The following is a 70,749-nucleotide window of genomic DNA, read 5'->3' on the forward strand; positions in this document are numbered from 1 at the left end:
TATTATGTTTATTTCTGGATGGATTTGATGTTCAAATGTGTATGCATCATTTATGGATCATTTGCATGTATGCACCGGTATGGGACGGTGGCATATGGGGGGACGGATTAGGTCACAACGTTAATCCCTACCTATTCATACATAAGGAATGGATTAACTAAAATAGTTAAATCCTACATGGATACATGTCCTGTCAACTAAGACAGTTGAATGACATAACGGATAGATGCTTTACTTTTCAATATTAGGAAGGAATTTATATATATACTTATGGTACCGTGGTACGAGCTTGAGTCTCCTGATCACGGTTAGGGTGCGTATATCGCGTGGAGAGATAACTGGACCTAATGATGTTCCCTGGCAGGTCTAGGTGTACATGACGACGCTACGGCATTTTGCGTGATACCTTCAACTCAGTTGTGATGACTATAGGTTAGTGAATATCCTATAGTGTGTGTATATATATATATGGACTATTAATAGATATTGCCGAGCTATTTAGGATGTATCTGCGTATCGGGTTTATGTACGGATTGTAGTAGGTCGGAACTTGCATGTGGGCCTGACCCACACTTATTTTTCAGGTGTTCGTCAGTACCAGGCTTAGAGCTTAATCGTGTTGATGCAGATACAGACTCTCACTATAATGACCCGGATTTTTCGAATAAATTTTTTTCCGTTGTCTTTTCTCTTCTGAGTTTGATTTCTTGTCGATTAGTGTCATCTTGAGTGCTCTGGAGTGATTTCCGAGACTCTTTTCTGTGGATTGACAACTTCCTTTGAGGACCGAGTCGTTTCCAAATTTTTCGTTTTTTGACACTATTCACTTTTCGTCCTTTCCTCGTTTGTCACTCTATTTGCGTAACCACACTTCTTGTGTTTGGAGTTGGTTTCTAACTTCACGTATCTTCATTCTCAATGATTTCTATGAGATACATATCTTCATTCTCAATGATTTTTATGAGATACGTATCTTTATTTTCGTGAGAAAGTACTCTGGTTACTCCCGGTGCCCATAGGGGCATAAGTGCAAAGTTCTTTGGAAACTTTTTCTTTTCTTGGGGTGTTTTTCATAAATATCTTTTGAAGATATTTTATTTTAGGGGTATTCTAAGATTATATCTTTTGGAAGATATTTTCATTCTGGGGCAGTTTTGCAGTTTTCACTTTTTAGAGGGGCCATTGTGCAATTAATGAAAGTTATTGCTCAATGCCTTTTTTTGAGCCTGGATCCTCGTATGGGATTAATTTTCACATTTCGTCGAGTCGTGGACTCTTAGAATTTCCTCCTGGACAATGTTTTCCAGTTTCAGGGTTTCTAGCCCTAGTTTGAGCCAAACTTGTTTTGGGCATAACTCTCTGTTCGAGACTCAGTTTTTGAAGCCGTTTCTTTCATTATTCATATTTTCATATTTGGAATCTTTTTCATTCACAGAGTTTTTCCATTTGAGCAAGTCTGCTCAGATTTCACTTTTCCGGACCCGACGGTGCCCGTTTGGGGCACTTTTTGAGCTTTTCTATAAATAGGGGGCCTTTAAGTGAAAAATCAGATTTCACTCACTCTGTCCCCTCTCTTGGCCGGATCTCATGGCAACCATGGCTGCCACCTTCTCTCTCCTCTTTTGAGCTTCCTCCCCTCACTAAAAAGTGGTAATGCCTTTATGTTTGTTGTTCCCCTTGGCGAGGCCTTCGATTCCAACAGATTGGAATCTCGTTTTGGCCATTTCTTGAGTTCGGGTTTGAAGTCAAGTTGTGTTTTTGATGGGGCTTCCTTGGGATTCATGTTCGTGATGTTGTCCCCGACAAAACCTAGAAGTTTCGTCGGATTCGAAGCCGATTTATTTTGGCGAGGATTTGAGATTTCATCTCAAATGGAGGTAGGGAATGTTTTAGGATTATTTGTGTATTGTATTGTGTATTTACCATGATTATATAACATATATGTATGCCTTGTATCAAATCTAGAAAGTTAGTAATTTTTATTTCTTTGTATAAGATTTAAAATTCATGATGATGTGTAACTTTGATTTGAATTGTGGCATGGTAGAAAATCTTGTTTTAATATGTTGGTTAACATATATTAAATTTGGATTAATTAAATAAGAATTGCTCTTTTTAATTAATATTCATCATTTGTGAAAGATTAAAGTTCATGGCCGTATTGAGTTGTATTATGCTTCTAAATTAAGTTTTAGTATGTTTGTTAACATACCTTAATTTGAGAGCATTTGGTTAAGTTTGGAAATCTAGAGACTTATATTAACTTTATTAATTAATTAAAATCTATTTTGTGGTTTCATGGGCCTAATTAAGCTTTTGTGCGAATATATGTAATGACCATGATATGTCTTTTATCATATATTAAATTGAGGCCATTTGGAAATGATTTGAAATCTAGAGAGTTTAATTATTTTGATGTAATTAAATTCTATCTTGTTTATCCATGGATCTAATCATGTTTTAGAAGTTGTTTCTATTAAAGAGCATGGATTTTGACTTGTGATGTATTCACTTGAATGTGTTATATGCATTGAAGAGCATTGTTGTTTAATTTACATTCATGAGAGTATGTTTCTAATATGAATATATTGTTGGCTTGTGATTTCACTATTGGGAGTTAAATTGCTAACTTATTACTATGTAGTAGTAATATGTATAAGTTGTGAACTTATTTTTCTTATTTTGGAATCTTGGGACATTGTTGAGTTGAGATGGCTAGGGTTTGGCTCTAGTACGGGGACGTGAGCCCTCTAAGTCATTGAGATAATGCGCACTTAGGGTGGTCTTCCCTGCGGGTTAGTGCCCGGAATTACCATTGAGGTCTCGGCAGAATTCCGAACGTGATGTCCAAGTCTTCCACTATTTGTTTTCGCATTCAATTCCAAGTTGACAATCATGTTTACCTTGTTGACTTGTGGTTTTGGCTATTGGCGATTTTGATGTTGTTAAGTACATCCATACTAAATTGACATATTTACTTGATTTCACACTTTTAGATTTCTAGTTGATAACCTAGAGAATATATGTCTTGATGCGTGGTATTAGATATTTTAATTATGTTAAATTGTTATATTTAGTTGATGTTGCATTTTAGACTTTAAGTTGATAACCTTGAGAATCTATATGTTGTTGCTTTGTGTAAGCATGCTCCTATATTGTTGTTTTGTGTAAGCATGACCCTATGTTGCTAAAATTGCATGAATAAGGTGATTGATGCTAGAAATGATCTTAGGTAGCTAAGATGCTCCTTGAGTCTCACCTTTGACATAGACATTAGGTGGAATGAACCACAATAATTAAATCATGCAAACTTTTAAAACGTAGGTCGATGCATGCTCATTTCCTACGAGTAGCTTCATGTTACTCACCCCTACGATACTAGGGTATATTTCAGGTACAAGAATTAAAGTTGAGACTTCCATTATGTTTGGATGACTTGTGGACTTGAAGACTTCCATTTTTGTGAAGGTAGGCTCGAAATGCCAATAGTAGTCTTAATTGTCAAATGTGTATATTTGATTCGAAACTTGTAATGTGTGCCTAAACCCACTTTTGATTCTCATTTTATGTATATGACATGAGGCCAAGGGCCAAACTTCTTTTAGAATTACATTTATGTCATGGATGTTGAATTTTGTCTTTAATGAGATTATATGAAATTCATGCATTTTAGTATGCTATTTTGCACCGGAGCGTGTATTGTGTATGAAATTCGTTATCTAGAATTCATTTAACATGTATGAGGTGTGGCCAAAGGCCAAACGGTATTTTGAAGTCATTTCATAGTTTTGAATTCCAAGTTTTCATTCCAAATTACATTTTTGGCATTTTGGCCGTTGGGGGGTCATATTTTGTATCGGCCATATTTTTGGGCCATGGACCATTGTAGCACATCTTACTAGGTAAGTTACGTTTGCGTGCATGGTCATATCCAGGCAAATCTTCTTCTTTGGTGCAATGAGCCTCCTACGGACTCATTTTACACTTTTGTTGCATATTCTGACCTAAGGGTATTTTGGGAATTTTCTTTAAGTAATAAATTTCGTTCTTCACATGGTTGAATAGAAAATGTGATTTTAGGGGGGTTTCTACTTCGTGTTTTTCCGAAAAATATTGTCTTGGCATCGGAAACCGTTTTCGAAATTCAGCTCTCAGTTTTTAAATTTAGTAGCTTTTTGGACCTCCATGACCAGATTTCATGGAGGGGCATTTTGGGCATTTCACAATTTGTATTTTTCAATTTTCCTCGCCAGTCACGTAGAAAACTCGATTTTGATAAGTGGTTACTTCTTTGTGTTTTTCCAAAAAATGTTATCTTGGCCCTCAAATTTCTGTTTTTCCAAGAAAAACCCCTGCTGCCAGGATTTCTTGCTGCCCATTCTGCCGCCTTCACATCTAAATGGTTACGAGGGGTTTCGTAATCAGTTAGATGAGTGTGGGCAGTCTATATGTCGTGATTTTTGGCCTCCTAACTGGTTAGGAAGGTCTCCTAACCGGTTAGATGTTCTTGGTTGTCACCTTTTTGACCGTTTTGCCCGTTCTTCTTCCGTTAGCCATATCTTCATCATCCGGACTCCGAATCAAGTGATTTTTCAGTCTAAGTTCATTGATTTTTCGTTGTCTTTCCAATGGTGTGCTCGGTAGCACCCACTTTTAAGCTAGAAATGATTTTTTTGTCCCTAGGTTCATTCTTGTTAATTTTTGAAACGTTGCTTTCGCATTTAATTCCTTTAGGTTCCATGACCTCCTTGAGTGTCACATTGGTGTCTTAGAGTCATGTTGTATCTCTAAAGACCGTAGTTTTATCTTTTGCTTCCGCATTTTGGATCCGTTATTGGGTCATCTTTTGGTTCATCACTGACGCACCGGGTTGAAAAACTTGGGCCGTGTCAAGTGTTATCAGAGCTCCTAGGTTCGAAAACCTTAGGACGACGGGTTTTGGGTGCATATCATGTTGTTGTTGCCATGCTCTATGTGTTTATATGCTTTATAATAACATGTTTATGTACTTACGTGCTACATGTTGTATGTCGTTTGTTTAGCAATATTTTATTCTAATGTAAAGAGCATGACATGTGACGTATTGATGAGCACTAAAAAGTGCGCATTTAAAACCGTTAAGCTTAAGTATTCTAGTACCTTTATCTATCTTACTTTGCCGTTTTAGACTTATTACGTGTTATTTATATTTTCAGGCACTAATCCCAAAATTTAGCTAACTCAGCCAAATAAGAGCTTAATTGAAGCAATCCTGAGATAAACCAAAGGAGGGAGCAAAGTGGAGAAAGAAAGGAGCAAAAAGGAATCAAGTTGTGCAGCTGAATAGTTCGATCGATCCAACTTAGACTTCGATCGATCGAACATCTATGATCGATCACAGTACTTATCGATAGATCCAACCTTGGCCTTTGCTGAAATTCCAAGTTCGATCGATCGAACATCACCTTCGATCGATCGAACCCTATTTTGTCCTATTCAAATGATTGATCTTATCCATAGCTGTACGCCTACCAACCACTTTTGTCTTTTTCCCCATAAATATCTTGAAAATATCCCAGCCTCGTCATTATCCGGAGGAGTCAGACCACTTCGATCAATCCAAGATGCAGTTCAATCGATCGAACCCATTTTCGATCGATCCAAGTGAAGGTTCGATCGATCGAACTTCCTCCAGCGAGAAAAAGTTAAAATCCAGCTCATTTATTCTGTCCTTCATCCAATCATTGGAGAATATGCCTTGCACGACCACAGCTCATCATGGGGTGTATTTGACCTACCTATATAAGGAATATGATACACTTTTTGAGGAAGTCTCTTGTCACACATTGAAAATCATCTCAGAGGCTATTCTTGGAGAGGAAGAAGGGAGGAAGCTAGAGCAACCATTGGAGGAGATCTTCACCAATAAGGAGCAGCCATGGAGTTAGCCCTTGAGGGTTGGATCATCACTACCATGAGTGGCTAGACATCCTCTTGGGGCTAGAGTTAACCCAAGCATGCTTTCTATACTCTAATCTTGTGTATTATTGAGGGATTAGTGTTGTATGATACATCTTGATATTCATGTATATATAAATCTTGATTATTTCATGGTTTGTATGGTTTAATGCTTCCAATTGACTATTCTATTCTATCCATATGTCTATGTATGCTAGAGTAGGATATTCATGTGCTTATCCCTAGATTTAGTGTTTTTAAAGCATGTCTATGTGTATTGATGCTATAGATCTAGAGATTATCAAGATGATATGCTTAATGAATGCTATTTTGGTTCATTTGATGGTTTATGCCTATTCTTGATGGTTTGTGCCTCTCCCCTAGTCTAGATAACTTTATTTTCATGCTAGTAGTGTAGATTAGTGTAGTGGTAGTATAATGTTAGATGGGAGGACAATCTACTCTTGATGTTTGATGTTCCATGCTTGTGAGTCCAAATGGCATATTCCTCTAATATTGTGTTGTATGTGGAATTTTGAGCTTAATGAAGGATTAATGACTAGTTATGATATGTTGTATCTTTCACATGTGTTTAGATAATTTATTCCTCTCCCAGTAGATATTTTGTACCTCTCACATGATGTTTAGATAATGCATATTTAACTAAATCATCCTTATGGATTGCTTGGACTATGAGCTTAATGAAAAGTTCAATGACTTGAATTGTTATTTTGTTATCTTCATATGATGTTTAGACAATATATTCCTCTACCAATAGATGTATTGTGGCCTCACACATGTTGATTGAGACAATTTGCACTTGTTGAGTCACCCTTACCAATTGAATGTCTTTTACACACACAACATTGTTGCAACACATTCATTTCCCTCATTAGTCACTTGATTATGGTTTGGAATAGTATTGTTTGGTGGTGATCTCTACACCCCAAGACCTTTCCTTCTTACTTACTCTTTATCTTATTGCATTGCTTTATTATAGTTTAGCTCATTTAGTATAATCAACCAACCCAATTCTCTTTTGCAATCATTTGGTACGCTAGAGTCGAAGTTGAAATTCCAACACGTATAATCCCTTGGGACGATCCCTACTCACCCTATCTATATTTTATATAGAGAAAGGTAGTAGTGGCTTTCTATAAATGTAAAACTTGGCCACCTCCTAAATTCACAACTCTTCAAGCTTGACTTGGTATCGCGACCCTTGTAAAGGACCGGTCACGTATGCTAGATTAGAATTGTATATGCATAATTGTGTTGCATATTTGGCATGACACGGGATTGGTCAATGAGGCACGAGTTGAGGTTGATGGTGATTGTAGTCACAGTTTCGTGGTAATATAGGTTGTTGTCGACCTAGTATTGGTTTTGAGATAGGTGGATGGTCACCTTTTGTTTAGGCTCGTGTGAGATGAGTCATTTAGCGTTGCCATAGTGATGGATTTGTTGGTTTTGAGCCATGATGAGGTTATGGACCTTTTAAGATCCTTGATTGTCCAGGAAGATTCCTCTAGAACTTGTATTTTTCGTGGGCGGGTACGTTTGTGGGCGGGTGCATGGCACTATCATGCTACCGTGCTAGCTAGCTACAAGCACAGTTCGGATGGAATCAGTGTTGGTTTTGTTTTAATAGGCGTTGTCCTTTGATCGGTGATTATGATGGTTGTTTTGGGGATCAGTCGTGGTGATTGATTTAGTTATTATTGGTATGGCTGTAGTTGCTATTTTCCTTGAGGAGTTCTTGCGAGATAACGCTTTTGAGATCTAGTCGATTGATTGATGTTATGGGTAGTGAGAGCACTGCACTGTTAGTGTCACTTGTAGTGTCACCTTTAGATTCAGAGTTAGATTGTTTTAGTCTTACCATTGTGGTAAGGACTCACATTTGTTTTGCTACAGGTTGTTGTCGCATTGGTTTTGGAGACAGTTTATGACTAGGAATTGTACTTTCTTTTTTTAGACACTCTAGGACACGATGTCCATAGGGTTCTTATGTCCATAGGGTTCTTTGTTACATCATGTTGTCTTATGCAGTTTCGTTTACTACCATGTTAGTAGTATGATTTATGTTATTGTGATGCATGAGTAGGTGGAGGTCTATCCACATTTGCCTTCTTGTTGTGTGGCATTAGCATGCTTCTTTATATGCTTAGAGATGCCATGTTGTTACTGTACTTTTGTGAGATGCTTTTGTGCTTACGTGGAGACGTGTTGCATATACCTTTGATTTTTATCTATGCGAGTAGATTTTCTTCTTGGTAGTTGCATTTCCTTGTCATATGCATAACTTCCAGTTTTAGTTTTCCCATTCGTTTCCCTCGGTCACACGTAGTGTGTATGCGGGTTTCCACAAGGGTTTTATGTTGGTTCGTGTTAGGGACTTCACAAGGAGTGAGTCTCTTCTCTTCGTTGCATTGTGCACAGTTTTGGGGTTGGTTGGTCCGTGAGGATCACTATCGTTGTCTTGAGTCCCTGGTGAGGATTTGATGGATTTTGGTCGACTTACTTCCATGTAGGGGGTGAAGCCTTTGACCTTATTGTCTTTCATTTCAGAGATGGAGTCGTGGTGTTGTCCTTTTTAGGACTGGTGGTTCCCCTTCTTTCGTGTCTTCCCTTGGGGAGTTTCTGCCGTGGTTGTTGACGGCTGTGGTGCTCAGAATGAGTTGATTGGTGTGAGATAATTTTATGGGAACTTGTGTCCATATCATTGAGGATTTTTTTTATTGTGAGGTGAGCTCGATGAGAATGTCTTTTGGAGACTTGTTTCTATTTTAGAGACCTGGATATGGTTAACTTTTAGGAAAAGTTTTGGAGGATTGCTGTTGGATATGGCTTGTTGTGGAGTTTCTCGTCCTAGTTATGACTAGGCATAGTTTTGAGGAATCGTAGTTCTGATGATTGGTTGTGGATCAAAAATTGAGGAATTTTGATTTAACTTGGTGTTTCGAAGTACGGTTTTGAAAGATTCATTTTGTGACCTTGGTTGTTGGCATTTTGATGTGTGTGCCACTTGGTGGATTTGTATTTTGAGGATTTAGTTATCCGTGATAGGGATGTGGATCTGATGTTTGATCATGGTGATTGGTCTTGTAGTTGATCTGTTTCAGGGAGTAATGTGAAGGACTTTCGATAAAATGTCTTATTGTGAGGTTCGTTTTGATTTCTGTAGGCGTTGATTTGCTTGTCAGGTTTTGGATTCCTGATTAATGCTGTTAATAGGGGTATTTTGAGACATTGGAGATGTTGGTTTTGCTACATTAAGGATTTGGGGCCTTAAGCATAGCGGAACCTATAGCATTATTGTCAAAGTTTTGGGATTGGCCAGGATGGTCCAGCCGGACATCTTTAGACCATATCTCAACTCTCACAAAATGTTGGTTCCCGTAGTGCTTTTGGTAATGATCATTTTTGACATTGATGTCATTGGTATCGAGAGGTTTCATGGGTAAACCTAGTGGGGGGAAGGTTATGAATTAGTGCCTTATACTGTCATGCTACCGTACAAAGTTGTGTGTTGTGGGCGAGTACTAGTTGCTGTCGATGCTACCTTACTGACGAGTAAGTGTGGGCGGGCACTAGGCACTGTTATTGCTACCACACATTTGAGTACGTCGTGGGCGGGTTCTAGTCGCTATTCGTACTGCCATGTCATCTCTGTTCAGTACCTTGATTTGATATGTTGTTATTTTGGAGTTCTTTTGTTGGTTGTTTTCGAACTCGTATGGTGGTTAGTTATGAGGGATGCTTTCGGTTGTTGTCTTCCATTCCCTTGTCTGACCTTGGGTTCAGTGTGTGAGTTCTAACTTGTCATATGGCCATGTGGTCACTTTTCCCTTAAGGGGTTGTCTTGTCATGAGCACACGGGTGCAATTGACACTGGTTTGTGTGTTCCTTTCAGCTTTGAGGTCGCTGGTGTGGCGTGTTGTGTGGGGTACTCGGAGATATACTCTGTAGTTATCCTGGTTCTGCCTTTTGTTGTTTGGGCTAGATTTCGGGGACGAAATCCCTTTAAGGTGGAAAGGTTGTAATGACCCGGATTTTTCGGATAAATTTTTTTCCGTTGTCTTTTCCCTTCTGAGTTTGGTTTCTTGTCGATTAGTGTCATCTTGAGTGCTCTGGAGTGATTTCAGAGACTCTTTTCTGTAGATTGACAACTTCCTTTGGGGACCAAGTCGTTTCCGCATTTTTCGTTTTTCGACACTATTCACTTTTCGTCATTTTCCCAATTTTGTCATTTTCCCTATTTCGTCCTTTCCTCGTTTGTCACTCTATTTGCGTAACCACACTTCTTGTGTTCGGAGCTGGTTTCTAATTTCACGTATCTTCATTCTCAATGATTTCTATGAGATACGTATCTTTACTTTCGTGAGAAAGTACTATGGTTGCTCCCGGTGCCCATAGGGGCATAAGTGCAAAGTTCTTTGGAAACTTTTTCTTTTCTTGGGGTGTTTTTCATAAATATCTTTTGAAGATATTTTATTTCAGGGGTATCTAAGAATATATCTTTTGGAAGATATTTTCATTCTGGGGCAGTTTCGCAATTTTCACTTTTTAGAGGGCCATTGTGCAATTAATGAAAGTTATTGCTCAATGCCTTGTTTTGAGCCTGGATCCTCGTATGGGATTCATTTTCACATTTCATCGAGTCATGGACTCTTAGAATTTCCTCCTGGACGATATTTTTCAGTTTCAGGGTTTTTGGCCCCGGTTTGCGCCAAACTTGTTTTGGGCATAACTCTCTGCTCGGGACTCAGTTTTTGATGCCGTTTCTTCCGTTGTTCATATTTTCTTATTTGGAATCTTTTTCATTCACAGAGTTTTGCCGGTTGAGTGCGTCTGCTCAAATTTCACTTTTCCGGACCCGACAGGGCCTATTCGGGGCACTTTTTGAGTTTTTCTATAAATAGGGGGCCTTTAAGTGAAAAATCAGATTTCACTCTCTCTGTCCCCTCTCTTGGCTGGATCTCATGGCAACCATGGCTGCCACCTTCTCTCTCCTCTTTTGAGCTTCCTCCCCTCACTAAAAAGTGGTAATGCCTTTATGTTTGTTGTTCCCCTTGGCGAGGCCTTCGATTCCAACCGATTGGAATCTCGTTTTGGCCATTTCTTGAGTTCAGGTTTGAAGTCAAGTTGTGTTTTTGATGGGGCTTCCTTGGGATTCATGTTCGCGGTGTTGTCCCCGACAAAACCTAGGAGTTTCGTCGGATTCGGAGCCGATTTATTTTGGTGGGGATTTGAGATTTCATCTCAAATGGAGGTAGGGAATGTTTTAGGATTATTTGTGTGTTGTATTTTGTATTTGCAGTGATTATATAACATATATGTATGCCTTGTATCAAATTTAGAAAGTTAGTAATTTTTATTTCTTTGTATAAGATTTAAAATTCATGATGATGTGTAACTTTGATTTGAATTGTGGCATGGTAGAAAATCTTGTTTTAATATGTTGGTTAACATATATTAAATTTGGATTAATTAAATAAGAATTGCTCTTTTTAATTAATATTCATCTTTTGTGAAAGATTAAAGTTCATGGCCGTACCTTGCATGAAATTGAGTTGTATTATGCTTCTAAATTAAGTTTTGGCATGTTTGTTAATATTCTTTAATTTGAGAGCATTTGGTTGAGTTTGGAAATCTAGAGACCTTAATTAAGAGAATTAATTAAAATCTATTTTATGGTTTCGTGGGCCTAATTAAGTTTTTGTGTGAATATATGTAATAACCATGATATGTCTTTTATCATATATTAAATTGAGGCCATTTGGAAATGATTTGAAATCAAGAGCGTTTAATTATTTTGATGTAATTAAATTTTATCTTGTTTATCCATGGATCTAATCATGTTTTAGAAGTTGTTTCTATTTTAAGTGCATGGATTTTGACTTGTGATGTATTCACTTGATTGTGTTATAAGCATTGAAGAGCATTGTTGTGATGACCCGGATTTTTCGGATAAATTTTTTTCCGTTGTCTTTTCCCTTCTGAGTTTGGTTTCTTGTCGATTAGTGTCGTCTCGAGTGCTCTGGAGTGATTTTCGAGACTCTTTTCAGTGGATTGACAATTTCCTTTGAGGACCGAGTCAGTTCCGCACTTTTCGTTTTTCGATACTATTCAGTTTTTGTCTTTTCCCTATTTTGTCTTTTTTCCTATTTTGTCTTTTCCTCGTTTGTCACTTTGTTTGCGTAACCGCACTTCTTGTGTTCGGATTTAGTTTCTGACTTCGCGTATCTTCATTCTCAATGATTTCTATGAGATACGTATCTTTACTTTCGTGAGACAGTACTCTGGTTGCTCCCAGTGCCCGTAGGGGCATAAATGTAAAGTTCTTTGGAAACTTTTTCTCTTTTTGGGGTGTTTTTCATAAATATCTTTTGAAGATATTTTATTTCAGGGGTATCTAAGAAAATATCTTTTGGAAGATATTTTCATTCTGGGGCAGTTTCGCAGTTTTCACTTTCTTGTAGGGCCATTCTGCAATTAATGAAAGTTATTGCTCAATGCCTTGTTTTGAGCCTGGATCCTTGTATGGTATTCATTTTCACATTTTGTCAAGTCGCGGACTCTTAGAATTTCCTCCTGGACGATGCTTTCTAGTTTCAGGGTTTCTAGCCCCGGTTTGCGCCAAACTTGTTTTGGGCATAACTCTCTACTCGAGAATCAGTTTTTGACACCGTTTCTTCCGTTATTCATATTTTCTCATTTGGAATCTTTTTTGTTCACGGTGTTTTGCCGTTTGAGCGCGTCTGCTCGAATTTCACTTTTCCGGACCCTGCGAGGCCCGTTCGGGGCACTTTTTGAGTTTTTCTATAAATAGAAGGTCTTAGAAAGAAAAATCAGATTTTTCTCTCTCTCTCCTCTCTCATGGCCGGTCCAAGCTCCATCTATGGCTGCCGTTTTATCTCTCCTCTTTTGGACTTCTTCCCTTCATTAAAAAGTGGTGATACCTTTGTGTTTATCGTTCCCCTCGGCGAGGCCTTCGATTCCAACCGATTGGAATCTCGTTTTGGCCATTTCTTGAGTTCGGGTTTGAAGTCAAGTTGTGTTTTTGATGGGGCTTCCTTGGGATTCATGTTCGTTGTGTTGTCCCCGACAAAACCTAGGAGTTTCGTCGGATTTGGAGCCGATTTATTTTGGTGGGGATTTGAGATTTCATCTCAAATGGAGGTAGGGAATGTTTTAAGGCTTTTGTGTGTGTTGTATTGAGTGTTTAGCATAATTATACAACTTATATATGTGCCTTGTATCAAATCTAGAAAGTTAGTAATTTTTATTTCCTTGTATAAGATTTAAAATTCATGATGATATATAACTTTGATTTGAATTGTGGCATGGTAGAAACTCTTGTTTTAATATGTTGGTCAACATATATTAATTTGGGATTAATTAAATAAGAATTGATCTTTTTAATTAATATTTATCTTTTGTGAAAGATTTAAGTTCATGGACATACCTTGCATGGAATTAAGTTGTGTTATGCTTTTAAATTAAGTTTTGGCATGTTTGTTAACATACTTTAATTTGAGAGCATTTGGTTGAGTTTGGAAATCTAGAGACTTTAATTAAGGGAATTAATTAAAATCTATTTTGGTGGTTTCATGGGCCTAATTAAGCTTGTGTGTGAATATATGTAATGACCATGATATGTCTATTAACATATATTAAATTCGAGCCAATTGGAAATGATTTGAAATCTAGATAATTTAATTATTTTGATGTAATTAAATTCTATCTTGTGTATCCATGGATCTAATCATGTTTTAGAAGTTGTTTCTATTTTAAGAACATGGATTTAGACTTGCGATGTATTCACTAGATTGTGTTATATGCATTGAAGAGCATTGTTGTTAAGTTTATATTCATGAGAGTATATTTCTAATATGAATATATTATTGGCTTGTGATTTCGTAGCATTATGTATATGAAATGCTTATTATGCACAATTGAGAGTTATATTGCTAACTTTTACTATGTAGTAGTAATATATATAAGTTATGAACTTATTTGGCTTATTTTGGAATCTTGGAACATTGTTGAGTTGAGATGGCTAGGGTTTGGCTCTAGTACCGGGACGTGAGTCCTCTAAGTCATTGAGATAGTGCGCACTTAGGGTGGTCTTCCCTGCGGGTTAGTGCCCGGAATAACCATTGAGGTCTCGGCAGAATTCCGAGCGTGATGTCCAAGTCTTCCACTATTTGTTTTCGCATTCAATTCCAAGTTGACAATCATGTTTACCTTGTTGACTTGTGGTTTTGGCTATTGGCGATTTTAATGTTATTAAGTACATCCATACTAAATTGCTATATTTAGTTGATTTCACACTTTTAGATTTCTAGTTGATAACCTAGAGAATCTATGTCTTGATGTGTGGTATTAGATATTCTAATTATGCTAAATTGTTATATTTTTTGATGTTGCATTTTAGACTTCAAGTTGATAACCTTGAGAATCTATATGTTGTTGTTTTACGTAAGCATGCGCCTATGTTGTTGCTTTGTATAAGCATGACCTTATGTTGCTAAAATTGCATGAATGAGGTGATTGATGTTAGATATGATTTTAGGTAGCTAGGATGCTCCTTGAGTCTCACCTTTGACGTAAACGTTAGGTGGAATGAACCACTATAATTAAATCATGCAAACTTATAAAACGTAAGTCGATGCATGCTCATTTCCTACGAGTAGCTTTATGTTACTCACCCATACGATACTGGGGCATATTTCAGGTACAAAAATTAAAGTTGAGGTCTTCATTATGCTTGGATGGTTTGCAGACTTGGAGACTTCCATTTTTGGTGAAGGTTGGCTTGGAATGCCAATTGTAGTCTTATATGTCAACATATGTACATTTGATTCCTTATATGTAATGTGTACATGAGTATACTCTTTACGATGTATTTGACATGTATGGGATGAGACCGGAGGCCAATGACATGTAAATTGTATCCTATGTAAATTTTGACTTCATGGAATATTAAGAAAGTATTGTAAAATATTGAGTTTTTGATTCACCATGTTTGCATTGGGTATGGGAATTCCATTTTGATTCTTCCATTAGCATTCATTAATTATGTATGAAGTGTGGCTAAGGGCCAAATGGTATTTTGAAACCATTTCATAGTTTTGAATTCCAAGTTTTTGTTCCAAACTTCATTTTTGGCATTTTGGCCGTTGGGGGGTCATATTTTGCATCGGCCATATTTTTGGGCCATGGACCATTGTAGCACATCTTACTAGGTAAGTTACTTTTGCGTGCATGGTCATTTCTGGGCAAAGCTTCTTCTTTGGTGAAATGAGACTCCGACGGACTCATTTTTCACTTTTGTTGCATATTCTGACCTAAGGGTATTTTGGAAATTTTATTTGAGAAATAAATTCCGTTCTTTACATGGTTGATTAGAAAACATGATTTTAGAGGGGGTTTATATTTTGTGTTTTTCCAGAAAATGCCATTTTGGCATCGAAAATCGCATCCGAAGTTCAGCTCTCAGTTTTTAAATTTAGCAGCTTTTTGGACCCTATGGACCAGTTTTCTTGAGAGGGCATTTTGGGCATTTCACAGTGCGTATTTTTCGATTTTTCTCATGAGTCACGTAGAAAACTCGATTTTGAGGGGGAGTTTTTCTTTGACTTTTTCCAGAAAATGTCATCTAGGCCCTCAAATTTTCATTTTTCCCAGAAAAACCCCTACTGCCAGGTTTTTGGGTTGCACTTTACTGCCCTCTTCACATGTAAATGGTTACGAGGGGTTTCGTAACCAGTTACATGTGCATGGGCAGTGTTTTTGGCGACATTTTTGGCTTCCTAACCGGTTAAGAAGGTCTCCTAACCGGTTAGATGTTCATGGGTTGCCTCTTTTGGACCGTTTTGCCCCTTCTTCTTCCGTTAGCCATATCTTTTTCATCCGGACTCCGAATCAAGCGATGTTTGAGTCCAAGTTCATTGATTTTTCATTGTCTTTCCAATGGTGTACTTGGTGGCACCCACTTTTAAGCTAGAAATGATGATTGTGCCCCTAGGTGGATTCTTGTCCGTTTTTGAAATGTTGTTTCTGCATTTGATTCCTTTGGGTCCCGTGACCTCGTTGAGGGTCACAATGGTGTCTTAGAGTCATGTTGTAACTCTAGAGACCATTGTTGTCTTTTGCTTCCGCATTTCGGATCCGTTGTCGGGTCATCTTTCAGTTCATCACTGACGCACCGGGTTGAAAAACTTGGGCCGTCACAATTGTTGTTTAATTTATATTAATGAGAGTATGTTTCTAATATGAATATATTGTTGGCTTGTGATTTCATAACATTATGGATATGAAATGCTTATTATGCACTATTGGGAGTTAAATTGCTAACTTGTTACTATGTAGTAGTAATATGTATAAGTTGTGAACTTATTTGGCTTATTTTGGAATCTTGGGACATTGTTGAGTTAAGATGGCTAGGGTTTGGCTCTAGTACGAGGACATGAGTCCTCTAAGTCATTGAGATAATGCGCACTTAGGGTGGTCTTCTCTGCGGGTTAATGCCCGGAATAACCATTGAGGTCTCGGCAGAATTCCGAGCGTGATGGTCAAGTCTTCCACTATTTGTTTTCGCATTCAATTCCAAGTTGACAATCATGTTTACCTTGTTGACTTGTGGTTTTGGCTATTGGCGATTTTGATGTTGTTAAGTACATCCATACTAAATTGACATATTTACTTGATTTCACACTTTTAGATTTCTAGTTGATAACCTAGAGAATCTATGTCTTGATACGTGGTATTAGATATTCTAATTATGCTAAATTGTTATATTTAGTTGATATTGCATTTTAGACTTCAAGTTGATAACCTTGAGAATCTATATGTTGTTGCTTTGTGTAAGCATGCTCCTATGTTGTTGTTTTGTGTAAACATGACCCTATGTTTCTAAAATTGCATGAATGAGGTGATTAATGCTAGAAATGATCTTAGGTAGCTAGGATGCTCCTTGAGTCGCACCTTTGACATAGACGTTAGGTGGAATGAACCACAATAATTAAATCATACAAACTTTTAAAACGTAGGTCAATGCATGCTCATTTCCTACGAGTAGCTTCATGTTACTCACCCCTACGATACTTGGGCATATTTCAGGTACAAGAATTAAAGTTGAGACTTCCATTATGCTTGGATGACTTGTGCACTTGAAGACTTCCATTTTTGTGAAGGTAGGCTCGGAATGCCAATTGTAATCTTAATTGTCAAATGTGTATATTTGATTCGAAACTTGTAATGTGTGCCTAAGCACACTTTTGATTCTCATTTTATGTATATGACATGAGGCCAAGGGCCAAACTTCTTTTAGAATCACATTTATGTCATGGATGTTGATTTTTGCCTTTAATGAGATTATATGAAATTCATGCGTTTTAGTATGCTATTTTGCACCGGAGCGTGTATTGTGTATGAAATTTGTTATCTTGAATTCATTTAACATGCATGAGGTGTGGCCAAAGGCTAAATGGTATTTTGAAGAAATTTCATAGTTTTGAATTCCAAATTTTCATTCCAAATTACATTTTTGGCATTTTGGCCGTTGGGGGGTCATATTTTGTATCGGCCATATTTTTGGGCCATGGACCATTGTAGCACATCTTACTAGGTAAGTTACGTTTGCGTGCATGGTCGTTTCCAGGCAAAGCTTCTTCTTTGGTGAAATGAGCCTCCTACGGACTCATTTTACACTTTTGTTGCATATTCTGACCTAAGGGTATTTTGGGAATTTTCTTTGGGAAATAAATTCTGTTCTTCATTTGGTTGAATATAAAATGTGATTTTAGGGGGGGTTTCTTCTTTGTGTTTTTTCCGGAAAATGTCGTCTTGGCATCGAAAACCATTTCTGAAGTTCAGCTCTCAGTTTTTAAATTTAGCAGCTTTTTGGACCTCCATGACCAGATTTCATGGACGGGCATTTTGGGCATTTCACAGTGTGTATTTTTCGATTTTCTTTAAATTTTATGTAGAAAACTCAATTTTAAGGGGGGTTTCTTCTTTGTGTTTTTTCAGAAAATGTCATCTTGGCCCTCAAATTTTCATTTTTCCCGAAAAAACCCCTACTGCCAGGGTTTCTTGCTGCCCATTCTGCCGCCTTCACATCTAAACGGTTACAAAGGGTTTCGTAACCGGTTAGATGAGTGTGGGTAGTGTATATGTCATGATTTTTGGCCTCCTAACCGGTTAGGAAGGTCTCCTAACCGGTTAGATGTTCTTGGTTGTCACCTTTTTGACCGTTTTGCCCTTTCTTCTTCTGTTAGCCATATCTTCTTCATCCGGACTCCGAATCAAGTGATTTTTGAGTCTAAGTTCATTTATTTTTCGTTTTCTTTCCAATGGTGTGCTCGGTAGCACCCACTTTTAAGCTAGAAATGACATTTTTGCCCCTAGGTTCATTCTTGTTCGTTTTTGAAACATTGCTTCTGCATTTGATTCCTTTGGGTTCTGTGACCTCATTGAGTGTCACATTGGTGTCTTAGAGTCATGTTGTATCTCTAGAGACTGAATTTTTTTCTTTTGCTTCCGCATTTTGGATCCGTTATCGGGTCATCTTTTGGTTCATCACTGACGCACCGAGTTGAAAAACTTGGGTCGTCTCACTCACTCTTCCGACTACATAGGATTTGCTTTCTTATTTTGGTTTTAGATTTTAATTCTGTAAATGTTTTACCATTTGGAATTATTAGGGATCCACTAGATAGATTCCCGAGTTGTACAGATTTGAAGGATTTAAATTATATTAATTTATTATTTAAAGTTTGAGGATTCTTATTTTAGATTTCGTTCAGCGTATTATTAATTAATTCTTAATTCAGTTTTTTTTATTCCTGTTTGTTTACATATTGATTGTCTAGTATCCCTCGGATCTGTGCTCGGACTTGATCACCCGTGTCTCCAGAATCGAGGGGTATCACAGTTGGTATCAGAGCACTCCAGGTTCTAGTGTCCTTAGGAGTGTCTTTCGTTAGAAGTCTTCCGCGTTGCGTTTCTTAAAAACTTGGAGCCATATTGGGATTCGTTGTACTCTTTTACGGTTCGTTAGGAGGAGCAGCTGATGTCAATTATATTCCATAATTATGGGATGGTTGACACTAGAAGGACGATGGGGTCCGCGGCGACAGCGATTCAGACCCAAAGGAGTAAAGGAGTACGTTATCAAGTTCTCTACCAGAAGCAGAACTCAGGATCGAAGGTTTAGTTTCGGTTAGCACTACTTTTAGAAGTACAAGCCAATGAAGGATTTGGGAGTGTGTTTTAGGTCACCGCATAAAGGACCAACAGGATTTCAGTGTTCTCATAAAAGAGACAACTGAGGAATAGGAGTCCAAAGAGGACTTTAGTGGAAGAGTTTTCAATATACTCAAGAAAGAGGGTACTGAATCTTGGAAAGCAAGGATCACACGAGAGTGATCTTATTCGCTAATAGAATAGTGAACGGTACTTGTAGAGTTAGTGTGGATCGACCTACATATGGTTAGACTTTCATTTTACCTTTAAACGAGGTAGAGAAAGGGAACTCTTTGGGAGTTTAGGATCGGATGGAGTTCTTATCGGAATGCAGCAATGATTTTATATCACGTTCCGAGGAGTGTGGGTATGGTAGGTTGTGGTGGTCTAAGTTGCTTTATAATGCTATGTTAGACGGTGTGCATTCCGCATATAAGGAGGGCGACGGTTAAGCCTTTGGAATTTGCTGAGGCAAATGGATGTGGTTTGAGCTTATGTTTCGAGGTTGGATGTTTGCCTCTGGAACTGGAAAAGGAGATTATGAACCAATAAGGTAAGGGATGATTTCAAAAAGGGATTTTTCTTTACCAGGAGGAATGATGTGTTACGAGGATTTTTGTTATGTTTATTGTGTGTGATCGTGTGTGCTTTATGTGTTTTCATTTTTTCGTTATTTATTCAGGATCGAGAATACGGTTTAGTTGGGGACACAAGTGAGTGAACAGTCAACTACCATTTTAGAGGAATAACGTTGATTACGCTAGGATTTTAGGCATATGGTCATAGGACTTGGTAGGTATACCTAACTTGAGCCAACCTAATGAACCTAGACATGTGTAGTTATAGTACGTTTTCAGGATAGGATAAGTAAACCAGCAGTTTGAGTCAAATGATATAGATTCATTGATAAACTGTAACGCCACGATGGTTTATCGGAGGAACTGACTTGGTAAAATATCTTCTCAGAAATTTTAAACAGGTGATTCCAAGTCCGTAGGAGGATTTTGTACTGGTTTAAGTACTTATTAGAATGGCACCGACTGAGAATAGTAGACGGAGTAACTAGTCAACAGTAAATCCTTAATCAAGAATTTGGTTCATGAGGGTGTGTCATTAGGAGGAGTTACCGGAGTTACATATTAAGGAGGAACCAAAGTCTCTTCATTGGCATAAATACTGTGGGAAAAAAAAAATTCAATACTTTCGTTAGACAAATTGGAAGGAGGATGTAAGGACTGAGGTTCACAACTCTTAGTTCTTGATGGGTCTTGGAGGAAACATGATGTTTCGCAGAGGGAAGCAGATGTTTGGAACGCAGGTAGGAGGAGGGATGTAGTGATTTGTCTCAAAATCTGTTATCTAGTAGATTATCTGGATGGACCGACAAAGATCATCCGATCATTGCAGCCACTTCTTATGCTAGAGCGGAACTGACAAAGTAGTTTCCACGAATTTAGATGAAAGATTACTGATTCTACACAAGGGTCAGGATTCTGGTTGGGATATTGTTTGACTGATAAAAATTAAATCAGCTTCTTTTTGTCTATTGTGGAACTGGTAAGATATCAGTTCCTACGAATAGAACGGATCACGAGACGGCTTAGATGGATAGCTGTGGTAATTCACACTTTGCATTAAGTGGCGTCTAGTGGAGGTAATTAGGAGGAGGATGCTTTTACTAACCACTATGGTAATTGAGCCTTTGGTGGTTATTTTAAAGTTAGTTGAGTTTTAGCATGTGGAAATAACTTGCTATTACCAGGGAAATGGAGGCGGTCAACTTGAAAAATTTGGGCTGACCCCACAGGAGGTCGTACTTTACTCGGATGAGTTTAGAGTACTGAAGGAGGATTGGTAGTTGTCTTTCTGATTCTAGGGAGGTTGGAGTGACTGAGATGTAAATTCATAACTTTTACGGTGCAACCAGATGGATAGGAGTTACCACACGACTTACCACGTTCGTCTTGGTGAGCCGGTATGGATAGAGACAGGTATATCACTGTCTCCAAGTGTCACCAGTTAACAAGGTGGAAAGTTAATACTTGGATATCATTGAAGGTTTTAGCTACTTCCTATATCAATATGGAAGTCGGACTAATCAGGGAGGGATGGTCGGTAGGAAGTACCGACATTGGTTGGAATTTTAATTCCGTATGGATTAAGCGTCGTGGATAAGCAAGTTCGATGGTAGACATCACTATTAGTGGTGTTTCTTTTGGAGGAAGGTCGGTTTCACGTATTATACTGACTTTTCCAAGATTTTATTTATCGAATTAGGCAGTAGCCTATTGTTTAGCGTTACAAAATAGTTAGCGCTATATGTATAGGAATTTTATGCATCTGTTATATGGGACTTGAAGGAATAGGGATCGTTACCCTTCGCTAAATATTGGGTAAGATGGGATCGTTGATAGATACAACCTAGGAGTTGTATATATATGTTATTTCTTATACACAGAAACTTCGTATACTGTTGGATGTGTTGGAATTGGGTGAAGCTCATCTAAAAGGGGTTGTGCCACACGACAACGGAAATGAATTTTGTAAATACTTTAATTCAGAGTTTTGTGAATTCCGAAGACGGAATTCCTTTTGTTAGGGGGGAAGAATGTAATACTCCTAGTTTTCAAAAGGATAAAATAGGAATTTAATTTTGAATTTTGATTTTTATTATTTTTTTTTATTCAATTATATGACTTAGTTGTTTAAATTATTTGTTTTAGTTGGTGAATGTGTTTATGTGTTTGTTTAATTGATTTAATTAATATTTGTGTGTATTTAATTTACATGTTACTTGAATTTATTTAAGTTGAACTTTATTTGATTATTTAAGTGACGTATTTTTGGTAACTTGTATTTAGTAGCATAAAGTTTTTTTGTGTCGTAGGGTTTTATTGTTTGTATAATTTGGGACGCCGACTTATATTGGGTTTTAATTAAAAACTTGTAGAGATAAGTTTAAGTAGACTTAGGATTTGGGATGTATATACATATATTCTTAGACGTTTGCTAGGGTTGTGGAAAAAACCCTATTCATGGGATATTTGTGAGAAGGAAAATAGTGGCTCTGGAATATGAAGAGAGATATACGGTGAGGGTCTTGAGAGACTAATTAAAGGGGTTGCTTGGGGATGGAATTAAGAAGCAACAGTGGAATGAAACTGTGATCAGAAGAGAAACAGTCTTGGTGAATTCTGAAACTTAGAGATGGCATTGAATGTTTCAAACCGGAATCTTAAGGCAAGTTTCATTCTGTCTCTTTCTTGTAAATCTGTGTTCTGTGCATGCCTATGGTAGACTCCAGGGGGTTTAAATAATGCTAAGATAATTTGTTATGCATGTTTGAGTTATATTTTATATCGATGAATTAAACTGGATTTCAAGTCTTTAGAGTTCTATTATTTGCTTCCTTCTGTAATTGCGTTTAAGCTTTGTTTACTTGAAATCATTGATGCCTATGGATGCCTTATAATTAATCTGGGATGTTAAATGGACATTAGAATTAGTACACGAAGGAATTACAGAGGTCTAGGGTAAATTGAAATTGCTCTGATGAAATAAACTATTTTGAAAGTTCTTAAACCGTTTAATTGCATCCTTTTGTATATGTTGTTAAACCTTGTTTAATTTAGTTTGTTGTTGCTTGTTGATGTCTTTAAAATAAACTGGGACACTGAATGAACATAAGAACAAGTGTTTAAAAGGCTACAGAGGGCTTGGGAATCACCGGAGGCAGAGACGATGAAGTAGAAACGCAGAAGGGGTCAGAGGGTGAGAGAGCAAGCTCTCTCATTGTTGGAGCCGGCTCCCCACTTCAAAGAGCCTGCTCTCCCATGTAGGGAGGCAGCTCTTGATGTCTTGGAGCAGGCTCTCAATTTGTGATAGCCTACTCTCACCCGGAAACAACCAGTTTTGGGTTTTAAGGTCTGTTTGGGCTGTACAGTGTTTTCTAAAGCTATTTAAAGGCCACTGTATGGTGAAATTAAATGTTAGAGACTTATAAAAATATTGAATAACATTATTACAATATTGGATTAAGGAAAGGAGCAATGTACAGCTTAAGGAAAATCTATCTGCTGCACTGTTGTGCTAAGAGATTTAATTCACGGAACTTGGCAAATCTTGGATATATGAATTAATTATATTTAATCATATTTTCACGATGTTATAAACATAGTGGATTATTTGTAAATTCAACTATGTTTGGTATCAAATCCTTCGTAATAAGCTAGTATGGAAGTATCGGTCCAGGAAGGAGAATGACTTAATTAGCTAGTTTGTTTTGACAACTTAAATTGGACCGATATTGATGTTATTGTTAGGATTTTATATCAATGTTATATTTAACATACTTCAGTTCCGGGTACATTGGTTATGGACGTCATGTAATTCTATCTAATAAGTTGCATGCTGTCGGGGGTTATGGAAGGTTAGTTGTTAGTTTCGTGTTAGCGAACTAAATGGACTAGTATGAAATACTTTTGGAGTTTCATATAATGTAATCCACTTAGACTTTTGAGTGTCATTATATTAGACATAATTTATAATGTGGAATTATATAGACACCATGAGATTTAATTGTCAATTTGCATGCCGTCAAGGATTGAGGAGGATTTAAGTGATAGTCTTCGTTTTAGCAATGTAAATGAACTAGTATGGATGTATTGGTTGGGAATTCTAGTATAATGTGCAGTTTATAATTCTGATAATCGTTATATCATGCTATGGAGGTTAATTGCTGAATTATTATAATTTATGTTCTGTCAATTATATGGAAATGGATGGTTTAAATTGTTTATCATTACTTTAACAATTTAAAAGGAGGATTTATGATTATAATATATATTGGATGCGTGATAGAACCTTATATATATCGGATTTCTATTATGTTTTATTTCTGGATCGATTTGATGTTCAAATGTGTGTGCATCATTTATAGATCATTTGTATGTATGCACCAGTATGGGACGGTGGCATATGGAGGGACGGATTAGGTCACAACGCTAATCCCTACCTATTCATAAATAAAGAATGGATTAACTAAAACAGTTAAATCCTACATGGATACATGTCCTGTCAACTAAGACAATTGAACGACATAATGGATGGATGATTTACTTTTCAGTATTATGAAGGAATTTATATATATACTTATGGTACCGTGGTACGAGCTTGAGTCTCCTGATCACGGTTAGGGTGCGTATATCGCATGGAGGGATATCTAGACCTAATGACATTCCCTGCTAGGTCTAGGTGTACATGACGACGCTACGGCATTTTGCGTGTTACCTTCTACTCTAGTGTGATGACTATAGGTTAGTGAGTATCCTATAGTGTGTGTATATATATATGGACTATTAATAGATATTGCCGAGCTATCTAGGATGTATCTGCGTATTGGGTTTATATACGGATTGTAGTAGGTTGGAACTTGCATGTGGGCCTAACCCACTCTTATTTTTCAGGTATTCGTCAGTACCAGGCTTAGAGCTTGATCGTATTGATGCAGAAACAGACTCTCACTCTTCCAACTACATAGGATTTGTTTTCTTATTTTGGTTTTGGATTTTAATTCTGTAAATGTTTTACCAGTTGGAATTATTAGGGGTCCACTAGATGGATTCCCGAGTTGTACGGATTTTAAGGATTTAAATAATATTAATTTATTATTTAAAGTTTGAGGATTCTTATTTTAGATTTCGTTTAGCATATTATTAATTTATTCTTAATTCAGTTTTTTTTATTCCTACTTGTTCACATATTGATTGTCTGGTATCCCTCGGATCTGTGCTCGGATTTGATCACCCGTGGCTCTAGAATCGAGGGGTATCACATTACCCCTCCAAGGACATCCTCCAATGAGAGGTGCCTTGGAGACGATTTTTTCCTCAACACCACACACACATACTCGCTCTACAAAATTAAAGGCAACAACGCTCGTTTTTTTCTCTCTTTAAATGACAATAAAACCCGAGCTATAGATACAGAAGATATAGATAAATACAGTTGTACTATAAAAAGAGAGGGATGGGAGATCTGAGCTGATTAGGTTGGGGGACGAGTTGGGTCGAGTCCAGTCACTTCTTTTCTATCGAAATAACATTCAATGTCCGAATAGTCTGCGAAGACGAAGATCCATATACACCAAGTAATCCCCAACTCGCCGATGTGATCGATTCCTCCGATTTCTTCTCCCTTTTTCTCTCTCTAAACCTCAATCGAAGAAGGAGAGGAATGATTATAGCTATCCGCTAAAACAGCTTTCAATCGATTCAATTTTTGCATTTTCTTTCTCAGATATATTTTAGAAAAAACCCCTATAATATAGGTTTTGTGCACAAATAATTCTTTTTTTTTAAAAAAAAAAAATGCATTCAATTCATAAAATTCAAAAAAGAGTTATAAATAAACCCTTTTAATCACTTTTTGGTCAAAATTGACATAAAATAAATTTAAAAACCCTAATTTGCCATTTTCTCTTCCTATTCTTCCTTTTTCTAAGGGACTGCTTCTCTCCTACCCCTCACCACAACTAGTGGTGCATCACAGCCATAACCACCATCCCTACCACCACTATGTTTATTCTGGCCATTCAATTCAACCCCATTGCCAAAGTTCGGCGCCGATCTATTGAGTTGACTTAGTGTGTCATTAAACAAAGCCACATCACAAACCCATTTCACTTATCAGATCTTACTTTCTGATGACGGTGCGATGTAATGTAAGCAACTATCATCATCATAACGATGTTTGTTCTTTCACTTACCGCTATGCTTAAATCCACGGGAAGTTGCCGCCGCCTGCGGCCCCGGTGGATAAGTAGATGCCACCGGATAAGTCACCGCCATCGGATACTTCATTGCCAGCGTAGCAAATTTTTCACCCAACTTGTAAGAGAATTTCATATTGCCTTTGATTTTATCGGAGCACTTTCGTACCTGATACTCCAAATTGCGTTCAGCGGAGGTGTTGCCGAAGAGGAATTCTTTGACGAGGACAGAGACGAAGCCAATTTTTCGATAGCCGAGGACGCTGCGGTCGAATCGGAGTTTGAAGAGGATGAAGAGGTCCTGGGCGACGGAGAACGTCATGAGGTGGTTCCAGACGGGAGTGGTTCCGCCGCATCTGTGGATATCCGTCACATATTTGGTTTTCCGGCCATCATGGCTCAGCAATCAGTGCAGGCGATCATTGTGAACAACTCTTTTCCCGGATGTTTCAGTTATATCTCCGATGAACACCATTGAAAACCCAAAATAAGTGAAGAATTTTAGTGTACAAACCGGCGAGCTTCCCCTTGTATCAGTTCGGTGATGAGTACAAAGAACAATTCTGGCAAGCCTTGGGTGACCCAATTCAAGTGAGCTCCAAATGTACTGAAGGCCATCCTTGGATCGGCGATGATGAGGGTCTCTGCGACGGCCATTCTCTTCGACGACCATCCTCTCTACAACGGCCATCCTCTTCTTTTTTGTGGTTGTGGCTTTAGGCTTTGCTCTGGACATGATGAATCAGAGGGAATTGTCTAAAATTATAATTTTACACTGCCGGATTTTTTAAATATTATTTCATTTTGTTAACCAAAGGATATTAATGTCTTTTTATGCGAGCAGGGTAATTGCACCAAATTGATAGTATAAAGGAGTTTTATACCACACAGGATTTTTTTGGTACTATATCGATAATAGAGAGGATTTTATTGCACCTAACCCTTAGTTCTCTTCTACAACCAAGTCTATCTCTATTAATTCTCTTCAACACCTGAGATCTATCTCTATTAATTACTAATGGGCTGTGAGGATATTTTATGGAACATTGTGATTGATGAGGCATAAGGAGGAGAGAAGGGAACATAGGAGAAGAAAGGAAAAGCTTCTTTGGTTTAATCATTTTGTTTATTAAAATAAGGAGTAAAATAAGAAGTTGGAGTGGAGGAGGGAGTTCATAGAGCATGAATATTACTGCTCCTCTCCTCTAAATAGCCTCTCCATATCAACAAGTACGCGATCCAATGGCAAAAAAGAGTGTCAAGCCAGCGTATCTACGAGTACGCCATCAATTGCACAAAATCATGCCGGGTTATGGATTCGAATTGCATTTAATACGATGCGCTTTGTGACAAATAATTTTTTTCTCAGGTGGATGACAATCGGTTCTCGGACACTTCAAGGCTAATGTTAGAGGTTTGTCACATCATATCCGAATAATAAATGTAAAGATGACCTCCTTTCTTATTTATCAAATAACGACGACTTCTTTCAAAATTTGTATAAGTGTAACAAAGACCCCTTCTATTATCAGAAATTACTATTACTAATAAAAAATGATGTCATCAATTTTTTATTTTCAAATTCTCACTCTACGCTGAAGGATATGTAATTAAATTAAATTAATTAAAATATCTAAAATATTCTCATAATTATTTCTCCCCTCTCCTCAAATTCTCTCTCCAATATTTTCTCTCACTACGCTCTTTCCTCGGTGTGACAACTTTAATTCGGGAGTTTCAGAACAGCGGCGAGAAGGCGGCGGCGGCGGCAAGATCAGCGGTGGTTCTATACACTTCACCGAGCTTGGGTCTATGAACTTCAAACCCAAACCATCATCATTCATCTTTACGATGCCGACGCATACCTTCTCAAAGCTATGGCCAAAACCAAGATCTGGGTCTTCATCAGCGCGCCCAACAACCAGCTCCTCGCAATTGGGTTCTCCAACGCACTGTCGCAGCCTGGATCGGCCGGAACGTCGCCGCGTACTATCCGCAAACGGTCATCGTCATCGTCGCCACCGAAGCCAAGTCGCAATTGATTCGCGACTCCGTCTTAATCACCACAGCCCAACTGCCCAAGGCCTGAAGGATTTTGATCGGCGGCGGATCGAAGACGTCGTCGATGAAGAATACAAGCAGCAGATCGGCGGTGAATTAGCTGCAGCAGCGAGCAAGGCTGAGATGCTCTGCTCCGCGGCGGCAAAGGGCAGTAACGGCAGTGGCTGAAACTGTTCTCTTCTTCTCTCTCTACGAAGTTCTGTTTTGTTTGTGATCACGGAGCAATCAAATTAAGGTTCGGTTTTTGAAAATTTAGGGTTTTGTGGAGAATTGGGGACGAAGAGAACCAAGTTAGACGTGTTCGTGTCACTGAGTCGGCAGAGATCGATTCAAATTTTGATCGGTGTAGGGTTTTTGTACATAATCATGGTTAGCATGGAAGTACCCTTCGTTTTCAGAACTGGGTTCGGCTCAGTGGCTCAAGAGGCCTCAAATGGGTTCTTCAATGACGGATGAATCTAGCCCAGAGGGTTGTGGGTTTTCATTATCGGGGAAGAAGATGCAAACGATGCCGTTTGTTACAGGCAGTGGCTTGTGTTTGTGTAGGTTGAAGGATAGGTTTTGGCCTTTTTGTCTTTTCAAATTTCATTGAGTTTGTAATAAAATACAGAATCTATATAATAAGGGCAGAAAAATAATTTTAATATAACAGTTGACTCCATCTATCCAAAGCTTAATGTTAATTGAGAAACAAGCGTAAATTAACGAATTCAGTGTAATTTATCTTAAATGTAATTTGTTGGGTTAGACTCATGTAATTGGTGATTCATAAAACAATTTAAATTTTTGGGCTGGATCAAAACGTGAAACACCAGGCATTTTAAAGTTAATATTAAATCCAGTCCATTATCCAAAGACACGTCAACCTGAGTAGGTTGGCCAGCCTGAATCATAATAAAGGCGTTCACATGGGAACCCATTAGTTGATTAGGAGTTGCCCAAATTTACAGCCCTCCAAAATAAAATTAAAATAATGCTTCATTTAAAAAGAGCATAACCATTGGTCGACTAGGAGTGGCCCAAATTATGGTCAAGACAACCACAATATTAGCTCCAAAATAAAATAAAAATGGCACATAAGCAGTTTCTCATTTTTAGAGAACACAGGCCCCAAGATAATGGCTGGCCATTGCAGAGTCTAGAGAGGCTCGAATAGGAGCACCATTGCGGAGTCTAGAGGCTAAGATGTACGCAACCTTATCTCTACATTCGAACAAACTATTTCTCGTTTTGAAGCCTTACCAAAAAGGGTTGTGAGTTCAACCCAAAAGTGTGATGATACATCCTTGCTGAGTTGTCAGCATATGCATATATTCATTCTCAATGTCATTAAATAAGGTGTTTCTGCCTGTACACGACTTTAAGAAAGTGCATCTTAAACATGTAATTTTGAAATCATAAGACATCTTAACAAAATGCAAAATGGAGCTTGTGGAGCATTTCATACAAGAAGAGATTCTTCTCTAATCTACCACATGCAAAAATTTCAAATTCTGGGATATTATCAGTTGGACATATATCATTACAAATACTACAATTAAGAAGCCAAAAACATATGACCTCATTATATGACATCTATATAATCACCCACCCCTTGCTGTGGCTATTCGAGGTACTTCCAATATAATGAATTGCCATTTACGCCTGCAAGGAAAACCCACCATCACTAAATAACTGCGTGATTCAGGAAAAATAAATAAATAACTGTGTGTGTGTGTGTGTGTGTGGATAAAGATAAGAGTAACTGCAAAGAAGAATAATAGGGACCTTTTGTTGGAATGTCATTGAGAAAAAGGGCAAGAACAGATTTCTCATGCAAGGAGAAATTTTCAAATTTTGGACAAAAATGCAATGTAGATAAAGTTCATTTGGAAACCAATACGATTCAAGATCATAAAAGGCTTAACCAAGTTTGGGGTAACTTGTCGGCAAATTTCATAACAGAAGAGTCTGTTATTTAAACACAACTTGCGAATGACAGCCAAATAGTACTGCAAATACCATTAAACTCAGTAGCACAAGCTCATTTAAAAAAAAAAAAAAAAAAAACTATATTCAGTCCTCTATATGGAACCAAATCAAAGATCATCACGTCGACACCCGAGATAAATATGTTTTGACTTTTTATTCGGTGGTTCTTCCCTCTCCAATTGTTCTGAGGTTAATCCATCCTCCATATAATACAAGAAATGGCATGCTCTTTCCAGGACTTGGCATATCTGTTCCTCCAAAAAGCTTTTAGAGATGGTCCTTATTTCAAAATCCATAACAAAATTGTGGAGGGTCTCCAAGCACATTTATTTGAGTAGCACTCAAATGAGCACAGTACATTTGAGAACTGAAGCGTTTATTCATACAAAGTCCAAGTTCTCTGTTAAACCTAGCCTAGAGTTTCTGAACAATCTAAATTGGCTGCACAAATCCTCACAACTCTACTTTGTATAGGGCCCCATATACCACAAGAATTACTCAGCGAGTCTCTCAGATTCCAACACACCTTTTTCTGTCCTCCTCTTGTGACTGCAGTGCTTTCACCTTCAAAGTTCAAACCCTTGCTCATCAATATTAACTGCAGGTCAATAGAACAATTGGAAAACACTATCATCTAATCACCTTTTAGTTCCAAGACAAAGCTCACACAAACATAAGCACTCCTTTTTAGTCAAATCTCAATAAATCATACTTGGATTTGTAATGAGGGTCCCATGGAATAACGCTGAGTTATAACAAGCTTGCACCCTCATCGAAGCAAACACTAAATTCATTAGAAAATCTTTCATTAACCACCCATAGTTCTACAACATGATCTACAACTAGTCCTGAGCTATCTTATAGAATTCTGGTTCAATTATTTTGTGTTATAATTCACATAAAATTTTGTAGAATTTCATTCTCTTTCACCTTTTTTTTTCAAAAAAATTCAGATATTTGTATTTTTTTTAAATGGATTAGTCAAAATTGGACTGAACAGCCTACTAGAGAAAGAAATTAGCAGCATAAGCAGTTCAAAAGTGCAAAATTGGGTGTTGTCACTTCAGTTAAACAGTCAAAAACCACCTGGACAGCTCTTGATTCCATATTGGCAGAAATCTGAATTTTGGTACGATGCACATGAGGAGTTGAAATACAAGTCTTGAGGAAGATCTTACGAATTATGATGATCCCAACTCAACTTTTGATGAATCAGTCAGAGATGAAGAAGATATGAGATCTTGGGGGTACATTCAACCTCCCATCTTCCAGAATTTGATAACAATAAAGAGGAATATGAAGGAAAGAAAAAAAAAAAAAAAAAGGCGGAAGAGGAGAAGTTTGAAGAAGCAGCCATCAACACGTCAAAAGCTGAGATTGAAGAGGACAATGAAGCAGGTAAGAGAACTGAGGAAAAATCTAAAGAAACAATCAGAAACTTGTCTAAAGTTGAAGAAGTTGTCATTGTTCAACCTGCAACTCATGGATTTGTGAGTACAAATAACAAATATGATTCAGCAAATTATTGTCAAGGTGGACAAGCTGAAGATAAAAACACTGAACTTCCAGTTGTACATGGTGCAATAAGCATTACAGCAGATTTAAGTTTCTTGATTAATTAAGATAGAAATGAAGCTTCTTTGTTCTTGGAGCTGAGAAATCATGAATTCCATAATCTTGATCTGTTTTGGGATGAATTCTTGGCGCAACATATAATCATGTGTTGTTCCAATGCAAAATTCAGATTAATTCAGGTCTTGGCTCCTGATTTGTGTTGAAGCAGGTTTTGTCATTAACAGCAAATTAGTGTGTTTTGTTCGAGTACGGAAAAGAAGAAACCCAAGGATGGAGGGCCATGTTTGGGTCTTTAATGGATCGAGTTAAATTGTTTCAGACTCGAGGGAGAGTTTTCTTCAACGAGGAGGGTTTGATGCAAATAATTTAGGGTGTTTTGGAAAGTCAGTTTATTACGTAGTAATTATGGAATGAAGATCTAAAGATGTCATGTGAAACCTAAACGTTATTATTAATGCTTTGTGAGTAGCTTAAAAGTTGGTCTAGAAAAGCGAAGTGTCATTAATGATTTTATTATAAAAAGGACAGTCCTCTATATCTGCTGTAACCCAGACTTAATCAATATCATTTTGAGTTATTTTCATATCACAAAATTCCCTTAAGGGTTTTCCCAGATTTCACTTTAGAAATCTAGGCTCCAACGGTGATTGGAATAACCCTAATCTTTCTCAATGCTGTAAGAAGGCTTCTTTTTCTATCTGTTTGCTTCAAGTTTCAAGAGAAAAATTTAAAACCAAGAAACTGGCTGAACACAATCATCAACAATAACGGCCTTTTTTCATTTTTGAATTCTGTATGATAGTTGTAACGCTGTTCTCTTGATTCATAACCTACGTTCACAATCTGATCTCCACTCATTACAAATACTTTATGAGAGCAGAATTGAGATGAAGAAATATAGGCTGACAAGGGTCAAAAACACATCTAGTGCAAAGTAAGGTGTCAGGGGCATATTTGTTATTACTTATATAATGTTGGGGACTTGTGTTGTAATTTCTGAAACTTGTTAGTATAAATAGAATGTGGTGGGGTGGAAGGATGTAAGTATCCTTTCATTCTTTCTCTCCTTCCCCATCTCTCTTTCTTTTTCTCTCCTCCTCTTTTCTCTTCTTCTACTTTACTTTTATTTAGGTTCTCTCTTAAAGTTAACATAGTATCAGAGCATGGTTTGTAAAGTTCTGGGGAAAGTTCGCGTAAACCCTAGTGGGGGTGAAGATTTTTAAAGAGATTCCAAGATGAGATTTGTTTGCAAGGAAGTAGTGTTAATGACGTCTACACGTACCGCAGATCCAACTCCGTGCTGAGTTGGCTGGGGGTTGCAGGGCAACTTGCCCCTGCTCGAGGTTCGGGGCGAGGCCCCAAATAATTTATTTTTTTTTGGGACCCGTTTTTGATCACTTGCAATTTCGATCAGTGTTTTTTCCGTGTTTGCATGGTTTTGCAAGAGCAGCTTTTTCTTCGTCGTTTGCGATTCTGGTATGGTCTACTTTGTTGCTTTCTAGCGTTTGTGTGGTGACTGTGTGGTCACTTTTTTAGGCATCTTAGAAGACAGTAATCTTTCTAGTTGCAATATTGTGTGTTAGAGAGGTGGTTCTCTACATATTTTGTTGCTGATTTGTTTCTGAGGAGTGTATACCCCAAAAACTATTTGATAAAATGTCTAGCTCAAAGGTGACTTCAAAAGAAATTGGGTCTTCTCCTAATGTGATGTGACTCCAATGTTGGGAGGTAGTAGTGATCATCATCCAGGTCTTTGTATTACGACTGTTAGGATGGATGAGACGAACTATATGGAGTGGGCTCCATCTATTCGTATGCATATCATTGGTTGTAGGATGATTGACCATATCGAAGGGACTATCATGTATCCGTCCAAGAGTGATCCTGAATTCAACGAGTGGAGTGCAAATAATGCACTAGTTATAATGTGGTTGTAGCAATCAATGCAGCCACAGTTCAGCAAGGGGTCTCTCTTTGTAAAGAGCTATGGAAGGCTGTGGAAGAGACATATTTCTCGGTTGGTAATTTTGCAAAACTATATGAGCTCCAAAAAGAGATTTCAAGATTTAAGCGGGAAGACCAAACTCTTGCTACATATTACCACAATCTGCGTGGTAAATGGAAAGAGTTAGATCACTACCAAGATTACATACTTGTGTGTGCAACTGATGTTAAAGCATTTCAAGTTATGGTAGAAAGGAATCGTATCTATGAGTTTTTGAGTGGTCTGCATCCGAAATACAAGCATGCCATGGTACAAGTGTTAGGAAGGTATCCGGCCCCTACTTCTATTATAGATGTGTTTTCGTATATCCAGGCTGAGGAGAGTAGAATGAAGTTCTTTGTGTCCCAAAGTTTACCAATAACCTTACTTATGTCGGTCACATTACAAAAGGCTTGAATTGTAGTGTAACATTTTCTCCATCTCACTGTGTGTTTCGGGACTTAGACATAGGGAAGACAATTGGGAGTGGGCGTGAGGACAATGGCTTGAATTTGTTGAACGCAAAGCCAACTTCTTATTATGTTGCAAATCAATCTAGTGTTAGGAATAGTAATGTCAATAAAGATCTGTTAATGCGAAGGTATAATAGAATCGATCATTGACCTATTCCTGTTTTGAAGCATGTGCTTCCTCAGTTTTCTTCTATTGAATCTTTTGAGTTAAATTGTGAAACATGTGTTCTTGCCAAACAATGTTATGTTTCATATCCTACTAGTATTAATGAAAGTACAGCTCCTTTACAGCTTGTTCATTCTGATGTGTGGGGTCCTGAATCTACCACTTCGTTACTTTGTTGTGTTTGTTGATTACTTTAGTCATTATACTTGGCTTTATCTTATGAACACCAAAGATGAAGTTCATTCCATTTTTAAAACCTTTTATAAGGTGATATGTACTTAGTTTGGTTGTCCCCTAAAAATCCTTCAATCTGATAATGGAGTAGAGTTTATTTATGGTGGTCTTGCCTCCTTTTTTGCTAATAACGGGATTGTCCATCGAACCTCCTGTGTCAATACACCACAACAAAACGGTGTAGCTGAAAGAAAACATCATCATATTACGGAGGTAACCCATTCTCTTCTAATTGGGATGGGAGTGCCTAAAATTTATTTGGCTGATGCAACCTTAACCGCTGCATACCTTATCAATCGCATGCCTTCTAGGGTTCTTGGTTATCAATCCCCCCTTCTCTGTCTTACACCATCTACCTACCTTGTTTATCGTCCCATCGAAAGTGTTTGGTTGTGTTTGTTATGTTCACATTCATCATCGCAAGGACAAAATGGACCCTAAGGCAATCCGGTGTCTTTCTTGGATACTCCGCCACTCAGAAAGGGTATTAGTGTTATAACCCTAACACTCGTCGTCGGTTTGTCTCCATGGATGTTACATTCTTTGAGTTTGTTCCTTTTTTTCCCACTAGTCGGGATTCTCTACAGGGGGGAGAGTATTATTCGTCTAGAGAATCCGTTTTCCATTAAGAGGGAATGCTCCATTCCATTATTTGTTCCCATTTAGGGGGAAGCTTATCATTGAGGTGCATATGTCTACTCCTCCTAACACTAATGATTTGTAGCAGAAAAAGCAGCCAATTGTCTATACTACGAGGGAAAAACAAGTCATTGACTCACCCTAGGATCAAGAAGTCTCCTTTGATCCAGGTAATCCCTCAAGTGACATTGATATTCCTAACTCTTTTCCAATAGCATTCTTGTTGATCTTGATGTCCCTATTGCCTATCGTAAGGGTGTTCATAGTTGTACAAAACATCCCATATCTCAGTTTGTATCATATGATGCCTTATCTCAAAATATCGTACTTTCACTTCATCTATCTTTTTTTTTTTCTATTCCTTCTAGTGTTTTAGATACTCTCAGTCAAACTACATGGAAGGAAGCCAAGCTTGAGGAAATGAAGGCTCTTGAGAAGAATGGTACTTGGGATATTGTTTCATTTCCTAGGGCTCACAAAGTGATCTGAGGTCGCTGGCTAATGAATAGCCGACCTAAAACAGGGGCGTGCTAGAGTCCTGATGGACTCAAATATTTCTTGCCAAACTATTCCTATGGGGTCGAGTCACCAACCTAATGTGATTCAAGCGAAAGTTGGAGAGTAGGAATGACCCTCTCCTTAAGGTTGCTATTGCCTTTAAAAAAGGACTTTAAACATTCAAAATAGATATCAATTAGAAGCAAATTAATTGAGCAATAAATATACTTGAATCTGTAAACCTTTCTTCATTGAACTTTGGATTGATTACAATGATGAATGAATTACAAACTCTTGATTGAAATGGAAATTACAGTATTGAATGCTGAAAGATGAAGTAAATACTAAACTGATAGTGATAACTGAACTTGATGAAATAAAAGCTAAGTGTTAAGTGATATGAATGCTAAAGGCTTGAACTTTAGAAATGGTGTTGGACCCCCTCCTTGTGAGAATTGAGTGGGTATTTATAGAGGCTTCAACCTGGTGTTGTCCCTTTCAATCCGTTTTTCTATAAATTAATTGGTGGTTGCAAGTTGAAAACGACTTCTCCTAACCATCTTGCTGAGCTGGTCAGGTTGACTGATTTGCAAATCTCTTCATGGGCAGATACAAATTTGTCTGGCATAGTATTTTTGACTAAAATGTGCATCTTCTTTCATGCTTGATGATTTTGGTCTTCAGTCTATTTTCAGCTCTCTGCACCTGTCATGTCTGGCTTGATCTGTACATTGGCTATGGAATCATCTGATTACTGACGACTCTGACTTTCTTCATTAGATGTAGGTGAGAACCTTCCATCTGTAGTTCTGAATCTCTGGACCTTTGACATAGTCAAGTTGTCTTTTTCTATTTCAAGCTTTCTTTAAGTTTCCAGACCTGACTTGGGTTCTTGAGACATTGGGATTCACAGTTGGTCTTGATTTGAATTACACCAAATTTTCGTAAAGTGATTATGGCCAAAAGAAATATTAGATCCATCTATTAGGCGTACGCACGATCATTGGTCGAGACTCTCGACCCTGGTTGGTCGAGAGACTTTCTTAGGTCCTGAGAGATAATAATCGAGACTCTCGATCATGACCATAGTGACTGAGAATCTATATCATAACCATACTGACTGAGAGTCTATGGTCGAGACTTCGGGTCATGACCATAGTGACTGAGAGTTTGGATCATGGCCATAGTTGGCTATGAGACCTTGGTTGAGACTCTAGATCATGACCATAGTGATTGAGAGATAAATGCCCAAGACTCCTGATCATGGCCATAGAGACTGAGAATCTTGGTTGAGACTCTGGATCATGACCATAGAGATTGAGAGTCTTGGTTGAGACTCTGGATCATGACCATAATGATTATAACCATAATTGGCTATGAGACCTTGGTTGAGACTCTTCGTCATGACCATAGTGACCGAGAGATAAAGGCCGAGATTCCTGGTCATGACCATAGTGACACTGAGAGATAATGGCCGAGACTCCTGATCATCATGGCCATAGAGACTGAGAGTCTTGGTTGAGACTCTGGATCATGACCATAGAGACTGAGAGTCTTGGTTGAGACTCTGGATCATGACCATAGTGACTGAGAGTCTTGGTCATGGTAGGCTATAAGCTCAATACCTTACCTTAGTCCTAACGGCCTAAGAATTCCATTCTTCTTAACTCTCGGCCTTAATTCTGATCACCGTGATTAGAAATTAATCTTTCGCCCGATGGTGATGGGCTGACCCAAAGTTCAGACCTCGGGATTTTTGACCACGTGGCATGGTTACTTCGGATTATATTTTAGGTTAACAACTGCCCCCCAACTCTATGAAAATAGGCTCATGCCGAATTTTTGTAGAGTTGAATTTATTTAGGCCTTGGAGCTTATGATCGACCTACATTGCTTACTTGTACCTCCACAATTCTTACTTGCAATAAGTGACTTGTAGCTATTTCTTATCTGCAATGGCCATTTGTACCTAGGCCATATTGAAGCTTCTAATCTGCTTCTTTGACTTGTACCTATTTCTTACAGGTATAACTCACTTATACCAAGCCTTTTTCTGCATTAAGTGATTTGTACCAAGTTATTGCCTGCAGAACACACTTGTACCTACTTCTTATCTGCAATGGCCATTTGTACCTAGTAACAACGATTGGTATAAAATGAAGTTATTCTCCAACACTCTCACTCTCACTGAAACTGCCTTCAAATGGTATCTAAACTTGCCACAAAATTCCATTCATACTTGGCAACAAATGCAGAATGTTTTCCATGATCAGTTCTATAGAACAAAACCAGAGGTCTCAGTATCTGACCTATCTAGGATCCATCAGTTGCCAAATGAGGATGTTGAGACATTTTTGGATAGGTTAGGTGCCAACTCACTCTACCTGAGAAAGAGTTTGTCAACTTGGCTCTTAGCGGCTTAGAATTCGAACTACGAAAGAAGTACGAGGGTACTCATTTTGGAGATTTATTCCAATTGGCCGATAGGGTCACCAAGTATGAAAAAATACTACGAAAGGAAAATGAGAGGAAAAACTCCTCTCATGGGACCTATTATAAGGATCCTAATTACGAAATACACATGGTTGACACAATATACAACGACCTAGAGGTCGAAGCCGTTGAAATTATAACAAAAAAGTCGTATGTTTGTAAAGCTTTAACTAAGCCTATAGAGACCGTTAGTGGTGTTCAACCCTCATCATCTTCAGCCAAAAAAAATATCTTTGAGGCTGGCAAGCAATATGCTTTCGATATAAGCAAAGCAAAACAAATCTTTGACCACCTTTTGTCTGATAAAATTATCAAAATCACTGCGGTGCATAAAATCCCCTCAGTTGATGAGATCAAAGATCGAAAGTATTGCAAATATCATAACTCTTGGAATCGTGCAACTAACAATTGTGTTGTCTTTCGTAATGTGATTCAGACACGGATCGAGAAGGAGGCATGGAAATTCCCAAAAAAGAAGAAAGAGGTGATGAGCGTTGACTGCAATCTATTCCCAGCCTTGGTCAGCAGCAACATGGTTGAGATCTCAATGGTCAGTAAGCCACAAAGGAAGATTGATTTTGAGAATACTTTGGCGAACAGAGAAAGCAAGCCCGAAGGAAAGAAGCCAATGGTTGAGAAAACTCCAAGGTCCAAAGATGACTTGGAAAAAGAGTTAAAGGAAGCTCAACTGGCACTGATCAAGTAGGGGTTATGCCCCAAGTGCAAGACAGGCGTCGGAAGGAACCAAGAAATATTCCATGGCGACACTTGGGGACATCCTAGAAATTCACGTCATGGAAAGAGACCAAGGTCACCCCCGTTTAGGGTGCCTGTGACTAACCAATTAACATAGCCTGACAGGAGGTCTAATGCCAATGAGCATCACAAGCGAAGGCGGGAAGTGAACTACAATAGTCATGCAAGGAATCCAACTCATGCTATTTGGAGGCCTATAAAGCCTAACTCATATGTAACTCGTCAGGCTGAGACATCAGTTAACCGTCCAAGACACAAGCAAAGGATGGTCAGGCCACCAACCACTGACAAAGGTCGATAGTCAAGGTTGAGTCATCCAAAGTTCTCTGGGAACAGGGATATCCCGCCAACATTCATGTCTCGCACTCAGATGAGACATTGGTAGCGGATGAAAACTAAGTTAAGAAGAATGGAAGAAAAATACTCAGTTCCACAGCCAGAGAATGTGACTTTGCTCAAGAGAGAACATGCTAAGCATGATTCGAAAGATGATCCGAAAGGAAAATCTAAGAAAGATAATGCAGTTGGGAAGGGAGGCACAGAAGAGAAATGTGCATCTTCATCCGTGAAAGAAGCTGACGATGAAGCAGAATTTGGTGATGATGAACTAGACCTGGATGGCCAAGACGATGGTTCAAAAGGTATCAAGTTTGGTTCTTTTGAAGGAGTTGTAAATTGCAATATGGTTCTTACTTTACCTCGTGTTTTTGTGTTTTTAAGGCTAAACCTGATCAACCCTCCACCATGGAAGGGGGACGTTGAGGTGATTAAACGTAAAGGCCAAGAAGTTCCAGAGATTATCGAAAATCCATCTGAGTCGATCCCTCGAGATAAGAAACAGAAAGTCATTGTGACAAGAGCTAAACCACATGTGATGAGTTGGTGGCTATTAGGAGGGATCAGGCAGCCAAGGTAATTTTCGAGAATCCTCCAGTAGCAATGTCCAAACATTTGAAAGCACTCTACATCGGGGTTTTCTTAAAAGGAATGCCGATGTCACAAGCGTGATAGATAATGGTTCCGCGGTCAATATCCTTCCAATGAACACCATGAGGTTGTTGCAAGAAATGAAAGATGACTTGATTCCCACTGACTTGACAGTCAATAATTTCACTGGGGGAGAGCTAGGACCAAAGGTGTGGTCACCCTGGAGATGACAGTGGGAAAATGTAAGACTATGACGGCATTTTTCATGATCAACGCAGGGGTGACATACAACGCCTTAATTGGGCGTGACTGGTTACACCCTCATTTTTGTGTTCTTTCTACCCTCCACCAGTTCATGATTTTCTAGGATGGAGTTGAGATCCAGGTCATATGGGGAGATAATAAACCTTTTGAAGCTCGGGTCCATGTGGCTGACGCTATTTTATATAAGGAAGAAATGGGTCCTGTGGGGCTCATTGGGTGTGACAAGTATGGCAAGCCTGAGAAAGTGACAATGCGAAAGAATTTGACTGACGGAGATTTATCTGAATTATTTAAGAAACCATGCATGAACAGAGAGTGCCACCACCTTGAGAATAAGAATGCCGAAAACGGCGACCACTGGTATGTTTTCTCTGTTTGGTCACTTACAGATATGTGCATATACAAATATATATCTATATATATATAACCATGAGTATACACATATATATTTAATCTATATTTTATAATATTGGCTAAAGCATCTTCCAACACCTGCCATGCACACCATCCCTTAATTAATGGGTACCAACCAATGGCTTAAGCACAAGTGCAAATCTTGATGTTTTATCTTGACTGCTGAGTTGAGTGCTCAATGTACTGGCCTTGACTTGACTTTGGACACGTGACTATTAGTATATTTATTCTCATTTGTCAGCTTTCTTACTGACATGTCGTTTATCGGATTAACAGCTAATACTTAATTGCCTACTTATCGTTACGAACCACCAGGAGGTGTGTAGAGCTCACTCTTGAAACACCTTTTCCAAATGAGACCCCATTGCAAAGTGGAAAACTCTATATCAGAATTGTGGCCTCTCACCACTTTTTAGCCTTTTTCGGTAGTGAGGTTGAAACTTAACTCCTTACTTATCATTCTTGTTATTTCTTCTTCCATTTTGCTCCATCCAGTGTAGCAAATGGGTGACAAAAAGAATGTGACGGTTGCTGTTGAAAGTACGTTAACTCCGGCCAGTAGCAAAGCTTCTGATCACGCCGGGGTCGTTCATAACCTTATTAAAGAGGTTATTGATACAGACATTTACAACACTGGCAAGGTGTTGGCAAGTGTCCTAGGCTTTGACTCTTCTTCTAGATTCGGCCTTACTCCAGCTTTCAAAGATGGTCCACCAACTTCACTTCTCCCCTACTCTCCTTTAGCTGAGGAATGACTCCCATTTTAACGCAAGTTCTCTAATCTCGCGGATTTCTCCAACATCTTCAAAAATTGCCCGAACCATTAGAGTGATTGGACTGATTGGGTAGATCGGTTGAACCTCACTACAAAGCACTATGGAAGGAGGTCAGCATTTATAATGTCATCCTTCTTTCGAAAAACCGAATCTCTATAGATAAGGAGGCTCTTGTCTCATTACTCTTTTTCTGGTCAAGCTCCACCAATGCCTTTCATCTTCGGTGTGATATGATTGGTCCAACAGTGCAGGATATTTGTTTTCTTACCGGGCTTAGGCCTCATGGTACAAAAATAAATTCACTTCTTACCGTTCCTCAAGTAATCTATGAATATCCAAAGAAACCTGAGGCTTCTAAGCGTATCACAACACATAGCCTTTTATTAAAGCTAGTGCCAACAAGGGGTAATGGAGCTTCGGTTTCTACCTCTGAGCATACTTCTTTCTTAGTGTACTGGTTGAATAGGTTTCTATTTTGTGTCTCTTCTCTCACAGTCACCAAAGACATTACTCAATTGGCCCTTGCCCTTCATTCAGGTGAGAAACTTGCCCTTGCTCCTTTCTTGCTTTCTTATCTCTATCATGGTATCGGGGAGTATGTAACTTCCAATTTTAAAACTTGTTCTTGGCCATTTTGGCTATTACAACTTTGGGAATATGGCTATTTCCTCGAACTTTATCCAGCTCTCAATTTGTCAACCACTGTTCCTATCCTTAGCTATCGCTATGCATGTCTTCAGCCAGGAAAAAGATCATTCAAGACCATGTTCTCCTTTTTTTATAAACTTCCTGCATACCGAGCCCCAAATCTTTTCTTACCATTCTCGCCTCGGTCGAGGCAACCTTTGTGGCTTTCCTATCCTCCAGACCAAGCCCCACCAAGTTGCCAAGAGGAACATAAACAAGCATGGCCAGCTTCTTGATTTGCTAAGGACATCTCTTATGGATGTTCAAAACTAGGTTCAAAAAATAGCAAGTGTGGAGTTGAGTACTTCAATCCCCCATAATTTGCCAGGCAATTTGGTCTCACCCAACTCGTTCCACTTTCGCCCTTCCGATCTTTCAATACTTCATTCTTGGAACGAGTAGTTTTCACTTCGAAAGAAATGGTGAAGAGAATATTCACTTGGTTTGCCCGTCTCTGCGATAAATTCTCTTTGCAACCATTCCCAGAAAATCCTGATACTTTTCCATCTTTTGACTACTGGTGGGGAAACCATATTGTGGAAGTTATGGTAGAGGATTCACGTACCATAGCAGATAGGATTGCCTCCATTTTTATCAAGCCCCAAGGAGCCTCGACCAAACCAAAGTCATCGAAAGGAATCAATGTGGCTAATCCTGGTTCTCCCAACAAGACGAAAAAGTCAAAATCGTCAAAAGAAGGTACATATTCATACCTACATCTATATAAATGCCAAGTTTAAGCCTTAGATCATAAAGACATGTTTTCTTTTATGTAGTTGTTGCCTTCCATGATTCATTAGGTGCTTCTGATCATGAAGCGAGAGCGCCTGAGGCTGACGAAGAAGATGTAATGCCCCCCAAGAGACCTAAGGTTTTCCTTATGAATTCTTTAAAGCATAATCTCTTAAAATTTTAGCTTGCTTACTTCTATGTGCCAAATATATATATATGTGTGTGTGTGTGTGTGTGTGTGTGTGTGTGTGTGTGTGTGCGTGCGCCTTTTCCAACCTCAATTGTATTTCAAGTGACAAGGGCGAGGAAAGGAAAAAAATAGGTTACCTCAATCAGGACCACCACTCATTGCATATTGATCGACGACGAGGAGGAAGATCATGATCCCTTGATACCATCGACAATCTCGGTCGAGACAAATCTCTCTGCCAGTCGTGAGGTAACGAGACTTCATTTTTACTTCCAGTATCATTGTACTTTATTTTGTTTGCCTCACAAAGTGGTCTGAGGTCATTGGCCAATGAATGACTGACCTGAAACACGAGCGTGCCAGAGTCCTGATGGACTTAAATATTTCTTGCCAAACTATTCCTATCGGGTCGGGTCACCGACCTAATGTGATTCAGGCGAAAGTTGGAGAGTAGGAATGACCCTCTCCTTAAGGTTGCTATTGCCTTTAAGAAAGGACTTTAAACATTTAAGATAGATATCAATTAGAAGCAAATTAATTGAGCAGTAAATATACCTGAGTCTGCAAACCTTTCTTCATTGAACTTTAGATTGATTACAATGAATAATGAATTACAAACTCTTGATTGAAAAGGAAATTACAGTATTAAATGATGAAAGATGAAGTAAAATACTAAACTGATAGTGATAACTGAACTTAATGAAACAAAAGCCAAGTGTTAAGTGATATGAATGCTAAAGGCTTGAACTTTAGAAATGGTGTTGGACCCCTTCCTTATGAGACTTGAGTGGGTATTTATAGAGGCTTCAACTTGGTGTTGTCCCTTTCAATTCGCTTTTCTAGAAATTAATTGCTTGCAAGTTGAAAACGACTTCTCCTAACCATCTTGTTGAGTTGGTCAGGTTAACTGACTTGCACATCTCTCCATGGACAGATACAAATTTGTTTGGCATAGTATTTTTTGACTAAATGGTGCATCTTTTTTCATTTTGGTCTTCAGTCTATTTTCAGTTCTTTGCACCTGTCATGTCTGGCTTGATCTGTACATTGGCTATGGAATCATCTGATTACTGACGACTCTGACTTTCTTCATTAGATGTAGGTGCGAACCTTCCATTTGTAGTTCTGAATCTCTGGACCTTTGACATGGTCAAGTTGTCTTTTTCTGGCATCATAAATGCCGATCTCCTTCCATAGTGCTTTGTAGTGAGGTTCAACCCGATCGACCCAATCAATCTAGTCACTCTGAGGGTTCGGGCAATTTTTGAAAAGGTTGGACAAATCCACGGGATTAGAGAACTTGCGTTGAAATGGGAGTCGCTCCTCAGCTAAAGGAGAGTAAGGGAGAAATGAAGTTGGTGGACCATCTTTGAAAGCTAGAGCAAGACCGAATCTAGGAGAAGAGTCAGAGCCTAGGACACTGGCCAACACCTCGCCAGTGCCGTAAATTTCTTGTATCGATAACCTCTTTAATAAGGTTATGAACGACCCCGGCATAATCAGAAGCTTTGCTACTAGCCAGAGCCAACGTATTCCCACCAACAACTGTCACATTCTTTTTGTCACCCATTTGCTACACTGGATGGAGCAAAATGGAAGAAAAACTAGCAAGAAGGATGAGTAAGTAGTTAAGTTTCGACCTCACTACCGAAAAACGCCAAAAGTGGTGAGAGGCCATAATTCTGAAATAGAGTTTTCCATTTTGCAATGGGGTCTCGTTTAGAAGAGGTGGTTTCAAGAGTGAGCTCTACACCCCTCCTGGTGGTTCGTGACGATAAGCAGGCAGTTAAGTAATATCTGTTAATCAGATAAACGGCGTGTCAGTAAGAAAGCTTACAAATGAGAATAAACATACTAATATTGTTTATACTCGTCACGTGTCCAAGTTGAGTCAAGGCCAGTACATTGAGCACTCAACTCAGCAGTCAAGATAAAATATCAAGATTTGCACTTGTGCTTGAGCCATTGGTTGGTACCCATTAATTAAGGGATGGTGTGCATGGCAGGTGTTGGAAGATGCTTCAGCCAATGTAATAAAATATAGATTAAATATATGTGTATAACCATAGTTATATATTTAGATATATATTTGTATATACACATATATCTATAAGTGACCAAATAGAGAAAACATACCAGTGTTCGTTGTTTTCGGCGTTCTTATTCTCAAGGTGGTGGCACTCTCTATTCATGTATGGCTTCTTGAATAATTCAGATAAATCTCCGTTAGTCAAATTCTTTCGCATTGTCGCCTTCTCAGACTTGCCATACTTATCACACCCAATGAGCCCCGCAGGACCCATTTCTTCCTCATATAAAACAGCGTTAACCACATGGACCCGAGCTTTAAAAGGTTTATTATCTCCCCATACGACCTGGATCTCATCTCCATCCCAAAAAATCATAAACTGGTGGAGGGTAGATGGAACACAAAAATGTGGGTGTAACCAGTCACGCCCAATTAAGACGTTGTATGTCGCCCCTGCGTCGACCACGAAAAATGCCGTCATAGTCTTACATTTTCCCACTGTCATCTCCAGGGTGACCACACCTTTGGTCCTAGCTCTGCCCCAAGTCAGTGGGAATCAAGTCATCTTCCGTATTTTGCGACAACCTCATAGTGTTCATCGGAAGGATATTGACCGCGGAACCATTATCTATCAATGCTCGTGACACCGGCATTCCTTATAGGAAAACCCTGATGTGGAGTGGTTTCAAATGTTGGGACATTGCTGCAGGACGCTTCTCGAACATTACCCTGGGTGCCTGATCCCTCCCAATAGCCACCAACTCATCACTATGTGGTTTAGCTCTTATCACATCGACTTTTTATTTCTTATCTCGAGGGATCAACTCAGATGGATTTTCAATAATCTCTAGAACTTCTTGGCCTTCATGCTCAATCACCTCAACGTCCCCTTCCATGGTGGAGGGTTGATCAGGCTTAGCCTAAAAAATACAAAAACTAAAGTAAGAACCATATTACAACTCCTTCAAAAGAACCAAAACTTTATACCTTTTGAACCATCGTCTTGGCCATCCAGGTCTAATTCATCATCACCAAATTCTGTTTCATCATCAGCTTCTTTCATGGATGAAGATGCACATTTCTCTTCCGTGCCTCCCTTCCCAACTGCATTATTGTCCTTCGACTTTCCTTTCGGATCATCTTTCGAATCATGCTTAGCAGGTTATCTCCTAAGCAAAGTCACATTCTCTGGCTGTGGAATTGAGTATTTTTCTTCCATTCTTCTTAACTCAGTTATCATCCGCTGTCAACGTCTCATCTGAGCGCGAGACATGAATGCTGGCGGGATATCCCCGATCCCAGAGAACTTTGGATGACTCAACCTTGACTATCAACCTTCGCCAATGGCTGGTGGCCTGACCATTCTTTGCTTATGGCTTGGACGGTTAACTGATGTCTCAACCTGACGAGTCACATTTGAGTTAGGCTCCCTAGTGTCACGCCCCGCCTATGGAGGTTGTGCCACGCAGGCGACACGCAGACGCTGAGGAGGACGTTGTATGGCGACTACATGGCATGGGAGTTTCTAGAATCTTCCGGAGTAGTCTAGAGTTGTGTGGAAGATTCTAGATATGTGTAGAAATGTGTAGAACATTATAGAAGTGTGTGGAAGGTTCTAGAATTCTCCAGAATTGTGTGAAGTAGTATGAAGAATTCTAGAATGCTGTAGAAACTAGTAGATAAGTATGGAAGTGTGAAGAAGGTGGGAGAAGATTCTAGAGAATCGATCTCCACCGTTGGTTAGAATGCATCCTAGCCGTCCATTAGGGATGGGGATGCCTATAAATAGAGGTAGGACTTCATTTTGTAGGCAACAAGTCTTAGAGTGAGTCTTGAGAGCCTTGTAAAGAGCTTGAGTGTTAGCCTTGTACAAAGCATTCTTTGAAGTAATAGAAGTGTTCTTTCCTTGCCAACTTAAGTGCCTTAGTGTGTGTGAGTGTGCAAGCCAAGTGAGGAGAGGGCGAGGGCAACTACAACACTAGTAAGCGCACGAGGGGAGTGTGTTGGCTAAGGTGTGCACGGGAGTTAGGCTGACCAAGTACTTGCGAGAGTGGAAGCAACGTCTTGGTGCCGCACGGGAGCAGCTAGAGTGATGCTGAAACTCTAAGCCCGTGACAATTGGTATCAGAGCCAGGTTCGTCAAGGGAGCTTTGTTGGAGTAGACATGGCTAGCGGAGGAGACCACCAAGTCCACGTCTTGGAGCAGAGCTTGGAGGAGAAGCTTGCCACACACTTGGTCTACACGGAGACCAAGTTTAACAGGCTTGAGAGAAAGATGGCGGAACTCTACGAGCTGATTGACGGCATTGCCAACAAGGCGCGAGAGAAGGAAAGGGACTTGTATGATCAGGTAGACGACTTGCGCATGGAGATTGCCGAGTGCAAGAAGGAGTTCTCCCAGGCGCGCGAGGTCGTGGTGAAGCTAAGGAAGAAGAAGGCGCCGGAGCCCAAGGAGTACGATGGGGCAAGGAATGCGCGCCAGATTGACAACTTCTTTTGGCACATGGAGCGGTACTTCGAGTGCATGGAGATCGAGGATGATGAGGAGAAGGTGCAGACAGGCACCATGTACCTCACGGACACTGCCGCTCTATGGTGGAGGCAGCACTTCACCGGTAGAAGCGCAAGAGCAGTTGACACATGGGAGGAGTTCAAGAGGCAGCTCAAGAGGCAATTCTACCCTGAGTGCATTGAGGACCTAGCCATAATCAACCTAAGGCACCTGAAGCAGAAGGGTAGCATAAGGGAGTATGTGAAGGAGTACTCCAATTTGATGCTGGAGATCCCAGAGATGCCGGAGCGGCAACGCGTGTGCTTGTTCATAGATGGGCTGCAGTCTTGGGTGGCCACGGAGCTAAGGAGGAGGGAGCCTAGAGACTTGGCATCCACAATGGCTATAGCGGAGCGCCTTGAAGACTTTAAGGGCGATGACAAGAGGGCCACGTCTCCCAGGAGGGACCACGGCAAATGTGGGGGAGACCGGCGCTTCAAGAAACGGGGCTCGCCCAAGTCCAGTGATGATGAGCACAGCGATGAGGAGAGACGCCCACGCCATGATAAAGGCAAGGACCATGGAGAGAGGTCTAAGGCTAGTGGCAAATGGGAGCGCCGCGATAAGGGCAAGTGGGAGCCGAAGTGCTACTTGTGCGAAGGGCCGCACATATTGCGACACTGCCCCAACAAGAAGACCATAAGCGCCCTTGTGAAAGATAAGGGCAAGGGCAAGGTGGACGATGTGGGCAACGACGAAGACAGGTGCATGGGGGCTATACAGATGCTGAGTAGCATGGCACATGACACCAAGAAGAAGGGCAAGGCGAAGAAAGTAGCTGGGGTGCGCTATGTGGATGCGCAGGTTGGTGGCAAAGCCGTGCAAGCGTTGGTGGACACGGGCGCCACACACAACTTCATTACCCCAGAGGAGGCGCAATGACTTGGCTTGGAGATGCGCAAGACGGAGGGATGGATCAAAGCCGTCAACTCCGAGGAGGCACGTGTGAGTAGAGTGTGCAAGGAGGTGGAGCTATGCATGCAAGGATGGAAGGGCAAGGCCGACTTCCAGGTTGCGGAGATGGACGACCATGACATGGTGCTGGGGCTGGAGTTCATAGACAGGAACAACGCCGCGCCACTACCATGCCTTGGTGCGTTGATGATACTTGGAGGTGAAGAAGGCAAGGCCGCATGCATAGTGTCACTCGTGGGCCGGAAGGAGAGTCCAGAGGTGGCAGTCAACACGATGGAGCTTGTGAGGACCTCACATCTCCCGAAGGGCGCTCGTACGTTTGGGCCAAGAACATATGCGCAAGTGCTGATGACCTGCGAGAGGCTGGGTCAGCTAAAGAAACCGTGACGAGGGCGTCACGGAAATGGGTGGGGGAGAATGTCACGCCCCGCCTATGGAGGTTGTGCCACGCAGGCGACACGCAGACGCTGAGGAGGACGCTGCATGGCGACTACATGGCATGGGAGTTTTTAGAATCTTCCGGAGTAGTCTAGAGTTGTGTGGAAGATTCTAGATATGTGTAGAAATGTGTAGAACATTATAGAAGTGTGTGGAAGGTTCTAGAATTCTCCAGAATTGTGTGGAGTAGTATGGAGAATTCTAGAATGTTGTAGATACTAGTAGATAAGTATGGAAGTGTGAAGAAGGTGGGAGAAGATTCTAGAGAATCGATCTCCACCGTTGGTTAGAATGCATCCTAGCCGTCCATTAGGGATGGGGATCCCTATAAATAGAGGTAGGACTTCATTTTGTAGGCAACAAGTCCTAGAGTGAGTCTTGAGAGCCTTGTAAAGAGCTTGAGTGTTAGCCTTGTACAAAGCATTCTTTGAAGTAATAGAAGTGTTCTTTCCTTGCCAACTTAAGTGCCTTAGTGTGTGTGAGTGTGCAAGCCAAGTGAGGAGAGGGCGAGGGCAACTACAACACTAGTAAGCGCACGAGGGGAGTGTGTTGGCTAAGGTGTGCACGGGAGTTAGGCTGACCAAGTACTTGCGAGAGTGGAAGCAACGTCTTGGTGCCGCATGGGAGCAGCTAGAGTGGTGCTGAAACTCTAAGCCCGTGACACTAGGCCTCCAAACAACATAAGTTGGATTCCTTGCATGACTATTGTAGTTCACTTCTCGCCTTCGCTTGAGATGCTCATTGGCATTCGACCTCCCGTCAGGCCATGTTAATCGGCTAGTCACAGGCACCCTAGACGGGGGTGACCTAGGTCTGTTTCCATGACGTGAATTTCCAGGATGTCCCCGAGTGTCACCATGGAATCTCTCTTGGTTCCTTCTAACGTCTGTCTTGCACTTGGGGCATAATCCCTGCTTGATCAGTGCCAGTTGAGGTTCCCTTAACTCCTTTTCCAAGTCATCTTTGGACCTTGGAATTTTCTCAACCATTGGCTTCTTTCCTTCAGCCTTGCTTTCTTTGTTTGCCAAATCCTCAAAATCAATCATTCTTCGTGGCTTACTGACCATTGAGATCTCAATCATGTTACTGCTGACCAAGGCTAGGAATGGATCATTGTCAACGCCTATCACCTCTTTCTTCTTTTCTAGGAATTTCCATGCCCCCTTCTCAATCTATGCCTGAATCACATTACGAAAGACAACACAATTGTTAGTTGCATGATTCCAAGAGTTATGATATTTGCAATACTCTCGACCTTTGATCTCATCAACCGAGGGGATTTTATGCACTCCAGTGATTTTGATAATTTTATCAAACAAAAGGTGGTCAAAGATTTGTTCTGCTTTGCTTATATCGAAAGCATATTGCTTGCCAACCTCAAAGATATTCCTTTTGGCTGAAGATGATAAGGGTTGAACACCATTAACGGTCTCTATAGGCTTAGCCAAAGCTTTACAAACATACGGCTTTTTTTAAATAATTTCAACAACATTGACATCTAGATCATTGTGTATTGTGTCAACCATGTGTATTTCGTAATTAGGATCCTTATAATAGGTCCCCCGAGAGGAGTTTTTTCTCTCATTTTCCTCTCGTAGTATTTTTTCATACTTGGTGACCCTATCGGCCAATTAGAATAAATCTCCAAAATGAGTACCCTCAAACTTCTTTCGTAGTTCGAATTCTAAGTCGCTAAGAGCCAAGTTGACAAACTCTTTCTTAGGTAGAGTGAGTTGGCACCTATTTTGTGCCTTCTTAAACCTATTCAAAAATGTCTCAACATCCTTATTTGGCAACTGATGGATCTAGATAGGTCAGATATAGAGACCTCTGGTTCTATTCTATAGAACTGATCATGGAAAACATCCTGTATTTGTTGCCAAGTATGGATGGAATTTTGTGGCAAGTTTAGATACCACTTGAAGGCAGTCTCTGTGAGAGTGTTGGAGAATAGCTTCATTTTATACCAATCGTTGTTACTAAGCGGCCCACATTTTAACGTGTAACGGCCAATATACTCAAGAGTCGATTGGTTGCCTTCTCAGGTTGTAAAGTTCGGCACCTGAAAATTTTGGGGAAGATCCATCCAATCTATCAAATCAGGAAATGGGTGCCTAAACATAGGTCGAGTGGCCCTTTTCAAAGATGGTCCATATTGTTCTTGTATGACCTCAGCTAATTGCTCCCTAGTCATGACCATAGGCGGGACTTGGTCTTGAAAAAGAGCATTGGGCCAAGGGTTTATGTCCCTCTTGCCCCACTGGGTTCGCAACCTGAGGTGGCAAGACTTGAGGTTGAAGATGGGGAGGTCGACCACTTGGTTGGTCATGATTTCTCCATCTTGGTTACTGGTGACCAATCACTCCTGGCTCTACTAGATGGACTAGTGGTAGAACCGGTGCTATTGGTCAAGGACCATTAACCATGGGAGGTGTTTGGGCACCTCTTTCTGGTTGACTAACTTGTTAAGGAGGAAATTGGTCCCTTTGTCTATCATTTTGGTTTTCTAACCTAGGTGGCTGAACAATAACCTGCCTATCAATACGAGTCACTAAGGCATTGATCACCCCATTCAGCTATTGGAGCTAAGTATTAGTTATATGGGATGAAGCCACTAGCGGCTCCATATTTTTGTTGATTTCCCAAGCAACTTGGTGTTGGGAAGCCTCCACTCTACTTTTAAATCGTGTCACCATATTGCTGACTCTCGGCCGCCACTTGGTGGCTGGCCTGATGTCCCTCCTCATGCTCGGACCCACTTGGTGATTGAGAGTCTTGATCATGACCATAGTGACACTGAGAGATAATGGCCAAGACTCCTAATCATGGCCATAGAGACTGAGAGTCTTGGTTAAGACTCTGGATCATGATCATAGTGACTGAGAGTCTTGGTCATGGTTGGTTATAAGCTCAATTCCTTATCTCAGTCCTAACGGCCTAAGAATTCCATTCTTCTTAACTCCCGACCTTAATTCCGATCACCGTGATTAGAAATTAATCTTTCGCCCCCAATGATCATAGGCTGACCCAGAGTTCAGACCTCGGGATTTTTTACCACGTCGCATGATTACTTCGGATTATATTTTAGGTGTTAACAGGCTGCAAATGGGTCTCCACAATAAGGGTGTGTTTAGTAACCCAAAACATTTTTTGTTTTATGTTGTCAATCCTTAAAAAAGAGAAACAAACACAAAAATCATGTTTAGTAATTTGTTTTTGTTTTTGTTTCTTCTTAATGAAAAACATTTCTCATTTTTATGAAAGAAAGAGAAAACATCAAAATGATGATTCTTGTGTTTTTTCACTATAGTAGAGGAAACGTTTTCACCACTGTTTCCCTCGTTTTTTACGCAACAACTAACATTACTCTTCCATTAATACACAACCACTGACATTACTCCATTAGTACTTTTATATTCTATATATATACATTATACAAAATCTATTTTAACATTCTATATATATACATTATACAACTGTACGCCCGGTATTTTTTTTTTCTTCTTTTTTTTTTATTGTTATAAATGTATTGATTGTCGTTTGTTTTCAGATTTTTTGTTAATATATATATATATATATAATCTATTTTTATATTCTATATATATACATTATACAATTGTATGCTTATCTTGCCCTGTATATATATATTTTTTTTTCCTTTTTAGATTATATCTTTTATAATGATTGAAAGTTAGATTTTGATAGATGGATGAAAAAATAAATTAAAAAAATTTCCCAAAAAAAAAAAAAAAAAAAAATTTGTAACAAATATTTTACTAAACACCGCTTTTTGTTTTTTGTTATTAAATTGTGGCAACAAGAAAGGTTACTTAACGTTATTTTTGCTTTCTGTTTTTATTTCGAAAAACAAAATTATATTTTTATTTCTTTGCGACTACAAAAAACAAAAAACGAAAACGTTACTAAACACACCCTAAAGTGTCATGCAGACGGAACAATTCAAAGATATAAAGCCCGGTTAGTTGCAAAGGGCTTCACTCAGACCTATGGAATTGATTATCTAGAAATATTTGCTCTAGTTGCCAAAATAAACTCTATACATGTCCTCCTTACTCAAGCTGCTAATTTGAATTGGCCTTTAAATCAGCTAGATGTAAAGAATGATTTCCTTCATGGTGACTTGGAGGAAGAGGTGTATACGACTATGCCACCAGGGTTTAAGATTTCTAATGGTCAGAATTTAGTGTGAGAGCTAAATAAAGCCTTATATAGGTTAAAGCAGTCACCACGTGCTTGATTTGAGAGGTTTAACACTATTGTGAAAAGACTAGGGTACACAGAGTCAGGAAGATCATACTCTCTTCATTAAGAAGCACCAGGGGTGCACCACTGCCCTTATTGTATATGTTGATGATATTGTTATCAATGGAAATGATCCAAAAGAGATTCATCAAATGAAGTCATTCTTGGGGACAGAGTTAGAGGTTAAAGACCTCGGATCGTTGAGATACTTTCTTTGCATCAAGGTGTGTAGATCCAAAAAAGGGGTATTCATTTCTCAATGGAAGTATGTATTAGATTTGTAGGCTGAAACCGGCAGGCTTAGAGCTAGACCTATTAATATTCCCATTGAGCAGAACCATAGGCTTAATGATGTGAATGGTGACCCATGAGATGATGTGGGAAGATTTCATCGATTGGTCGGGAGACTAATTTACCTATGGATATTGCATATGTTGTTAGTGTGATTAATTAGTTTACGCATGCCCCGCATCTGTGTTACCTGGACTCTTTATGTGAGGCCGAGGTGCTCGTGTCGAAACGACACGAACACCAACTCTTGATATGGGTCGGACACTCTGTTGTGCGATCGGACACGGCGGTTCATGAAGAAAACTTGCAGATCATTTGGATCGGTTGACGCTTGTGAAAGTTTGATATTTTTTTTGGATTGTTTCTTCATAGATCGGCTACCCTTTTACTTGTTTGGAGGTTCTCTGGTTTAAAAACGGCGTCTTTGCTAAAAGCTGAAGATGATTGTGTTTCACGCACAGCCTTTGCACGCATATTTGTATAAACCAAGAATATTTTTCACACTGGATCAGTTGGTTTGTTGAAAGGCTGTGTTGCTGCCACGTGAGTCTCCACTTGTATATAATGGAGACTTTTGGACTTCAACAGCTGTTATATTAATGACAGCTGTTGTTTTGAAAAGTTGCTGACAGCTAATTTTTTATTCACTCTGTATTTAATGTATTTAAAAGATAGTGGAAGAGTAAAATAAAATAAATAGGGAAAGGGAAATTTGACACGTGGTTTTAAAGATAGTGAAAGAGTAAAATAAAACAAATAGTGAAAGGTTATTTGTCAAACGTGACTCGAGATATAAAATACTAATCTTTATCTTTTACACTTTATCCATTTAAAACTTTTTTTATAACCAAATCATCCAGACTTTTACAATTTTTTAACTTTTAGTATATAAATGTAGCATCTTATAAGTTTATTAAGATTACATGTAAATATTTTAACGTGTCCAAGTGTCTGTGCTCAATTTTTGGACACTTTTTAGCCGAGTCCCCGTGTCCAATAATTCAAAAGAATGCCGAATCCGACCTCTAGACAAGTACCTGTGTCCGACACCCGTACCCGAGTCCGGGTAACATAGCCCCGCATACACCTTGTCTTGAGGCAGCTCATCATTTTCTCCGCTACCTCAAGGGTTCATCATGTAAGGGGATATTGTTTGGCCATCATGGCCACTTACTTTTTGAAGCCTATATGGATGCTAATTGGGCAAGATTTGTGACAGATCGACGATCTACTTCAGGATATTGCACATTTGTTGGAGGTAATTTTTTTTCATAGCAAAGCAAGAAACAATCTATAGTAACTAGATATAGTGTAGAGACGGAGTTCAGATCCATGGCACATGGAGTTTGTGAGTTGTTATGGGTACAAACTTTGTTGGATGAGTAGGGTAATCCTATTTGCAAGTCAATGAAATTGTATTGTGACAACAAGGCTTCTATTAGCATTGACGCAATCTAGTTCAACATGACAAGACAAAGCACATTGAAGTCAATCGACACTTTATCAAGGAAACGTTTCGTCTTAGGCTAATTTGTACTCCATACGTCAACACACGATGAAGTTATTGATGTTTTGACTAAGGGTGTGAGCAAGACTTGTTTGCAAAATATGTTAGTCAAGCTAGGCATGATAAATATCTTTGCACCAGCTTGAGGGAGAGGGTTGTTAGGGGCTTATTTGTTACTACTTATTTAATGTTGGGGGCTTATGTGTAATTTTTGAAACTTGTTAGTATAAATAGAATGTGGTGGAAGGATGAAAGTATTCTTCCATTCTTTCTCTCTTTCCCCATCTCTCTTTCTTTTCCTCTCCTCCTCTTTCTTCTCTTCTTCATCTTCTACTTTACTTTTATTTTGGTTATCTCTTAAAGTCAACAAAGTACATATGCTCTCACAGTCTCACCGTCTAAAAAGATAAGGCAAACAGTCCAAACGTTTGAAACCTTCCATAAAATAATAGGAAATTGAGATTATCATATAGTTAAATCATATATGATCTGCAATTCAGTACCTATGGCCAAAAATTTTCTCAAAAATTTGTGGGCCCCGGAAACACAAAAAAAATAATAATTAAAGGAGTGAAAAACACTTGGCCTTTATATTGTTGTAATTCTTAATGTCGTCGTCATTGCAGACTTGCAGTTACTATGAATAAAATAATAAAATATCATAAAGAAACAGAAGGATTCATGCATGTAATTGTTTGAAAAGCTCCCTGGGATTTTAATAAACCATTGGAAACTGCATGTTCAAAAAATAAATTTGAGTCTCTAACATCCAAGAAGACATGACAAAAATCTTTTGACTATGGGAACTAGAAAAATGTGAAAATTCAATAGTCATACCTCAACTACACCGAATTGATATATAACTGGGACATAGGCTCAATCCCGAAGGCCAAGTTCAAACTCCAGCTCATCATCCTCCTCAAACAACTTTAAAAGACGAGCATACTGCTCTTCACGTTTTTTCTTCTGCCATAATTTGAAAAGGAAAAATGATAAAAACACAACTGCCACAAGCACAAGGCATATGATGACTACCCTTGACCCAGTGCCAGTGCTGGAAGTAGTGTGAGTATCAGCCTTAGTCCCATTTTTGGGATTTGATGAATCAGTTGAAAAACCTGAAATTGAGAAAATGTCTAAGAGAGACTTAAGACAACAAAAAGAATACCAAAATCAAGAACTGTAGAAGGGAGATATCTCTCAATTCTGATGGTAACTCATTTTCTAAAGGGCATACTTTAAGATGTAAGGACCATGTTTGGACAGGTCCATCATTAGCATGCTCAGCAAAGTTTCATATATATAAGCCCCAAAACAAAGTACAACCAAGACTAAAAGCATAACAGAAATTATCTTCAATTGAAGTTACTCCAACCATCTCCCGAAATGAGCATTTTTAATTCTATTCTTTCTGATCTTACCACACATCCATCTCAACATCCGCATTTCTGCCACACTTTATGCAAATGTTGTTTTCTAGCTGCTCAACATTCGGTACCATAAAGTATGGTTGGTCTAATAGTTGTTCGATAGAACTCCCCTTTCAGTCATAAGAGGATACGATTTTTATTATATGACATAAAAGGTCTACATAATTTTTTACTAGATAAATATGTTTGGTTGTTTAAAAGAATAAATGAAATATAAGAATATAAATAATTGATTTTGAAGGAACATTTAGAGAGAGATATAGACAATTATATTATACTTAACAAAGTTACGCATAAACACACTTTCTTTAGAAAGATAAATAAGGACATCATTGCAAGTTCATATAATTTTCTAAAGAAAGAAAAATATTTTTGTGCTCTGTTGGAGGAAATTTTTTGGGGAGCATTAGATGGTTATGGAGAGTTACTTTATCTCAAAATTTTCCTTTTCCTGCTATCCAAACACTTAAAAAAAAATCCATTTATTTTCCTTTACCACTAATTCCATCTAACCAAACGAAGCCAAAGGGTCTTTGATGGAAAGATGAATATTTGATAATGCTATGTATATAACTAAATGTTTAATACTATAACCCATCAGAGAAAGTGATTTGAAAATCTGAACTTTCGAAGAATATATTGAACATCCAGAGGTTATTTTTGGGTTAACTTTGAAGTTCAACCGAACTCAATACAAAAGAAACTAGGTTGTGAGCATATATGACTGGACAGCTCTCTGAGTCTAATTTTCTAACAGAACAAACGACACTCGATTCGGATTCTCCAAAAGTGAGTTAAAGCCTACTGAAAGGTGTTTTTAACTTTTTTACTAGTTGAATCTATACACTTGGAAAAAACACAAAAGTTGTCATGAAGCACTGAGGTTTCAATTTCTCTTACTTGTGATGGATCAAGGTAAGATCTGCCTCGTTCGTGGTGTTATCCGCTTTTCGTGCATCAAAGTTGAATCCTAACAGGGAATTAGAACAGCATTTTCTTTATGAAGATTAAATATGTATCCTTCAGAGTTAAACTAGTAAATTAGTAGTAGTTAAAGGTGTTAACCAGTAATTTTTAGTTTCTTTCAGGATGCCATATGCCTTGGGGGCAATGAAAAGACTAGTCCGATTTCATATTTTTCAAACTGGGTACTATCAAAATTATAACGTGGAAAGCTTCGGATCGATCTAGAAACTAAATTTTTTTATAAAAAAAATTATATAATTCAAACGGATTTTGCAAAAGAAAATCAAATGTTACAAATAGAAAAACAAAAAATGGCGTTTAAAAAAAATAATAATAAATTAAAAAACAACTCGACATGAACACACATACACAATTCAGAGAGATCTATAACGGATTTGAAAAATGCTCCAATTACAATCACAATTACAGTCACAGGCTCAATACCAATTTCATCTGAATAATTCACATTATATATATATACGCATACAAACACACATGTATTATAAAATGTAGGTACTGCAAAAATTATTGGGTAGAAGATCTGAGAAACGAACCAGGAACGAGTAGTAGAGAAATTGACAAGAAGAATAGTAGGAACCACAGCGATCTCTTCTGTCCTGAGATCTCAGTCATCTCTCTTTTCTTTCTCTCTCTTTCTCTTCTTTTTCTTCTCTCTCTTCTTTCTCTCTCTTTCTCTTCTTTTTCTTCTCTCTCTTCTTTCTCTCTCTCTCTCGCTCGCTCTGGAAATATCGCTCTGTGGAAAAACTACGCTACCGTTGGAGGTTGTGTTTCAAGTTTCGACTATTTGTATTTTATCACTCCCTTCTAACTTTTATTTTGGCAAAAGTGCGAAATACCCCTTCACTTTTAGCAAATAAACAAAATACCCTGAACTAAAAAAGTGAGCAAATTATTCATGCCAGTTCTAAAAGTGAGTACTTTGTCCCCCCTAGGTGCCGGAATCCGCTCTCTGTTCATATAATTATGCACGTGACATACTCCTTAGTCTTAATTACAAAAATATCCTCCAATATGCCATTCATGTCCTCTCTCTCCCCATATAAAGCATTTTGGCTTTCTTTATTCCTATCAAACCCATTTGCCCATCTCTCTCTCCATTGCCCATAGTCTCTCTACTCTCTCCCTGGTCAGTTTATATATATATATATATATATATATATATTGTTACATATATTAATTATATTTTATGTAATTACTAGACCATATATGAACATATTATTACTATTTTTACTCATATTGATTCTTTTTTTCTTTTTTTTTTAACCCTAGAAATTTAAGTGTAGTTCGGGAGCTCTGATTCATCAAGGAGAATCAGTAACATGTAGAGGACAAAAAATAGAAAGAGCATATGAAAATTATTCCTGATAAGCAAGATGAAAAAAAAAAAAAAAAAAAAGGGGTAACCAAGAGAAATTTGGGAAACTAAAGAAACTTAGCATTCAAACTCGAGAACAGAAAATCATAAAAACGTGAATAGCCAAAAATCTTGTGAACAAAGCACCAAAATAAAAACTTAATAAATTGCAAGAAAACTCCAATTCTATAAAGATCAAAATTCAGTAAGAGATTTGTTTGAAAATTTGCCCCTGCATTAGGACTATGGGTGCTCCAACAAACCAACTCCTTCTGCAATATATATATATATATATATATATATATATAAACCAACACCATCTCATCAACGAAAAGACAAACCTATTTGAGGATTTTAACATTTAACTTGCAGTGAACAGAAAATTAAAATAAAGTGAACTCAATAACCCAAAATCTAAATAATTAAAAAAAAAATTAATTTTTTTTAATGCAAACCAGTCTCAAACACATGAAGGTTCAAACACATATAAGCATTAAAATTGAAACCCAGTTTTGAAAATAAAAAAATAATAAAACCGAAACCCATTTGAGGATATAAGCATTTAAGTTCTAACGAACAGAAAATTAATTGTGAAAGCAAACCATTCAAAGCAAGAGATATTTGACAAACCTGATCGATTTGGCAGAGATACATATTGTTCTTGATAAATTGCAAGTGGAAAACTTTCATTTTTCTGTATGATGTACGCAAGTTACTGGCGGCAATTGCTCAATTGTTCGAGCGCAATCCAGTGGTTGTTGGTTGGTTCCTGCATATGTATTGTAGGCAGCTTTTGTATCACACACACACAAGGGCACTTATGGTACGTAGCATTCTTCTTCTTTTTTCTTTTTTTTTTTTGTATAATGAAAAGGGTTAAATAAGTAATTGTACATTAACAATCACCGGAAAGCAATTGGCGGTTTTTGTCAGGGCAAAGTGCTCAATTTCAAAAATACATGAGAAATACTTTTGCTCACTTTTTTAGTTTAGGGGTATTTTACTTATTTGGTAAAAATTCAGGAGTATTTTGCACTTTTGCTTATTATTTTCTTGCCATATCTTACTTCAATTACCTCTTTGATAGCAATTAACTTGGATAAGCAATAATGAGTAAATTTTAAAAATAGGATATAATATTCTCTTCTTTTTTTTTTTTTCTTTTTTCCTTTTTTTGAGCTTTTCTTAGGGAGGGAATTTGATTTCCTTTGTCCAAATTAGAGTTTGTTTTTTTGGGGAAGTAATTAAAGAAATTTATACAAAAAATGGAATTCTTAATTTGATTGTCTTGAATTTGACATAAGTTAATTTCACAAAAACCCATTTGTACAATGTGTTTCATTAATATTGTCTTAAATATAAAACCAAATAACTTAAATATAAAATCAAATAAAGTTAATAGGTTACCAGTGGTCCAAGATGTTATTAGCAAAGGAAAATAATGAATTTGCCATCTGAAAAGAAGGGGGAAATTGGTAATTTCACAAATCCTTCATATTTGAAAATATGATAAATTACCCTAAGAGATTAGGTCATATTTAGTTTTAATTTTCACTTACACCCCAATTTACTTTTTGGCCTCTTACACATGCAAATTGATCCTTTTACCCTCAATTTTTTACTACAAAATAAATGTAATTTTAAATGACAAAAAGGCCCCTCTGTGTGTGTATATATATACTGTTTGTAAATGCCAAAACCGTCATCACAGCCAACAAGCTCGGCTGGTCGCGGTGCTTGAACCATCAATCCCGTCTTTGATTTTCATTTTCAGCCCCATCATTGCAACTTCACACATCAAAAAACACACAAACCACAAACTCATTTTCATACCCCTCTGTGCAACTTCACACATCAAAAAGCAAAAAAACAAAAAAAACCATTTTGTATGTGTGTGTGTGTGTGTATATATATCCGGTGGTGGTAATCGGCAAGGAAATAGCGGCAGCGGCGGTAATGAGGAACGGCGGTGATGTTCATGATGAGCCGATGAGGTAGAGATTTGCTGGTTGCGTTGTACGACAGTGAAACAACTTTGGGCTTTCGCCGGCGTTGCTGATGATGGAGTTTCTGGCTCTCGCCGTCCGGTAAAGTGAAGGACTAGAGATTTGGTCAAGGACCGGAGATGGTAGAGAACTACTGTCGCTAAAGCGTGTTGCGCGTGGAGGTGCCGGCACCGAAGGTCTGTAAGATCTTCTAATCGTAGCATTGTCCTGTTCTAAATACATAGAAAACCTATAATGAATTCCTAAATTGCTGAAGAGAGAACCAAAGATTGGAGAAATTTTCCGGAGAGAAAAAGTGAAGGGTATAAAATGAGATAAGGCTTAAGTATTGTATTGGTACTGAATTGTGGGTCTTCCACACATGGGGATAAAATTTCATTCGTAGGAAAGAAAAAATCATCTTATATCCTTTTCTTTTTACCCAGTAATCTGTGACTTTTTTTTTTTGGTTGAGCAAGTGTGTAGCTTTTTACCTTTTAGCTTTGTGCAACATTAAATTCTCAGTTTATTTATTTATTTAACTTTAAAAGTGTTGCTCACCTATGATCCAAGCATTATAACTTTAGAGGATATCAGCGCCCTTGAACTCTGACAATTTTACTGCTCTCGATGTTCTAGATGTTCTGCCATGTGGAGGGAAGATAGATATGGAGATGATGATATGAGGAGGAAGAAGAGAGGAAGGTGTATTTTGGGTGGTTTGGTCACAAAAATAGTCTATGGTAGGTCAAAGGGTAATATAGTTATTTAACACCTTAAGAGTACTATGACTCCACCAAAACACAACATTTGGGGTGTAAGTGTAATATTAAACTACTAATTCATATATTAGTGAAATCTAAAACCAAAATGTTAATTTAGCTGAAAAATGACCTAGTCTCAAAAGGTCTGAATATAATTCATCCTTGAAAATAATACTACCTCGACATTCATTACATGTCAAACAAAATTACAAAAATGCATAGAGAGGATCATTCCCTATTGACAAAGAAAATGGTAGGGTTTTGATTTCTTCATTGTCCACCGAGGATTCCCTGTTAAGAAGGATCAACAATTACCATTCAAAAAAAAAAAAAAATTAACAAGAATTCAAATTTCATACGATCTACGTTGGCGGGATTCAAATTTCATACGATCTACGTTGGCGGGATCTACGTTGGCGGTTGAGGGCAAGCTGGTTGGTGGTTTGGTAACTTTGGTTGGGATTTGAGGGGAGTGGATGATTCAAATTCTAATGGGGATCTAACAAGTGACAATTGCTAACCATTTACCAGATTGCTTTCGCTTCTGGGCAGAAGGGAAATGTTGTTAGGGAGTTGAAAATTTTGAATTTGAATTTGAATTTGGGAGCCTGGAGATGCGTGTCCTCCAGACACCTTCATGGGGTGGAGATTTGGTTTTTGTTTAGCCCCGTCTAGGTCTGCTCGAAGTGCAAGGTCTGCTCGAAGTGCATGGACCTTGGTTACCGAGTTCACCCCGATGACGGGAGCTTCCAACCAAATTGGTTCCGTCCAGTTCTGCTCGAAGGGCATGGACCTTAGTTACCGACTTCACCCCGATGATGGGAGCTTGCGAGCAAATTGGTTCGTCCCCAAATATGCTACGAGGCAACTAGTTTTGGCTCGAAGTTAAGCGACCAGTTTCTGCATGTTCACCTGAGATTTCTCGGGACTCCCAGGCGTTCCCATAACCATTTATCTACTATTCTTCTTGCAACAATTTCTGCTACCTTCTCACCTTTACTGTAACATGACATACTGCATACATATTGAGAAGTTGAAAGAGAAGAAATGATACAAAAACAGCTAACAGAAGTTAGTTAATTGCAAATTCAAACACACTCTTTTATCCAAAGAGTATCTTTGGAAATTCAAAATCAAAATTCATATATAAAATTTGGTGATCTTGTTCTCGTTTACAACCTGTGGGAAAGGTCAGAAATCAGAATATTCCATACCATCAGTTCATACCATATCCCACAATCTCCTGAAACTTAACAATAAAAGTCGTACTATTTTTAAATTAATAAGGCCAAAAATTTGGTTATGCAATGCCATTTAAACAAATAAAAGATAGTTTCATTCAGTTCGAAACCAGGAATAAAAATAAACTCTACCACACAAAAAAAGGACAATAACATGGCAAGAACATTAACCATCTGTTGGGGATGGTCATCACTTGAAGCACTTGGCGTCCAAAAGAGCCTCTCCCTCAAAAGGCTCTTGATCTTCAATCATCTGACTGACACGTTCTTTCTGGGCTTCATCTGAGATGTCAACCTTCACCCAATCATAGAGCTCCATGTCATAACACTCGTCAAGCACAAACTTAGGAATTTCTTGGCCACGGAATAGCCACAACCCCTTCACCTTGTATGGCGGCTCTGACCCAATCACTAGCATCTTCCCAAAGGCATACTTGCGGGCCAGATCCATCCGCTGAAGAAACCCACCGATCTTATTCATAGTGACAAAGGAGACTGTATTCTCTTCATTGTACTTGTAATCACAGAACCAAAGAGAGTAACCCTCGGGATCGTACATGTCCCAGAAACCTGCAAAAAAGACCAGAAGACAGGACAAGGATATATAAGAGTGCTCATGCCACTGCGATGTTAACATTAGGAGCAGTAGATAAGGGTCTTAAAAGCATGTTTGCCAAGGACAATAGTATGTTCAAAGTTGGTTGACAACAAAAGCCTTGGCCACAACCACTAAATTAAGTTTCAATTTTAAGTTTAATTTTTTTTTTTTTTTTACAATATGATATCATTAAAGATTCTCAAAAAGGAAAGTGAACCCAAAAGAATACAAAGGACGCCCAATTACTCAATTATTTTGAAAAGTAAAAGAATAAGAGGATATACCTTTGATTGCAACCTCGCGGAAGTTGGTTTTGGTGTTTGAGTATAGCCTTTTCCACTCATCCAGTATCATTTTACTTGGGGGCAGCAGATCGAGAGGATTCCTAGGTTTGGGCTTTGGTGCCTCTTCCTCTTCATCAGCAGCTTCAGCTTTGGGCTTTGCAGGCTCCTTATGGACTTCTTTCTTGGCTTCCTTAGGCTTTGATTTAGCAGCTTCTTTTGATTGGGCTGGTTTTTTTGCTGCCTGAACAGGTGGAACCTTTTCAGCTTGTTTTACCACGCCCAATATCTTGCTGAAATTTGGTTGATTAACCATAGTCCAGAAATATCTCTCAACGTGAGGAAACTCTGAGGTGAAGCTCTTAGTCATGATCCCAGTGAATCCCCCATACAAGTTACATGTCATAATAATGTCAGCCAGGGTCACAGCATGCCCAACCAAGAAGGTGTTGGAAGCAAGATGAGCGTTCAAAGCCTCAAGAGCTCTCTTCAGGAAAGAAATAGCAGCTTCCTCGGCCTTCATTAACAAAAATACAAAAAAGTTGAGTACGATTAAAGGGCACTAAGTTGAATGCAAATAGACAGCAAATTTGTGGAGTAATAATGAAAATTAAAGGAAAGTGATACTCGCACCACCTAAAAGTACTCTACTCTCACTCCACTAGTTTTTTTTTCCTAACGGAAATGACATGTTTGTCCCTCAAAAGCACTGTCACACTTCACTGGCACTCCATAGGCTCACTCAATTTTAATTTTTGAGACGCAATTGTGCCATTTCCTTTAAGGAAAAATACCAGCAAAGTGTGAGTGCTCAAGGGAGATTATAGCATTGCACAAATTAAAACTTTCTGTTCAGTTGAATAATGCCTTTTTTGTACAAAATAATAAAATATGAAAATAATATTGTAAACTATTTTGAAAACTTTATGTCGGATAAACGAATCCCATGGATAACAAGTTTTTCTTACTTCACAACTTCAACCACCAATATTTTACAAAATGGACAGAAAAACTGACAATGGACATTTCATACCCTTCTATACAGTATAACAACAAAATACTTTCTTCACATTCCATATATCTCAATTATTTTCACTCTTCAAAATCCACTTCCTAACCAAGTGTATAAGATGTGATCCTATACAAATAATAGAAAATGCTCAGTCAGAATGCAATGAAATAATGACCTTATTTCAAATTCTATAGAAGGACAGTGCAGAACTATTTCTAATGCTATATGAAACGCATTATCACATTGAAACAATTCATTTTTATGCAATGTGCAAACATCACAGAATGCATGAAGGAATGAAATAATAATATCGAGAAAACATGACAACAAAATAACGAACTAACCGGAGGAAGGTATACAATAAATCCCAATCTGGGATAAAGCCATCTGGAGATATTAGCATCAATCTCCAATGATGCAAAGTCGATCCACTGCTCAATGTGTCCCTGGAATAACAAGAACACAATTGAAAATAGAAGCACAAGTGGCAAACATAATAAATTGCTATTCCTCTGATGAAATGGGTGGCAAACCCCAGAAAAATGAAACAACTAAAAATGATTCAAGAATAATACTCTTACATATTCTATAAGTGAAGAACCATAAAGAGGATTGTCAGGCTTCAAGCGAGTAACTGCAGAAATTAATACAACAGCATTAGCATCACTAACACTGCTAAGAGGAAAAGAAGGAAGCCGGGAAATGTCTCACCATAACGTGCTATCGCATTGCTCTCAAAAACGGGACCATCGGGAGTTTCCAATACAGGAACCTACACTTCAAAAACAAATTTATTTTTAAACAAGCTATATAAAATATAACATTTGACTGCTCAAAATAATTTATCTCGATGTAACATTGTACCTTCCCAATAGGATTCATCTTAAGGAACTCGGGAGTTTTATTAGAGACACCCATTTGAAAATTCTGGACCAGGTCAACTTGGACACCTGAGTACTCTGCGGCAATAAGTGCCTTGAAAGCATTTCTGTTTGTGTCCCATGAATACAAGACCTACAAAAACCATCAAGCACAGATGCATCATTAAATGAAGATCTCCATCCAAATGATAAATCGTCTAACTATGCAGCCATGCCAGCCTGCCCGCTCAACATAAAATCTTTTGCTCAAAATGAAACCAAAACACAATTAATGTTCCAGTAAAAATACTATACTTTCAAAATTGATGAAATGTAAAAACTTTGTCTAAACATTGATTCATCTATCACCAATCCTACAGAAACATCACATAATAAAGTTCCTATTTGACATAGAGCATTCAAGTACTTCATTTGTTTTGAAGCAATAATATAAAACAAGAGTTTTATGTACCATTACATTTAAAAAAAAATATTAAAAAACCTTGAATATTGAATATACTCTCTAAGTGCATGTCCAATCAAAAATGTCAAACATAAAATAGACATTTTGAGTGTTCGGTTTTCAAAACAGGTACTTGACTTCACAACATTTTAAACAGTCCACATAACATAGACACCAAACAGCACACCCTAATTAATAACAGAAAATTTTTAGTAAGCACCAAATAATAATTAATAATTTAATATACAAAGTAATAAGATCATCATCATCCTTGCCTTAACTCTCACACGAATGGGGTCAGCGACATGAACTCTCTCTCCCCAATCTTTTCTATTGCATGTACTTATCACCAAAAAAAAAAAAAAATTCTTTTCTATTACATGTCATTTAACCTACAATGTTTAACTTTTTAAAGTAATTTTTAATAACCAAATCCCATATTATTTTTAGTCGTCCCCTCCATCTCTTACCTCCTATTACAACTAGTCGTCTCGTTTGAACAGCGCATCTAAAGTAATAAGATATGGTGTATAAAACACAACACTAGTAGTCTAGTAGTTAGCAATTTAGTAAATAACTAAGTAGGGTATATACTAAATTATTAATACTGTAATACTGATCATTAATTACTAATTAGTAATGCATAGGACTTATCCAGCATAATTCCACATATGTAAGGCGCTAGTAGGGAAAGAGTGGAGATAAACCTAACTTCTAATACAATTTTGCAAAAAAGTAGTTGCTCTCTAAACTCAAACTCACGTTCTCATGCTTGTTAGTCAAAAAAAAAAACCATTGTACCAAACAATAATCCTTATTACTTACTTAACGGGAAAAAGAACTTGCTACTTATTAATCAATAGATATAATTATATATATTTATCACAGTACCAAACAATAAAGCGGTAGGACCAGAAAACATACCTATTGAGTCATAGAGAACTTTAGGAAAAATAGAACTTGAATGGTTAACAAAGTTATAAAAGAAGAAAGAAGCCAAGTGAATAGAGAAAAGTATTGTAGTACCAACGTATAAAAACAAAGGTGATATACAAAATTGTGAAAATTATATAAGAACAATATTAATGAGTCATATGATGAAATTATGGAAAAGGTTAATTGAACAAAGACTAAGGAAAGAAGTCTCAATATCTAATAATCAATTTGGATTTATGCCAAGTAGATCAACTATAGAGGCTACAATCTTGCAATTAATAGAAGAGTGTTAGAGTAAACAAAAAGATCTACACATGGTTTTCATTGACCTAGAGAAGGCACGTGATAACCAAGGGACATAATTTAGTGGGCTCTACAAAGAAAACAAATCATCAACATACAGTGGGCTCACAAGATTGAGATGCAGGAAGGGCAACTCCTTTGTCCTTGTCGTTGAGAATGTGGAGGGAGCAGAATAGGAGATTTATTGAAAGGGAGGAAACTCCCCTTCCATCTTTGAAAATTGCATCTTGGGCTCTCTACTTTTTAAATCAAAGAGCGGAATTGTAAATCATTGGGGAGATATTTGATTCTGTAAATAGTTTGAAAGTATAGAGCATCTGGTTAATTGTTAGGTATAGGGCCATCTAGGCGCACTTCCTTTTCGAGAGCATTTAATGAACTATAACAAATATATATAAAAAAATAAAATAAAAAAAGTTAACTTTCACGATTGGTTTATAAAAACCAAATAGTATAAACATGCTTCACCAAATAACTTCTATACATTTTTAAGCTCAAGTACATTTGGGATTATTAATAAAACCAAGATAAAGAAGTAGTAAGATCTTATTGATAACAACATAAAATTCAATGTAAAGTTCATTACACATAGCTCTCAACTCACCCAAGTTTTTTTCCAACCACCTAGGGTCGACTACAAAGTTCATTACACAGACAACAAAAAAATCCAAAGCCTTTTTCCAACTACTTGGGGCTACATGAACCTTACGTTTCCATTCCTCTCTATCTAAGGTCATGGTATCGATCAAACCACATGTTATCGTATCCTTCCTTACTAACTCTACCCACGTTAACTTTGGTCTTTCTCTCCCCATGTCTTACTTGCACCTTTATAACAAAAGAGACACGCAAATCTCACATTACCTAATCAAATTTGAATAATAAAAGAAAAATAAGAAAGATGGGACACCACAAAAATTACAATCCTGGAACTGGTCTAATATCTCACCTATTGTCCTTCTAAGTAACAAAATGAAAATCTTAGAAAAATTAGAGAAAATATAAAATTAATAACATGTTCGGAATGGATTAACCGTCATCATATTCCAATTTTTGTTTCTTTTTTCTAATATTTCCCAAGTATGAAACAAAACAAAAGCAAATTACATCATAAAAACAAAGAAAAAAAAAAAAAAGAAAAAGAAAAGAACTACCTAAATTACAATACACGGACTCAAAAGATTCATATTGCTATGTAATTTCCCAAAACCAACACAGAACACACAAATCTGTTTGGATGCCCCTTCTCTTCGAATGAGGCCACAGGACAATGGCAACCGTCTTTAAAAGAGGATGACAAATTATCAATTTTTTTCCTTTGCACCAAAATCATAAAGAATCACATACAAATAAATTCACAAAAATCCTCTATTTTTTTCATGGGTCAGATCAGGATGATGAATTTCACACTAAAATGCCGTATCAAAAACAGAAGACGCCATTTAACTTTGAGGAATGTCCAAACAGACCCAAATTCAATCTGTTTTATTAGATAATCTGGTTTATATTAGTAGACGCACAAACAGATACAGTACAACATATTTTTAAAAACCAAAGATGTAACTATCACAAACTCACCAGAGCCATTTCTTAACAGAGAGAACGTTCGCTATTGAATGTCAGATCTGTACACAAAACCACAAACACAAACAGATGAAAAACAAATCGATACGATCGAGGGACGTTGCACAAGAAACAATGAAAAATGTATCTTAGATATATATGTATATACAGTCAATAGAGGGAACCTAAGAGTACGAGCGTTCTTCTCAGAGGACTGAGGTGGCGAGAGAGAGAGAGACAGACGGACAGAGATGAAGTTAGGGTTTTTGTAGAGAACGAGAGGTTAAAAGGAGGAGTGGACTCCTTCTTAATCTCGGGTTAGGAATGACAACTAAGGTGACTATTGGGCTTGGTCTTGGGCTTGGTCTTCTTGTTTAATATCACGAAAACTAGATGGACTGATATTAGAGAGGCCTAATCTATTAGATTTATCTTTCCTTGCTGCCCTTTTGGGCTTTTATCCAAAAACCATTTTATATATTAGGGTTAATTACACTCACACCCCTTAAGGTTTGTTCTATTGACAGTCATATGAAAATTGATCACTTTTTAAGCATTCACACCCCTTGTAATAAATTGCAGCCAAGCAGTTCCTAAAAAAGTAGGAAAAGACATTATTACCCTTTAAAAAAATAATAATCCTTGATTAAAAATATGAGAGTATTTAAATGACTCAAGTACCCCTCTTTCCCCTCTTTCTTCACACACCGTATTTTGTACATTTACAGACACACACATAAATATAATACGCTGGATCCCTACAGCCTCCGCCAGCATTTTCTAGGTTTGGTCCTCTTCGGCTCCGGCGTGTTGGCATTCGCACCTCGCCGGCTATCGCTTTTCACCTTTCCTGCCACCACATCACCACCCTTTTAAACCCACAACAATCCCAATCAAACCCATGACGATCTCAAATCATAGCCACCACTCTCTCTCTTTAAATTGAAAATCAGAAGCAAATCAGAGCCGCAAGTATATTTTGGTCTTGCGTACTGTGTTTGTCATTGGAATCTGACCAGCTCAATCGGAATTCGCCGGGAACGTACTGCGGCTGGACTTGTAATTTTTATTTTTTTTTGGGGAGCTTTTCTCACCTACAGGTCTCCTAACAATAAATTGAGGCTTGGCACCAAGACCATTCGCTGGAGAACAAGAATTGAAGACGAGGTGACCCTACATGGTTTTGTACAAATTTTGTTTTGGTTTTGACAATAACCCATAGTTTTATCAAATACCCACCTCCAATATAGTTTATGTATATATTATTATATTTTTAATATAACAAATTTGGATTGGTGTTGTGTGAATCAAATATCACACAAAAAAAAATAATAAATAAAAATAAATTCACATTGCAAGTGGTATTGTCCCACTTTCCTCTTTTCATATTATATTATATTGTACTAAATTTAATATTACTACTACTAACCTCCATTCACATGAACCACCACTTCCATACATGTATGTGTGTGTGTATATATATTACAGTTATATATAATTAATTATACTTTCTTTTTTCTTTTTTTGGCATGAAAGGGTAGTTTAGTTAAATAAATTGAGTTGTAAAGGTTAAAAAGGTAATTTCATAGTCCAAATAGGTTAACTATCAAGTCAAAGGACAATAATGTCAATTCATCATGTGCAGAAGATCAGAGGGGTGTATTTGTTAACTTTATGAAACTTGAGGGGTGGTCATTGTTAAAAAATAGGTCAACTTTCATTTGATTGTCAATAGGGCAAATCTTAGGGGGTGTGAGTGTAATTAACCCTATATATTATCCTCCTTTTCGAGCTAATAAAGTCTCTCATTTACCATACCTCCTAAGAAGAACATATACGAAGAAGGGATATGGGATGTCACCACTCATACACAATTATAAAATAAGTTTCAAAAATATTTAGACATAGATGCAGTATGCGTTAAAAAAAAATAAAAGAAAAAATTAATATTATACATAAAATGTTAGCCTTTATTCTTCAACCATAAACTACATATACTTGAAGCAATTATGCAAAGTATAAGAAGCTCACTTCTATCATTTAGGCAATCGCGTATTGCTACTTTACTAGTTTACTTTATGAACATCCATTCATTTAATCGTCTATTAACATTCAAGGAGAAAAAGTTCATTTTCATTACTATCATTTATACAATTAAGCGTTGCTAGTTTGTTA

At 38.2% G+C, this 70,749-nt stretch overlaps 2 protein-coding genes across 3 annotated transcripts; both read right to left on the reverse strand.

Annotated features, from left to right (window-relative positions):
• Positions 1-29,431: 29,431 nt before the first annotated feature.
• On the reverse strand, positions 29,432-58,018 carry LOC132300527 (uncharacterized). Its single transcript, XM_059797642.1, has 3 exons — positions 57,748-58,018; positions 55,635-55,915; positions 29,432-29,668 (listed from the first exon to the last, which is right to left on the reverse strand). Exons 1-2 carry the CDS (start codon positions 57,824-57,826, stop codon positions 55,674-55,676), a joined length of 321 nt encoding a protein of 106 aa, XP_059653625.1. The 5' UTR covers positions 57,827-58,018; the 3' UTR covers positions 29,432-29,668; positions 55,635-55,673.
• A 4,549-nt stretch (positions 58,019-62,567) lies between these two features.
• On the reverse strand, positions 62,568-68,914 carry LOC132300526 (elongation factor 1-gamma 2-like). Of its 2 annotated transcripts, none has more exons than XM_059797640.1 (8): positions 68,760-68,914; positions 68,590-68,636; positions 65,314-65,463; positions 65,161-65,221; positions 65,031-65,083; positions 64,794-64,895; positions 63,441-63,954; positions 62,568-63,128 (listed from the first exon to the last, which is right to left on the reverse strand). In XM_059797640.1, the coding sequence occupies exons 2-8, from the start codon at positions 68,596-68,598 to the stop codon at positions 62,749-62,751; spliced, it is 1,269 nt and encodes a 422-aa protein (XP_059653623.1). In that variant the 5' UTR covers positions 68,599-68,636; positions 68,760-68,914; the 3' UTR covers positions 62,568-62,748. The 2 variants fall into 2 exon arrangements, with proteins under 2 accessions (XP_059653623.1, XP_059653624.1); XM_059797641.1 differs by having other exon boundaries at positions 68,744-68,863.
• Positions 68,915-70,749: the final 1,835 nt, after the last annotated feature.

The sequence above is a fragment of the Cornus florida genome, unplaced genomic scaffold (genome assembly GCF_030987335.1).
Source record: "Cornus florida cultivar Cherokee Brave unplaced genomic scaffold, ASM3098733v1 CherokeeBrave_3.0.0_Hap2_Chr03, whole genome shotgun sequence".
NCBI classification, from domain to species: domain Eukaryota; kingdom Viridiplantae; phylum Streptophyta; class Magnoliopsida; order Cornales; family Cornaceae; genus Cornus; species Cornus florida.

What these genes read in the sequence shown, in the direction of transcription:
- LOC132300527 (XM_059797642.1), bottom strand. Translation starts at nt 57,826, where the DNA reads ATGACTGAGATCTCAGGACAGAAGAGATCGCTGTGGTTCCTACTATTC. An exon ending in TTCTCTACTACTCGTTCCTG is followed by an intron (nt 55,916 to 57,747) that starts GTTCGTTTCTCA and finishes TCTCAATTTCAG; the next exon opens with GTTTTTCAACTGATTCATCA.
- LOC132300526 (XM_059797640.1), bottom strand. An exon ending in TTATTGTATACCTTCCTCCG is followed by an intron (nt 63,955 to 64,793) that starts GTTAGTTCGTTA and finishes TTGTTAATGAAG; the next exon opens with GCCGAGGAAGCTGCTATTTC. An exon ending in CCGCGAGGTTGCAATCAAAG is followed by an intron (nt 63,129 to 63,440) that starts GTATATCCTCTT and finishes TCTTTTTTGCAG; the next exon opens with GTTTCTGGGACATGTACGAT.